Below are 52,179 nucleotides of genomic sequence, written 5' to 3'. Positions count from 1 at the left end.
CTAGATTACTTACTAAGTTCTAAGACTCCATTTCTGTTCTGTCTCCGGCAAAAGCATCACACAGACAGACACAGACCCTTTGTTTTTCTCCCTCCTCCCAGTTTTTGAAAATCTTTTGTATCCTGATTGGTCATTTTGGTCAGGTGCCAGCGAGACCAACCCTTCTTAACCCTTTACAGGTGAGAGGATTTTTCCTCTGGCCAGGAGGGATTTTAAAGGGGTTTTACCCTTCCCTTTATATTTATGACAGGCTGATGGCTGCAGTCCCTCAATCACTGCCAAATACGCTGTGGTCGCTGAAAGAGAGGCTTCTGCTGCTGTGTTGGATTTCCTCTTCGCTGGCGAGGGGCCCTCTGGTCTCAGGTCAGACCCAAGGACACTGTGGGACTCACCAACAGGTCCAGTGCTCACCGCTGGGTCAGTTCTCCCCCCATATGGGTGTTTCCTTGCCTGGGTGAATGAGCCCCCAGACTGCTGCTCCCCATCCCCTGGGGTCCCACCACTACCCCGACCCAAAGACAGCTCAGTCCCCACAAGTGCTCCCAAGGTGGGGTGAGAGACTCCTGGTGCTCCACTCCCCAGCTCCACCAATTCCGCACTCTCCTTCACCTGGTCTCCTGACAATTCAGGCCTCAACACTAGCCTGGACCCAAGCCTCCCAGGGACTGGGACGCACAAACACCTTCTTCCTGGGGGAGGCACAGGCCCACCCCAGGCACTGCAGACACATGCTCTTCCTCCCACTCCACTCGTCTCGCAGATGTTTCACGCTCCTCCAAGTCCCAACCAGCAGCCCCGCCACCTGCACCCCTCTCCAACTGGGGGGGCTGAGCCCCACCCTCCTCCCCACTCCCACGAAGGGAAGCCGAGCGCTGGGTGAAACCTAACGCTGATGGGGCAATTCTTTCAGACTCTCCACGGAGCCCACATCACTCTGCTGTAGGAGGGAGCCCTCAATACGAAGCAAAAGCTCCAAACATTCCCCACACCCTGTCTCAGACAGGCCAGCCAGATCAGCACAGCCACGTGAAGGCAGAAAAAGAGGCAAGGAGACAGAGCTTCCACCTCCACCCTGTGAGATGCAGCCATCTGGGAGGAACCTGCTATATGCCCAGAGGCCTTTATTCCTCCAGCCTGTGAGGACAGAGGGGATGTCAGGAAGTTTCCCCTTCAATCCCACACACTAGAGGCCCTTCTTAGGAAAGGCAAAATCCTGAAGAGAAAAGGACATGCAGAAGGATGCAAAAGTGATAGACTTTTATAATCTTGGGAAATAGCTCATTGCCTGACCAGGGACTTGAACCCTGGACCCTCAGATTAAAAGTCTGATGCTCTACCAACTGAGCTAGCCAGGCTCACAAAGAAAAGGAACAAGTTCATGCAGAGGAGAAACTAGTCAAGAAAAAGAGAGCAGGAAACAATAGAGGAAACCTGCTGCTCTCTCTCTATCTCTTCCCAGCCCTAGCCCTGGTCTCCTCCTCCCTCCTGCACCCTGAGGCATTTTGCCAGCACAATGCCCAAGTCAACTCCACCCTCCCCAAACTCTAGAAGGCCCAGCTCATCAACCTGGCCACTCTTACAGCCTCCTCTCCAGCCCTGATCAATAGGGAGGAGGATTGAGTCTCCCTCCCTCAGGCCCACCCTTCAGCATTCCTGGGTAAAGACCAACACCGCCAAAGTGACTTTGGGCCAGCAGGTCAACCAAGCGGGCTGCCTCCTAGGCCTTGCTGCAGCCCAGCTGCAGGACTCAGAGTAAATCCAGCTCACAACCCTCCCTATAGGGCTCCAGGCAAGGCCAGCCTTCTGGATCCAACGTCTCCTCTGGCGTTCAAGTCACAACTGCAAGCAGGCAAAAGACTGGCTCCCACATTTGAAAGAGCAAGACAAAGCCTTGAAACTCCACCTATGCTTAGGTGTGAAGCAACAAGTCCAAAAGTCCCACTGAGATCTGAGCTCAGCTTGCAGTATTCAGCACTCTGACAGCTGACCTTTACGCCATGGGACCCGATGATGTCACAGTCTCTAGACACTTGTGGCCCTCAGCTGGCAGGCTTGAACTCTGCACTTACAGCTCTCCAGCTGCTCCCCCTCTCTCTGCTGCTCTCGCCCTTCCCTTGGTTTATCATAGTACCTGGCCCCACTTTCTGCCAACCAGAGACTCTGCTTTCTGGGCCCGCTCCTGTGGAGGTGGGCTTCTATCCTGCTTTCTAGGACTAAGCAGCAGAAAGAGGCCTTTCCAGGAAATGGTCATGGCTTCTGGGAATCCCTGTGTGGCTCTGGACACCACCAGGAATCATTTGGCGCCTGGCATACAAGGCAACTTAAAAGCTGAGTGCCCGGCCAGGGGCTTCAACCTTGGACCCTCAAAGTAAGAGCCCGATACTCTACTGACTGAGCTAACTAGGCTTCCCAATAGAATCTACCCCTTTGACCACAAGAATGAGCAGGCAGGCAAAAGAGAGGCAAAAAAGTGCCAGAAACCCCTCCTCTTTTTCTCCACAGCCACTGCCTTTCAGCAGGATTCCTCCTCCTCCTCCCTCCTGTGCCTCAGTGTGACTACATCTCTGCACCTAGACAGCCAGTCCATCCGCTGCATCCCAGTCCCCCATGCCTAAGCCTCCCTGCCCAAGTCCTGCACCTGGCTGCATAGAATTAAATCTCACATCTTGCTGGGAACTCGACTTCTTGTGCCCAGAGAGTTTCTGCCCCCCTCAGTAGATGACCCGAGAAACACAGTGTCTGCCTTTTCTGAAGAAGTGCTTAGAATACCTCCTCATGTGGTCGGATGGATAAGGCATCTCCCTGTGCATCAGATGATTCAGGATTGGAGTTCCTCCATGGTTGTGCTTGCTTTGCTTAAAGGTCCTGCAGTGGGGAAGGTTTAGATTGGATATTAGGAAAAACTTTTTCACTAAGAGGGTGGTGAAACACTGGAATGCGTTACCTAGGGAGGTGGTAGAATCTCCTTCCTTAGAGGTTTTTAAGGTCAGGCTTGACAAAGCCCTGGCTGGGATGATTTAACTGGGAATTGGTCCTGCTTTGAGCAGGGGGTTGGACTAGATGACCTTCTGGGGTCCCTTCCAACCCTGATATTCTATGATTCCTGCTTTCTTCAGGGCTGGATCCTCTTCTTGGCTGCTCAGGCCAATGCTCTGGCTTCAGCTAGACCCCCGGGAAGGAGTTGGGTTTGGGCGTCACAAAGGCTAGGGCGTGAGCCCAGGTGCGTCCAGTCTAGCCTTTGCCATTCCTGACTTGCCAAAGTAAACGGGCAGCTGCCCGGGCTAGCGTGTAGAGCAGTTTCCCTCCTCCAAATGGCCGGCTGTCCCTGTGCCTGAGGGGGCTAAACAGCGCCTAGGGGGCTGGGTGTTTCTCTGCTTCTCACCAGCGGAGGAAAGCCTCTTGGGGTAAAATCTCCTGCCCCACTGCAACAGTGAGCACCTGGAGTGGGAAGGGTCAGAGGCCCCACTGGCGGGGCTGGCCCTGTTTTCCTACCATCTTCTGATGCTGGCCACAGAGCAACAGCAGCTGCCCCACATGCTGGTCTGTGGGTGGCCTTCAGTGAGTGTTTGGCATGCCAGGGAACAGGTTGGCCGGGTGTCATTGTGGCTGTCTGCTGGCCACGTGCAGGCACGGTCCTCCCCTCCTCTTGCCCCCCCCTCGGTTGCTCTCTGGCTTTTTAGCCTTCCCTTGGAGCTGTCAGCACCAGCCACCTCTGCTCTAGGTGCCCAGAGGAGGAGAGGTGTGCTGTGCTCTAGTCTGGGACTCTTCCTCCCTCCTGCCTAGCTCTGACTATGAAGCCTGGCCCTGCCACTCCTTTCTTCAAGCGCCATGTGGGAAAGAGGAAAAACATGGGCAGCAAGCACAAGGGCCAAACTTGTGGGCTGTCAAGATTCCTTCCCCACTCTGAACTCTAGGGTACAGATGTGGGGACCTGCATGAAAGACCCCCTAAGCTTATTCTTACCAGCTTAGGTTAAAACTTCCCCAAGGTACAAACTTTTACCTTTTCTCCTTGAACCTTTGAACAGCATCAAGTCTTTGGCTTCCAAACGACCCTGCCTGGTGTACGTCTGTATCCATTACCTCTTTATTTATTACGATAGCACAAGGAAGTCAGTCACACAAGTGACACAGTGACCGTTGCGAGTCTATGCTGACGTAACGAGAGTTAACATAGGGTTGTAGTGTAGCTATGGCCTTAGGTCTATGAAATGTTTGGGTGAGGTAACAGGAAAAGGATGAGGGGAGACCAAGATCCATTCAGGTGTTTAGGCTCCAGCTTTTGTGGAAGTGGCCTTACTGCACCCTAAAGGCTCAGGAACAAAGAGGCCCATAAGAACGAAATATCATGACTTTATTCACATTTCTTGACTTCCGGGTGTATAATTCCTGTTTTTAGAATTCTTGGGATTGTCAAACCCCCTTGGGGTTGTAGACGTGTGTTCATTATGTTTTGAAGGCCAAAGCTGTAAATGGGTTCAACAAAGAATTAGATCAGTTCCTCAGGATAAGTGCATCAGCTATTAACTGAGATAATCAGGGATGTCTCTGCATGCTCTACGTGTCCCTAAACCTCTGACTGCCAGATGCTGGGAGTAGATGATGGGATGGTTCACTCAGTGATTGCCTGTTCTGTTCATTCCCTCCGAAGCCCCTGGCACTGGCTGCTGTCAGAAGATGATGTTCTGGCTGAAGATGTGTTATCATTAGGTTTTATCTGCCATAGGGCTGGATTAATCACATAAAACTGGGACCTGATTATGTTTTTACTGTTCTTTTGCACACCAAGTCAATGCCATTATGTCTCAGTTGAGCATGTCTGTGGAAGGAATCGCATTCCAGAGCTTCTCGGGCTGAGATCACTATAGTCTGCAGGCGGGGAAAAAAAGTGTGTGGAGACAAATTAAATTAAGTGTGTGGAGGGCACACTTTGGTGAGAGCAGCACATTAGCCAGGGTTTGTTTCTACCCAGATATGTTCTGTCTCCCTGCTCCATAGTAGGTAGCACAGCCTGTGGTGCAGGGAAGATGGCTAATGAAGTGAGCAGGTTGGAGGAGGCAGGTTAGCCAACGAGGAGAGCCGCACGGATGGAAGGTGGGGTGGGGCAGGGAGGGATGAGACAGACGCCCAAGTCCTCACCCCCCTGCACCCCAACCCTCTGCCCCAACCCTGAGCCCCCTCCGCACCCTGAACCCCTCATCTCAACCTCCAAGAGCCTGCACCCCCAGCCAGACCCCTCACCCCAACCCTCTGCCCTAGCCCTGAGACCCTTCCTGCACTCCAAACCCCTCATCCAAATGCCACCCCAGAGTCTTCACCCCCAGCCAGTGCCCTTGTCCTCCTGCACCCCAACTCTCTGCTCCAGCTCTGAGTCCCCTCCTGTACCCCGAACCCCTCATCCCAACCCCCCGAGCCTACACCTTCAGCCAGAGCCCTCACCCCCCCAACCCAACCCTCTTCCCCAGTCCTGAGCCCCCTCCCACAGTCTGAACTCTTGGCCACACCCCCACCACACATCATCTCCATATTGGTGCACATAACAAAATTCATTCTGTACATGGATGTAAAAAATTAAAGGGAACATTCCCCAGGGCCCATTAGTAAATGTTTATGGCCTGTCACAACTCAGTAAATTGTCTGGGGGTGGAGGCATTTGGGGGGCTTTGGGTGGATCCTGCCTCCTCTGGAAGTTTGGGTCCTGTCCTTCACTCACCCCACGGTGGCGGCTCCTGCACCTCTGGTGCCATGGGGCTGGCTGGACTTGGCTCTCCGCTCCGGGCAGCAGGGCAGAATTAACTTTTTGTGGGCCTGGGGCCAAACATATCTGTGCGCCCCCCTGGGGAAGGATTGTAACAGACAGGAGAGTGACACGGGAGTTGTCTTTGACACAGCACACAGCTGCATGGTTTTTATGGACAATATTTACATGTTTAACTTGCAGATGGAGGTGGCTGCAACCAGGGCCCCAGCAATGGGAGCCCCAGGGCAAAAAGATCCACACAAGTGTCCAGCAAATACATTCTAAAAGACCAACTACAAAATCAACCCTGTGGGGACAACCAGCAAACAAAAGCCAAAGCTGGGCAATCCACCAGCCCTGTGCTGCTCCCATGGAACGGGAACCTTCCAGCTATCTTCTCCCGCACAATTCCCACCCGAACCACCAGGGTTTGAATCTCATTTTCCTTTCCAGTTGGGGTGGATTTAGAACATTGCAAAAATAAAAAATATGAAAAATACATTTTATTTCCAGCATCATTATTCACACTCGTTTTGCTAGCCCCCGAATGGGACCAGAACCACATCCCTCCACAGAACGATCCCCCTAAAAACCAGCACAGCCTCAGCAATTACATTACAGCCTCCGGGTTACAAATACCCCAGGATGGTGGTGGTTCAGAACTCTGAACAGAAAGCTCTGGTTGTTCCTTCAAAAGTCTGCAACTGAACAGAGATTGAATACAGCTTTAAATCTTTACTATGCTGGAGAGAAATGTTGCTTTTAACCATCTTAATTTAAATGAAACCAGACAGAAACAATTTCCTTATGTGTTTTTGACGTGTCAGTAGGTAACTGGTGTTTGCAACGCTAGAGGTTCTACTGTAGCCACAACACAAAACTCACTTGAAGTCCAGTATTCATTAAGTTATTTTTTTCTACTAGGGACCAGGCTGCTGCAATGGAGATGGATGGGAGGAGCCTAGCTTGGCTTCCAGGGAAAAAATTTTTAGGCCTGACTGGGCTTTGTAAAACCAAAATTACCAAAAAATCCCCAAACCCTGCTACTGATCAATCACTGAGCAGACATCCAGCTGCACCAAGCAGTGCCCAGGTCACCAAGATCTCGAAACATAGGCCTCAGGAGATTACAACTCCCATGAGGTATGAGGACCTGGTCAGGGAGCTGCACTAGAAGTACACATTAGATGATGCCAAGGAAGATTAGCAGCTCTCAAGATGAAGGAATTCTCCACCTGCCCGCAGAGCTAGTTGGGAACCTTTAATTGGAAATTAGCCCCAGCCCAAGGGAAGTCTCTCTGCAGTCATCAGGGCTGTCACCACAGCCTGGAGGAGACAAACACTTACCTTAGTGACAACAGCAGCTGCTTTGCTCCCAGCTGGTCTTGCCCAGAATCACTGGGTGAATGCTCTGGAACTACTCCATAGGACTCTGGGATAGCCTACTCTCTCTGAGCATATTGTTCTTTCTGGATCTGATCTTGGAATCCCCACAGGCTCATGTCACTGCACATAGACCCCACAGCTCCCAGATGCTGCAAGCAGACCCCAGAGCTCCAGGCACCCCATGGGGCAGGGGACCCTGGAGTTCCCAGCCACCACAGGCAACAGAGGGAGCCCCCAGCTCCCAGACACTGCAGGCAGAGCCTGGAGTTCCCAGTCACCATGGGTGATGGGGAGAAGCCGCAGTCCCATGCCATTGCAGATGGCCCCATAGCTCCCAGCTTCTGCGGGGGGACGCCAGAGCTCCTAGCTGCCACACGGGGTGGAGGAATGTTATGAAGGCCAAGACTAGAACAGGGATCAAAAAAGAACCAGATAAATTCATGGAGGATAGGTCCATGTGGCTGTTCCTTCCCCAGAGAGGCAGCAACGAGCTGGTCTACATCGCCCACAGGCATGGCAGTGCCAATGTCCCCCGCATGGGTGACCTGTGTGACATCGCGGTGATCACCCGCGCCTTCCGCCTGCTGACGTGTCCCGACGCCATGGTAAGGAACATCGCAGCAAACGCCCTCCATGACGCAACGAAGAAGCGGATCGGCAGAGCCCCCTCCAACCAAGACACCGCCAGCTTCCTGAGCGGTTCCCTGGATGGCGAATTCGGACGGGACGGGTGCGACATCGCTTCACTGTGGTCCCGCGCTCACAGTGCCACGCGTCATCTGGGGAAGCACATCGGCTGCCGCTGGGAGTGGTGCGAGGAGCGCCAGGAGCTGGGAGTCCTGGGGCCGCAGATCAGGTCTGAGGACAACACCATCTTCACCCCGAGCGCCAGGGGCATGCTGGAGAGGACCCTGAAGGCAGCCATCCACTCGCTGTACATGGAAGCCCTGAAGCGTAAACCGGACCAGGGTAAAGCCTTCAAACTGACCGGCAAGTGGGACGCCAGCAACCACTTCCTCGCCGGGGGTGGCTTCACCCGTTTCGCTGACTGGCGTTTCAGCCACTGCACCCGGCTCAACTGCGTCCCGCTCAATGGGGCTGTCCACCACGGGAACCGAGACAAGCGTTGCAGGAAGTGTGGCTACTCCAACAAGACCCTGCCCCACATCCTGTGCAGCTGCAAGCCCCACTCCAGAGCCTGGCAGCTGCACCACAACGCCATCCAGGACCACCTGGTGAAAGCCATCGCACCACGCCTGGGGGAGGTCACCGTGAACTGCGCCATCCCCGGCACTGACAGCCTGCTGCGACCCGACGTGGTAGTCACCAACGAGGCCCAGAAAAAGTTCATCCTCCTCGACATCACGGTCTCCTTCGAGAACAGGACCCCGGCCCTCCGAGAAGCCCGAGCTCGGACGCTGGAAATTTACACCCCCCTGGCCGACACCCTGAGAACGAAGGGCTACGAGGTGCAGATGGATGCCCTGATCGTCGGAGCCCTGGGCGCTTGGGACCCCTGCAACGAGCATGTGCTGCGGACCTGTGGGATCGGTCGACACTACACATGGCTCATGCGGCTCCTCATGGTCTCGGACACCATCCAATGGTCCAGGGACATCTACATTGAACACATCACCGGCCACCGACAGTACCAGGAGGTGTGAGCCGGTACGACATCGTGCATCCACTATGGGAAAAAGACTGAGAGGCTTTTTCCATTGGACCGTATGAACTGGAACCATAAACTCACTGAACATTAAATCCCACCAAATGAGGGTAAATCCATCCTCATCATCGTATCCGCTCATTATACTCCACACCTGAACATAGCCATTATATGGACAACATACCCCCATATCTCAATGTCTGTACTTTGACCGGTTAAACTTTTACCCCCCAATCGGGGAGATTGCAGATTATGTATTCCTTACGCCACCGAATTTCGCACCCCTTGATAATCTGTACCTTATTCCCTGATAAACAGAAACTTCTATGCTTAAACTCTGTACCATTTTCTTTTTACTTCAACATCATCTTAATAAAATTATTAAATCTGTTCTTAACAGTTTAATCTCTGATATGTTCTCTAGCTGAGAACTCAATTGAAGGGATTTTTGGAACAGGGATCTGGAATAGAGGCTTGCTCCATCCACTCCACGCATCAGCCTGGTATTGCAGACCTGCTGGGTATGGTGCACCTCCCCCTGGGGAGAGCATGATGGTTCAAAAAAAGAAAAAACGTGTCCCATATTGCTCTTTTATTTGTAACCTTGAGCTGTGTTTTCTGTCAGTTTCTCTATTTTCTCTTTCTGAGGTGGGTGCTTTTCTTATTTCTGCTCTAGTGCTGTTTCATAAATTACTTAAGAGGCTGGTTCTCACACATAGTGCTTTCCAGAAGTGTGGGCTTTGGGTCTGTGTCTCTCGGCAGTGTCCCCACAGGAGAGAATAGTTTCATTCCTTTCCCCCTGTGAAAATGTGCCTGTTGGCACAGAGGGAGCAGTTTAGAGGATCAGAAGAGGAGAAAGGTTTGAGTCTGATTTGTAGACCCAGAGGCTGAATGGGAGGGGGGACCCAACTCCCTAACAATCCCCCGTCCCCATAGAAACTGTTCCGTACTGTCCCACCCACACCCAACTACCCTCCAGGTTCACCCCCAGGCTCCTTCCGTCTCCCTCAGCTCCTCCGTTCTCCCCTAGACTGGAGCGCCCTGGCAGTGCAGCCCTAGCGGTTTAGGGGCAGCCGTGCCCTCAGACAGGCCTTCCAGCTTTGTTCTGCCCTAATGCTGGCCCCCAAACTGACACAGGGTGGTGCTGTTGCAGCCCAGAAGCCTCTGGCCAGAGGCGGAGGAGCCTGAGAGCTGACAGGGAGAGCAGGGGTAGGCGCCAGCCAGTGCTGGGCTTCCCCAGTGTCTGCCCTCCGCAGGGGCTGCTCCCCTTGAGAGCATCAGCCTCAGAGCCGCCCCCTGTTGCTGGCACGGGAGGAAGGATCGGGTGATGGGGCAGTTCTGGGACTGCTGCCCTGAGGTGCTGGAGCCTGGAACTAGGGGAAGTCACGCGGGCTGCTACACTCCCTGGCAGGAAGGAGTTTCCATCCTATCCAAGGTTTGCAGGTTCGTTCAGTGGCTCTCTGCTCCCCCACTGTACACGCCCCAGTGCCCCAGCCGCTGCCCCACTTCCAAAGAGCTGCCCAAGAGCAGGCCCATCCCAGCCCCTTGCTCCCAGTGCCAGGAATTAGGATGGGACTTTGAACAACCCGCTGGCTTGTCAAGTGCATGGGGCCGGATGGGTGTTCCTGAGCCGTCGCTGGGGATGCACTGAAGCCTTCGCATCCATCGGCAAGGAAAAGGAGGGCACCCACCCGCAGAGAGGAAGTCTGGGAAGGCGGGGAGCTGGGTGGAGAAGGGAGTGGAAGGCCGAGTGGGGAGGGGAAGACGGGGGAGGTAGCTGCAGACGGAAGCAGGGTCAAGGAAGGGGAGGTGGGGTGTATTTGGGGCTGGAGGGATGGGTGGAGTGGGGCAGACGGTAGGGTGGGGCCAATGAGGTAGAAGGAGAAGGAATGGTGACTGAGGCAGATGGAGAAGGTGGTGTGGGGCACAGGGCAGGGGACCCCCTCACCCATGCCTCCTGCCCAGCCCCTCACCCCAGAGTGCTGCGGCTGTGGTTCCAGCCTCAAGATGCCAGCGTCTCCTGCCCTCTGCCTCCCCCCATGGCAGTGCATGTGCTTTATAAAAATAGGTTTATAAGTGTGACTATGATGTAACTGGAATATGCTTTATGCGAAAGGTCTCATTACACAGCTTATGATCTACTGAGTGTGCCCATCCTAGTTGTATGAATGTATCATTATTGTCTCTGAAGCTAGAAATATGAAGTATTACTCTAAAGTCCTATTGAAATTATGCAAAGTGGGGGCCATTCATGGTGGCTTGGAATCTTGGTGGCTCTCATGAACTAAAACAATTGGTTGTTGTGACATTCCCTTAACCAGACCAGTGATCTGCTCAGTCACTCCAATCTTTGACTCTGGGAGCCAGCCTTACCCTGCTCTGCTGTGAGCCCCCCACTCCTGGGCCACTCCTGCACAGCGTCTGGCTTGTAAGCTGATCCCAGCTACTTGCAAGCCAATGACACTAGCCAATATCTCCGCTCCCAGACACAAGCTTGGGAACCTCCGTCTTGCAGTATCCAGTTATGCCCACCGGACGCTGCAAGCTTATAGGAATTCTTCAATTTAAGAAAGAAATTGACATGGACCAGGCTTGTTATCCCAAGCGGAGCCTCTGACCACTGCAAACCAAATGCACGGCTTCAGGTAGAACAAACAAATAGATTTATTAGTTATAAAGATATGCTTTGACTTATACTCACTTAAAACCTAACAAGTCAGATTTGGTCAAATGAAATAAAAGCAAAACACATTCTAAGCTGATCTTAACACTTTCAGTGCCCTTACAAATTTTTGAGCCTTCTCACCACAGGCTGGCTGGTTACTTTTCAGTCAGGCTCTCCCTTTTGATCAGCGTTTCAGTCTCTTTGTGCTGGTGGTGTCTGTAGATGTAGGCAGAAGAGAGACAGACTGGCAAAATCTCTCTCCCTTTTATCATGTCCTTTCTTTTCTCTTGGCTTTGCCCCCGCCCCTCCTTCAGAGTCAGGTGAGCATTACCTCATCAGTCCCCAACTGCCCAAATGAAGGAGGTGATTCCCTCCAGGGTTTAACAGATTCTTTTGTTGCTGCCTAAGCCAGTGTCCATTGTTCCAGTGAGGCTGGGCTGGGTTTGTCCCATCCATCCCCTGACGCGGTGTGAACTGCCTCTCTGTTCTTGGAGAGCTTTTGCATGGGCTTGCTTTAAGCCATGAGGATACATTTTCAGCCTCATAACTATCTACATAAAATTATATCCTATAACTTTACTGTAACAATTACTATAACATCACTATACCAACCATGCTCAGTGCATCATGAGCCTTCCGAAGATATCCAACATGACGAGCTTTGCATTGGATGCCACCCAATCATTTTATAAAGATGAACATAGGGTTGTAGGGTGTTCCCTCGAGGTACAGAGCATCAGACCTCCCCTCTTAGTTTACTGAAGGAGGGTTAGTCACTGACTATCTTGAAGGCATTTTCTGGGTATAGTTCTCTTGGCATCCAGCCATAAAGGCCATGAGGCAGTGTGCCTCAGTTTCCCCATTCACACACAGCAAACCAGGTTTTTTTATGGTTTCTCTGCTGTGATAAACTTTAAACCGGTTTACAGGTATTAATGGAAAAGTAGCATCATCATAAGGTGTAACATCCGTGTCGAAATTCTTAGCCTCAAAACTTAACATTAAAACCAACATTTATCACCACAGATGGGTGTTTACAAGTATCTTTAGGATACCATGCCCTCCGTTCCGATAGTGTAGTTTGAGGTTTAGTTTGTTCGTTACCCATGGTGTCCTTTGATTCTCTCCCATGTAATCAGTCACTGGTTTTTCTTTCCCTCCAGTGTTCCCCTCTGTGTGTGCTCTTAATTTACACATGTTTCTGGTATTTTGATATCTCAGGATCTGGCAAGATAAGGGCCCAGGGGGGTCCTGAACATTGGCTGGCCCTGTGGGGAGCAGTTTCCCAACCCCAGGACTTGTATGTGTATGTAGGAAATGCTGCTCCCCTTTAGGGGTTACCCTGTGTTTCCCCCTCCCAGCACTGAGTCCTCCCCTGCCCCCTAGAGGGCTGTGATCCGTGCTCTCTGGGCTAGGGGTGTTCAACCTTTGATTGGATTCACCCTTTCCCAGCAGCTTTCCCATAACTGCTCTCTGTGTCTCACCAGCCTGGGGGAAAGCCCCCTGCCCCCATGAGTTGGGTCATTTGTATTCTGGCAGACGACCACCTAGCAATTTCCTGGTCTCAACTCCTCTGCTGTGACAGGTGTTGGAGCTGCATCTTGATGTAAAGAGACACATTTACTTTCCAAAAACGTATCAGACATAGCGTCCTGAAAAAATTGGGACCTGGATTGGGGTACCCTCTGTCACCCCTTTCTCTGTCCCTGAGAAGCCAGCTGTGTGACTGCTCCCCTCCAGGAACTCAGTTACACAGTTCCTTCTCAAAACCTGGGTCACAGGCTGCATGCCTGGGTGCACAGATGCTGACCCAGCCATCCTCCTAGTGTTCTGGCCCAGATGACTCATGAGGAGACATTCCTGTACCCCCACTATTCCTTCCCCAGTTTCCTCCTCTGGGCCCCCTCCTTCAGCTGCAGAACTCTGCCAGCCAACAACTGGGACTATTTCCTTAATCACTGACAACATCTCCCCTGTAGCGAGGGCATGTTGCCTTCTGCTGTAAGGAGCTAGTCTGAGCCCCTCCCATACTTGGAAGCACCCCGCTTCCCTGTGTTACTGAGTCACAGGAATCCTCACCCACCTCAGTGGTTTCTGAGATTCTCTGCCCCTTCTCTGGGCTCTCCTCTGGGCTACATTGTGCTCTGCTCCCTAGAGCCGCTTTTGTCTCTGGTTCAGCTGTAACCTGCTGCAGCTAACAACCTGGACCATTCTCTCCCTGGCAGGCATTTCACCCCCATCCCTTCCTGATGTGGTGTTGCCACGAGCTGCAGCGTAGGAGTTGGTCTCAACCACTCTCCCACCTGGAAACACACAGCTTCCCCCAGCTGCAGAAGAATCAAGGAGACTCTCTCCCATTCTCTCAGCACTTCCTGAGACCTTACCCTTTCCCTTGGGGGTCCCAGCAGAACACTCTCTCCTGCTGCAGGCAAATACTTTAACCTGAGCTTCGCAGAAAAAAATCAATACCAAGGAGCAGGTCGAACCGGAGGTGTTCCATTATCCCCACAGTCAAAAAAGCTGTGCAGATCTCACTATCAGTGTTATAGAGGGTGGACAATTTAGAAGTTTACCCTGTATAAGCTTTATACAGAGTAAAACAGATTTATTTGGAGGTTGAATCCCATTGGGAGCTGGGTGTCTGGGAGCTGGAGATAGGTGACCTGCTGAGCAGGTTTTGGTTAAAGTCTGCAGCTTTGGGGGTGTGGACCAGACCTGGATCTGCGTTGTAGCAGGCTGGCATGTCTGGCTCAACAAGGCAGGGTTCTGGGAGCCCCTAACTGGCAGGGAAAATGGGCTCAGAGGTAATTCCAGCACGTCAGGTGACATTCCCAAGGGGGTCTCTGTGACCAAACCGGTCATCGCCCATTCCTCCTACGATCTGCCCTAGCACCGCCCCTTCACCTGAGGCCCTGCTCCTGCACCGCCCCTTTCCATAAGGCTCCGCCCTTGCCACAGCCCTACTCCCGAGTTCCCGCCCTTGTGTTTGCCTTCTCCTAGAGGAGTATGTGCATGTAATTGCCTATTCATTTCTTTAAGTAGCACCTTGCTTCTTTTGGAGTGCTGGCAGGGGGAGAGGTTTCTGCTTCTTTTTGTTTTTAATTTCCCACCAGAGAGAGTGGAACAACGCTGGTTCTGGCGGGACCCAACTAAGAGTGCCAATTCAGGACAAATTGCTTAAAGCAGGGCAGTTACAGACCAAGGCTGGGGTTTACCCACCTCTAAGGCAAACCAGACCAGCCAGACAGAGAGGACTTTGGTTTTACCCCACTGGCTAACCACAAGTCACACAAGCAACTCACTTAGACACTCCAGTTTCCCAGTATCACCACCAGAGCCACTCATTACGGGGATGAATGGTTATGAAAACCAAATACCTCAGTAAAAGGAAAAAGGTTCTCCTGATCCCAAAGGACCAAGCCCCAGACCCAGGTCAATATATAAATCAGATCTTACCCACAAATCATGCTGTTGCTAATCCTTTAGAATCTAAAATGTAAAGGTTTATTCATAAAAGGAAAAAGATAGAGATGAGAGCTAGAATTGGTTAAATGGAAGCCTTCATAATGGCAGAGTTCTTGGTTCACACTTGTAGAAGTGATAGAATAAACTGCAGGTTCAAATCAAGTTTCTGGAGTGTATCCACAGCTGGGATGGGTTATTCAGTCCTTTTGTTCAGAACTTCCATTTGTAGCAAAGTCCCTCAAGAGGTATGAAGCAGGATTGAAGACAAGATAGAAGTAAGGCAGCTGCCTTTTATAGTCTCTTCCAGGTTTAAGGACACCTCTTTGTGCTTACTGTGGAAAATTACAGCAAAATGGAGTCTGGAGTCACATGGGCAAGTCATATGTCCATGAATGACTTAGTTCTTTACAGGTGGCAGCCATGGCCCACATGCTACCTTGCATGTTCCCAGGAAGACTTCTTATGTGGATGGGAGTTTTCCAAGATCCATTGTCAGTTAAGTGTTTCTTGATTGGGCACGTAATTTGCACATTCCTTTCTCAAGAAGCTGACCAAATGCTTTACTAAGGCTACTTCAGAATCAAAACACACTGATTTACAAGTACATAGCCAATATGTATAACTTCAACTACAAAAATGATGCATGCAGACAGATAGCATAATCATAATCAGGTAATCATAACCTCTCCATAGACCCCTTACACAACAACCTTTATACAATATTTGCTGCAAATATATAACAGGTTTCAGAGTAGCAGCCATGTTAGTCCGTATTTGCAAAAAGAACAGGAGGATGTGTGGCACCTTAGAGACTAACCAATTTATTTGAGCATGAGCTTTCGTGAGCTACAGCTCACTTCATCGGATGCATTCAGTGGAAAATACAGTGGGGAGATTTATATACATAGAGAACATGAAACAATGGGTGTTACCATACACACTGTAACCAGAGTGATCCCTTAAGGTGAGCTATTACCAGCAGGGGGAGCGGGGAACCTTTTGTAGTGAGAATCAAGGTGGGCCATTTCCAGCAGTTGACAAGAGCATCTGAGGAACAGTGGAGGGCGGGGGAATAAACATGGGGAAATAGTTTTACTTTGTGTAATGACCCATCCACTCCCAGTCTCTAGTCAAGCCTAAATTAATTGTATCCAGTTTGCAAATCCCCCCTCCCCCGCTCTCCTGCTGGTAATAGCTCACCCTAAGTGATCACTCTGGTTACAGTGTGTGTGGTAACAGCCATTGTTTCATGGTCTCTGTGTATATAAATCTCCCCACTGTATTTTCCACTGAATGCATCCGATGAAGTGAGCTGTAGCCCACGAAAGCTCATGCTCAAATAAATGGGTCAGTCTCTAAGGTGCCACACGTCCTCCTGTTCTTTTTGCGAAGACGGACTGACACGGCTGCTGCTCTGAGACCTGTTGTTAAGTGGACACCCTTTTTGAGCTGTGTGTGGCTGTATTAGTTGTAGATTTATATACTCTGTATTTTGGTACCAGAATGGAGTATTTTGTAGCTGGCTGTTACAATTTGTTTAATTGACTATGCTCCCTCAGACTTCACCACCTGCCTTTCCCAGTAGCTCCCTGCCCCTCGCTCTCTGTGGTGGGAACAAGCCTCCAGAATGAGAGTCAACTGGATTCTTTTATTTAATTACTTCTCTTTGTTAAATTATTTATTAGTGTCTTTTTAAAATTCACTGCACTGCATTTTTTTCCTGCCACTGTCACCTGGCAGCTCAGGGGCATGAGATTCTCATCCATTGCGTTTCTGCCCTCAAAAAACCCAAACAGATCACACTTCAGCACCTTTGTAAATAAAAGCAACTTGTAAACAAACCAGCCATCTCCTCAGTGTGCAGTTTGTGTCTCTTTGGTTTCAGTCGACGTGTGTGTGTGCATGGGTGGTGGACGGTGGCACTGTGTGTGTGGGTGCACTATGTGTGCTCACGTGGGAATTCATGGGGAACTCGCCAGCCTTGGTGTAGCATTTGAGGTGTACTCGGAGTGAATGTAGCACTGTGAAGTGTCAGGCCCAGCCTGCATGACCATGTCCTCCGTTTATCCGTGGCACAGATACAGGCAACACGAGTGCAAGCTTTCCCCACGCTGCCCTCCACCATCATTTGCAGTGAGTAGGGGCGCGCTGCAGCACACACCACACTTGATGGGTCAGCCTTGTGCATGCTGGGGTGGCCACCTCCCCATTGATGAGACCTGGTACCACCTTCCTCCTGGAGCTGCAGCCTGCCCTGCTGCCATCCCTGCCTGTGTTGCTGTTGTCTTCTCTAGCAGTTGGCTGGGAGGTGCGCATTGGCCCCATGCCATGTAGCCATGTTGTCTCGAAGGGTGAAAGCAGGAAGAATGGTGCCTTCATAGCCTGCCCCGATATTCCATAACATCATTAAGGAAATATTTCTCAATGAACAGTAAAAGATCAGAAACAGCCAGTGTCTGCATCATGCTAAGGGTATTGGGATTTTCTTTAAATTTTCCAGACCAACCCCTAACACATGTTAGAAAATGAGACCAAGGTTTCTTTACTCTCTAGAGAAAGGAGACCCCAGATGGGACTTGAACCTACAGTCTCTGACTTTGGAAGCCAATGCCATATCCATTAGGCCACTGGAGTGCTATGGCTTAACTGCTGGCAGGTTGGAAATTCCCTCTCATAAATGCACATGTCTCACATTAGCTTGGAAGCCAAACACCCCCTTTATGTGCCTTACAGAAAAGTCTGCATCCCCGGGCAATTGGGCAGGTCGCTGACAGAGCTGAGCACCACCTTTCTGCAGCCCTCTTTAGAGAAGACCCCCACCCTAGAGTCACACCTCCCTCCTCCAGCACCTCCACATCTCTGGCTCTGAGTGCCAGTAGGATGATTAGGGGGGAATCTGGGGTGGGAAGGGGGGTCAGGTCAGCCTGTAAGGAGTAACCAGGTGGGGCAGACCCAGCGGGAGGCTGTGGGCTGCTGATCGGTTGTTGGGATCCGAGCTCGAGATCAAAGCTGCACAGCGACCCGACACCCAGGGTTACAGGGCCGACATAGTGACCCCCTCACTGGCCTCAATGAACTCCAAACCCTTGTTACTCAGGGCATTTAGGAGTCTCTGTCCCTTAATAGCTTCTGGGAGCTCCCCAGCGGGCTGCGGGCATCAGCCACCTCCTGCCCCACAGGGTAGACTCTTGGCACTGTGCCAGCCGCCCCCTAGCTTGAAGGCCCAGTGGAAGAAGAAGGAGGCTGGTGCTGGCAGAAGAGGGTTTTGATTCATCGACCTCTGTGCTATGGGTGCAGCACGGTTCCTCTGTGTCACTCTGCTGGCTTTTCTTCAGCAGCCCCAAGTGGCCATGACTCCAAGCTAGTGCCTTGCAAGCTCTGGCATGGGCAGGGAGTGGTGCAGGGTGCTGGGCAGCGGCCCTGGCAAACCAGCTGCTGGTAGGTGTCTCTGTGGTGTCATGGGTCAGTGAGTTCAGCTGTTAATGGAAAGGAGGGGGGGTTATGCTCCCCCAGGGATGCCACTGAAGGCTCCTTGCGGGCTCCTCAAGTTCTGCTGGGAGCCTTGAAGTCCCCCTTTTGCCACCTTGAAGGTGTCCCTCTTGGACACAGTGGGTTCACCTGCTGGCTGGAAGAGTGTGGGGGCCGCGCCGCAAAAGCCCGTCTCCGAGCAGCCACGCAAGGGACTCAGGTTTAATCCAAGTGCAAAACCTTCAGCCGGGTACGTTTCGCTCCCTTCCCACCTCCGCCCAAGCAGCAAGGGAGAAACAGATGCGACGCGCCGGCTGAAGATGCCTCCCTCCCACTTCCCTGTTGGCTGCGCAAAGCCCTTGGCATGTCTCATGCCTCCTCAGGGAAGCACGGCCATGCTGTCCCAGCCTGAGTCCCAGCCGCAGCCTGGCCTGCCCCGGCTGACGGAGCACAGAGCCCCGCGAGTCAATGGCAGGTTGAGTCAGGAGCTGCGGCTCTTTCCCCCGACAGCCACACAGAGCTGCTCAGAGCTGCCCAGCGTCCCGAGAGCCTCCCTCGTGTTCTCCTGCAGCAGCAGCGTGGGAAAAGGGGACGAGGAAGCACGGCTGCCTCAGGCTGGGACAGGGGCCCTCACCACATGCAGGCCTCTTGCCTTCAGCCCAGGCAGCCAGAGGTGCCGGGGAGCTCCCTGGCAGGCCCCGCCTCAGCCACCTCTGGCCTCATGGCCTAGGCTCTTGGCGCTCTGCTGGTCGCTGCCTCGCGTGAAGGCCCAGAGCAAAAAGAAACAAGCCTAGCAGAGGATGGTTTAGATCCATCAACCGCTGGGTTATGGGCCCAGCATGCTGCCACTACACCACTCTGCTGGGTCTGCACCCACAGCCCCCAGCCTCCAGCCTAGCGCCTTGCGAGCTCTACCACTGGCAGGCAGATGTGCAGCAGCCTTGTATCTCTGTGGTGCACTGCATCAGTGTGTTCTGCTGTTAATGCAAAGGATGGTGGTTTGAGCCTGGGACGGTGGCTGAATTTCTCCCTTCTTCTGGCTGGATTCCCCTCCCTCCCAGGACCGTCAGCCATGTTCACACTCACTGCTTACTGAGCCAACACTTATTCTCACAGCTCTGCCAAAGCACCTCAGTCCTGTCCCTCCATGACCCTTCCAGCCAGGAGAGGACCAAAAGGATTCCCCTCTTGGGGCTAATTCCATCCCCTTGCCACAGGGCTGTTTCATCCTCCCGTGAGAAGGGAATGAGGGTGCTTGTATGAGCAAGTGTCTTAACTCCTTCTCCCAGTTTTCAATCAAACTCTGCATATTGGGTCAGATCCTCGGCTGCTCTAAACTTGTGTCAGTGAAGTCAGTGGAGATACACCAATTTACACCAGCTGAGGATATGGCCCAGACCCTTTAAAGCTGTATCCCCACACCGAACCCCTAGGCAGCTGAGCACAGGTAGTGTTGTCTAGTGGCCAGAACAGAGGCCAGGGAGCCAGGAGCCCTGTGTGCTATTCACTGTGTGACCTCAGACAACTCCCTGCTGCTCTCTGCGTCTCAGGTTTTCCTCCTTTGCAGTGTTACCTACCCCTGGAAAGGAAGCCGGTAGGGGCCGGGACGGCGTACCAGTAAGAAAAGGTGCAGCAGCATACCGGCAAGGAAGTGGAGCATTCAGTACCGGCTTCCTTTCTGCCCAGTTACTGAATGTAAATCTGCTTCGCTTACAAGGGCTGAAAATATCAGGTTGTACGGTCACTGTCATAGATATACAGGGAAGGGTAACCACCTGTCTGTATACAGTGCTAGAAAATCCCTCTGGCCAGAGGCAACATCCTGTTACCTGTCAAGGGATAAGAAGCTCAGTTAACCTGGCTGGCACCTGACTCAAAAGACCAATAAGGGAACAAGATACTTTCAAATCCTGGGGCCGGGGGAAGACTTTTGTTTTGTGCTCTTTGTTTAGGTGTTGTTCTCTCTTGGGACTGAGAGAGGCCAGACAGAAATCCACCTTCTCCAACCCATCCTAATCCAAGTCTCCAATATTGCAACCAGTATAGGTAAGCCAGGCAAGGCGGATTGCTTTATCTTTTGTTTTATGTGACTCTTCCCTATTTTAAGCGGGCGGTTTATTCCTGTTTTCTGTAACTTTAAGGTTTTGCCCAGAGGGGGATCCTCTGTGTTTTGAATCTGAATACCCTGTAAAGTATTTTCCATCCTGATTTTACAGAGATGATTTTTACCTTTCTTTTTCTTAAAAAAATCCTTCTTTTAAGAACCTGAGTGATTTTTCCATTGTTCCAAGATCCAGGGGTTTGGGTCTTTGATGATTTTGTAACCAATTGGTGAGGATATTATTCTCAAGCCTCCCCAGGAAAGGGGGTGTGTAGGGCTTTGGGTGATATTTTGGGGGAAGATGTCTCCAAGTGGGCTGTGATAAAAATAAAGGGAAGGGTAACCACCTTTCTGCATACAGTGCTATAAAAATCCCTCCTGACCAGAGGCAAAGTCCTTTTACCTGTAAAGGGTTAAGAAGCTAAGATAACCTCGCTGGCACCTGAACCAAAATGACCAAGGAGGAGACAAGATACTTTCAAAGCTGGAGGGGGGAACAAAGGGTCTGTCTGTGTCTGTGATGCTTTTGCCGGGAACAGATCAGGAATGCAGCCTTACAACCGTTAGTTACTAAGTAATCGAGCTAGAACTGCGTTAGATTTCCTTTTGTTTAATGGCTGGTGAAATAAGATGTGCTGAATGGAATGTATATTCCTGTTTTTGTGTCTTTTTGTAACTTAAGGTTTTGCCTAGAGGGATTCCCTATGTTTTGAATCTGATTACCCTGTAAGGCATTTACCATCCTGATTTTACAGAGGTGATTCTTTTACCTTTTCTTTCATTAAAATTCTTCTTTTAAGAACCTTACAAGGGCTGAAAATATCAGGTAGTATGGTCACAAAAGCAAGGCCCTTCTGAATTCAGGAGGAATTTTGGATGTGCACAGAACACAGACGGGACTGGTCCCTGCACGGTTACAGAACTGCGGTAAAGTGGAACAATTTTCAGCTTGTGTGATTGGAGGATATCTGGATCCATATCGTAAGACTGTCCTACATAAATGAGGAAAAGGGAGGTGCTTTTGTTAGTCTTTTGTTCCACTCTTTGTTTCTGTGGGGAATTTGCCAGGGCAATATTACTGTCTTCCCTTTCAACAATCAACACTAAAAGAAATGACAATGGCTGTTGAAAATAGCAATTCCAGTCCGAGTTAGCACGGGGGAGATGCCAGCATTTGTTGCTCAATTTTATCCTACTTTTTCCACAGCACGTTTCAGTAGATCAGCATATTTGATTGGGGAGAAATGAAGTAACAAGCAGCCCAAATTGAGCTTGAGAACTCCTGAGTTTTGAGAATGTTCAAATGTGGAAGGCAGGTGCTCGATTCCCTTTCTGAATATTGGATAAATCAAGAAAGGAAAAGCCAATTTCTGCTTCCCTGGCTCAGAATGGAAATCCTCCTATGGGCCTGGTACTGTATCTACAGCTGCCCAGGTCCTCGAGTAAATCCTCCCCTCCCCTACTTTTCATTTTAACTTCTTGTGGGATCCACAGACCTCCCTTGCTAGGCTTCAGACAGAGAGGGGCACTGTCCATTCAGTCCACCCAGTTCCTCCTTTGGGGGCTGCCAGGCGAGGTCACACCAGCATCCCTCGTCCAGCCTGGGGAAATCTTTGAGGGTGACATCCGGACCAAAGCCTTCTACTCCTTGGGCACACTTGTTCCCCATTCACAGCGCCACCCCCTTCGAGCAGCCAGCTCCCCATTCACAGCAAGCTGCAGCGCATGGGGTCTCAGCTTCCCCACTCCCCCCACTCCCTTTCCTGTGGATAGTGGCCAAGGGAATGCTGGGAAATGTAGTTCCTTCCCTGCTCCAGGGCTGGCTCTCTCGGCAGGGAGCTGGCCAAGGAACTACAGCTCCCAGGGCCCCGTGGGCTCTCGGCTCCCAGGCTGGATCCCTGCTGCTCCGAGGCTCCACTTCGGCAGCGCTGCGAGAGGGGAGGAAGCGAGTGTTATGGGCCCGTCTGAGCTTGGGCCTGGCACGGTGGAGCCATTGGTGCCACGGTGAATCCGGTCCTGTCCGGACTAGCGCCTTGCAAGCTCTAGCGTGGGCAGGAGATCTGCAGGCTGCACAGCCTTGGTAACAGCAGCCAGGTCTCTAGGTGTCTCTGTGGCGCAATGGGTCAGCGCGTTCGGCTGTTAACCGAGAGGATGGTGGTTCGAGCCCACCCAGGGACGCTGGTAACCTCCTGCTATTTCCTTGCTCCTCAAGATGTGCTGGGAGCCTCAAAGGCCCCTTTTTGCCACCTCAAACCCGACTCTCTTGGCCTCAGGGGGTTCAGCTGGTGGCCCGCAGAGTGCGCTGGGTGCGAGTCAGAAACCCATCTCCCAGCAGCCATGCCGGGGGCTCGGGCTTAATCCTCAAGGCCAAGTGCAAAACCTTCAGCCGGGCACGTTTCGCTCCCTTCCCGCTTCTGCCAAGCAGCAAGGGAGAAACGGACGAGACGTGCCAGCTCGAAGACGCCTCCCTCCCACTTCCCTGTAGGCTGCTGTGACGTTATTAATATGAACTGAGACCAAATAGATCATTGTTGCCACCACCGTTATATATTTGCAGTAAATATTGTACAAAGGTTGGCATGTGAGGTGTCCATGACAAGGTTATGATTTGCTGGTTATAATTATGCTAGCTGTAAGTGTGTACCATTTTTGTATTTGAAGTTATGAATATGGGTATGTACTTGTATCTCAAATGCATTTGATTCCAAGTTGCCTCATTGATGCATCTGGTCAGCTTCTTGAGAAAGGACTATTCTCAGTAAGTGCCCAGTCAAGAAAGACTTAACAGACAATGGACTTTGGGAGATGCCAATCCACATCTGAGCTTGCCTGGGAACATTCAAACTAACATAAAATCATAGAATATTAGGGCTGGAAGGGATCTCAGGAAGTCATGTAGACCAACCCCCTGCTCAAAGCAGGACCAATCCCCAACTAATTCATCCCAGCCAGGGCTTTGTCAAACCTGACCTTAAAATCCTCTAATGAAGGTGATTCCACCACCTTCCTAGGTAACCCATCCAGTGCTATTTCCCCGTTGATCCTGCACGATTGGTTTAGGTTTGATAGATCTGGATAATCCAGGGATCTGTGGTGCCCCTTTGGTACGGGGCTAATTAGGGCAAATACCAAAGGGTCGGGCTCTGCTTTTCGCCCCAGGAGGGGCTGAAGGGCAGGAGAATCTCCTCCCCACAACCTCCACTGCCTCTGGCTGCTGGAACAGCCTTCCCTGGTGGTGCAAGCCCCAGCTGCACCTCCCCCAGTGCCCAGCTCCCATCTTCCCCCAGTAGCTCCTACAAGGCAGCTGCCCCTCAGTTGTGTCGTGCATCCAGCACTCGCAGAACAGGGCCCTGATCCCTGTGTGGGACCCGGTTGTGCTACTGCAATCCCCATAAGAAGGATACCCGCCTCACCCAGTTCCGGGCCACTTGGGGGCAGTGCAAAAGAAATCCAATCTACTGTCAAACCGTGGGGGAGAGGGCGAGGGTTTGGGGATGGCAGTGCTGGGTAATTGCAGGGTATCTGCCAGGTGGTATAAAGTGCTGCCTAGAGCTGCTATTTACCCTTTTCCATTGTAAAAACTGACTATTTCTTCCTACCCTTTGTTTCCTATCTGCTAACCAGTTACTGATCCATGAGAGGGCTGGAGCCATCTGGAGCAGCTCGTAACTGTGAGTGCCAACCTCAGGGCAGACTGTGAAGGAGCAGGTCACAATCCCCAAATTGCTTGGGTGTTCTATACTTAGATTTCACCAAGTATCAGATCATGGGTGATGTGCCTTTTATGACTTTTTAAACCAAATGTGCTATTTTTGGATAATTTAAGCATTATATGCAGAGGACTAGCTTGAATACAAATGTTAAATCTGTTCCTATCATTTTAATAACTGAGACTTCCTCTATCTGAGGTCTATCTGTTCAACTGATTTTTGGAACCGGGAGATGGAATAACAACTGGCTCCATCCACTGCACACATCACCCTGTTATTGCAATACTGAACCTCCAGGAACAGTGGACCTCTGTATGGGGAGAATATCATGGTTGAAGAGCAGCAAAGAAATGTAGTGTTGTCCATATCAACATTTGGTTTGTACGAAGAGTATGGTTTGAGTTATTTCTAACCCTTTGGTTAGTTATTAGTAACATCTTATTATTAGGCCTCTCCGTTGAAAGGCTGCTCTTGCAGATTTTCCTTTGTCATTGTTTGTAGTTCAGTTCAACAGCGGATTTCTAAGTCTATTCTGAGGAGGTTCTTCAACCGCTCTCCTTAGTACACGTTCCAGAACTGATTGTATGGTTTCTCTTCTTTCCCTCGTCTCCCCACAGAAGAGAAATTTCCCATCCCTTTCCCGTTGGGAAAACGACACAGTTTTAACTTAAGAAACAGTTTCGGTAAATCTTTCGCCCAGATGAGGGATAGTTCCTAGGAGCAGAAGAGGAGGAAGGTTGTGGCCCTTTGAGTCCGATTCCTAGCGTTTAAGGCCAGAAGGAACCAGCTGATCACCTCAGAGGAACTGAGGTGCACCCATGCCTGAGGCCCTCCAATGGCAAGGAACTGATTTGATTTTACTGACTGCATGTTTGAGAGAGTTCTGTGGGAAGGAGCAGAAAAGAGCATTGGGGCTGCAGTATAGCACTTGCATAGGCTTTCTTTGCTCTGTTTTGCTGTAAGAGTTAACAGGGAAAGATGGCTAGTAACAGGTCAGTGGGTGGGTTTGTGCAAATTAGGAGTGTACAGGGAACTGTCTTTGAACAGAATGGTGCATTTAGGGTTCTTGCTTTGAATTCTTCCACTGGCGTCATTTCGGGGAAGTGATCCTCACGTAGAGTTACCTACTTATGGTGTTTCCTGCGTGTCTGGGAGTTGGTCACGGTGAGGTAGAAAGCGGTGGGGCAGGGGTGTGCGTGCGTCACAGAGTGTCGGCTTTGCTTCTCGGCTCCTTGGAGCTCAGATCAAGTGGAGTATCTGTTTTTATCAGTTTAATCAATTTTTATGAACACTTGCAACACCTGCACTGAAGATGGATTCTCCAGCTGCTATTTTTGAAAAAATCGATCCTGCTTTGAAGGTGTATTCTGCCGCGGCTACCTTGGCAGGAAATCCTTTCTCTGCTCCTGAGACATCCCCAGCTGCACCGTGTACCAACCCCACCGCTGGTGCTGCTGCTCCACAGAAGGCTTCTCGGACAATGACTACAAAGAAGGTCCTCGGTGCCTCCAGGACATTACAGACCAGCAGCACGAAGGGGAAGATCGGTGGCTGCTCGAAGGACCCCCTCCGACATGCTGTTCCAGAAAGATCCTGCATCCTGAGGCCGGCCTGTCAGGACATCACAACCAGAAGGAACATCCCCCCTGCTCCCCAGCAGCACTAGCCGCCGAGGGTAAGTCCCCCCGCCTTACAGCAGCTGCCGACCGAGAGCCCTCCCGCTCTCCAGCAACACCAGCCACCAATGGAGAGCCCACCCCACTCTGCCACTGCAAGAGGCTCTCAGGCCACCATCTCCCACCCCCGCAGATGCCCAGGTCCCTGACACTGGTGGTGCTTTCTCTGCTCTGCACACCGTCAGAGAGGAATCTCCATAGACGGGACCAGCATCTCTCCAGAGACCACCCGGAGGGTCACCAGCGCCTCGCCAGATGCCTGCCCAGCCTCTGAAACCACCCAGAGAGACCCCAGGTCCCTGCCGGATGCCCGCCCAGCCGGACCTCTCGACCCCACCCGCCCACATCAGGATGAACCAGCCAGCGATGCCGCTGATGCTGCTGGAACCCCCCTGCTGCAAGGTAATGAGGACACCATCTACCTGCAGTACCCCCTCGCTGCGGACGTGCTCATCTGCCCCATCTGCTCTCCTCCCCGAAGCTTCCACCTCCTCGGTGGCGTCACCAGGCACCTGAAGAGATGCCACAGCAAGCTGGTCACCTTCAGCTGTGCCCTCTGCAGCCTGCCCTTCGAGATGCAGAAGCAATGCAAGATGCACCAAGCCGCCTGCAGGAAACGCCTCAAGGGAACAACACAGTCTCCTGCCCCGGCTCCCAGCCCTCCTGCTGCTTGCCGGCCCACCGCTCCTGAGCCTCAACAAAGAACAGTGATTGTGCAGGCTGCCACCAGGAAGCCTGCCCCCGTCGCCAGACCAGTGCAATGGGGTGCTGTGATCGAGAAGGTACCTGCTGCCGCGGGGAACACCACCCAGGTCCTCGCTAGCAGGAGGACTTGTTCCCCATTCACAGCGCCACCCCCTTCGAGCAGCCAGCTCCCCATTCACAGCAAGCTGCAGCGCATGGGGTCTCAGCTTCCCCACTCCCCCCACTCCCTTTCCTGTGGATAGTGGCCAAGGGAATGCTGGGAAATGTAGTTCCTTCCCTGCTTCAGGGCTGGCTCTCTCGGCAGGGAGCTGGCCAAGGAACTACAGCTCCCAGGGCCCCGTGGGCTCTCGGCTCCCAGGCTGGATCCCTGCTGCTCCGAGGCTCCACTTCGGCAGCGCTGCGAGAGGGGAGGAAGCGAGTGTTATGGGCCCGTCTGAGCTTGGGCCTGGCACGGTGGAGCCATTGGTGCCACGGTGAATCCGGTCCTGTCCGGACTAGCGCCTTGCAAGCTCTAGCGTGGGCAGGAGATCTGCAGGCTGCACAGCCTTGGTAACAGCAGCCAGGTCTCTAGGTGTCTCTGTGGCGCAATGGGTCAGCGCGTTCGGCTGTTAACCGAGAGGATGGTGGTTCGAGCCCACCCAGGGACGCTGGTAACCTCCTGCTATTTCCTTGCTCCTCAAGATGTGCTGGGCGCCTCAAAGGCCCCTTTTTGCCACCTCAAACCCGACTCTCTTGGCCTCAGGGGGTTCAGCTGGTGGCCCGCAGAGTGCGCTGGGTGCGAGTCAGAAACCCATCTCCCAGCAGCCATGCCGGGGGCTCGGGCTTAATCCTCAAGGCCAAGAGCAAAACCTTCAGCCGGGCACGTTTCGCTCCCTTCCCGCTTCTGCCAAGCAGCAAGGGAGAAACGGACGAGACGCGCCAGCTCGAAGACGCCTCCCTCGCACTTCCCGGTTGGCTGCACACAGCCCTTGGCGTGTCTCATGGCTCACCAGGGAAGCGCGGCCATGCTGCCCCAGCCTGAGTCCCGGCCGCAGCCTGGCGCTTTCCCCAGGTCAGCTCCAAAAGTTCTTCTAGAGACGCGCTCGGTTCCCTCATGCCTCGCTGGGAACTAAAGGGAACCTCACCTCCCCCACCAGTGCTGCCATTAGCTCCAGGCTGATTTTTCTGGGGAGGGGACGTGGAATTGACTCGTTTGCTGCTGAGAAGTGAGTCAGGCCAGTTCTTTGGAAGGCAGATGCAGAGCAGTTACACTGGAGGGGCACAGACCTGCAGTGGGGGCACAGTATAAATTAATAATGGGAAGATCATTTGTTAAATTAGTCATCACTGACAAATTTTCTCTCTGTTTCTATTTCAAGTAATGGTGTTATTTGGAGGAATCAGTACTTATTTTTACTGTAGTAATTAAACCATTAACTTTATTTAATCAAGCCAAAAATTTAGTGTCACTTATTTTTTCTCTGTCCTAGCAGGAATGAATTCAATTCTGTGACTTTCTCAAAAGTGCAGAGAGATTAACTGTGGGGAATTCAGTCTCCGTGTTTGTGAGCTGATGTTTTCCTCTCACAGTTCAGTGAATGCACTGCAATACTCAGAGGGATCTAAGGGCTGGTGTACGCTGGTCACTTAACTGGCAGAGCTACGTGTCTCAGGGTGTGAAAAATCCACACCCCCAAACCAATAGAGTTAAGCTGACCTGAGCCCTGGTTAGATAGAGCTAAATAGAAGGAAAAATTGTTCCGTCAATGTAACTATTACAGGGATGGGAAAACCCCTCCAGTCAGTGTAGTGACTGTCTACCCAAGGTGCTAGAGAAGTGTCACAGCAACATTTTAAGTGTAGACAGCCAAAGAGACCAGATCTGGCTCCAGTTCACACTGTGGATGCTCAGACACTAAGACTACAGTAATAATAACAGCCCAGTGCTTCCGTAGTTGGCAGGATTTGAACCTGCGCGGGGCGACCCCAATGGATTTCTAGTCCATCGCCTTAACCACTCGGCCACAACTACTGGATGTACAGTTGCTCCACTGCACTATGATTCAGTTCTCCCAGAATTGTCACTTCAAATTGTTTGCTCAGACCAGCTTCCCCAGCACACTCAAGGCTGTGCATTAGTGTAAGTGTGTCCATGGCTGAACAGCAAGAATTCCTGCCCATTCCCCTTCCGGCTGGAGCTCGATGAGAGTGTGTTTGTGTTAACGACATTGCTGTAGATCATTGTTCATTCCCCACGTTGACAAGCAGACAGTCCCTTTCCTATTCAAATCTCCAGCACATCATTCCAATAGCAGGGGTCGGGTTTTCTCTGGGGCATGGAAACTTTTCAGGGGGTTGGTGCGTGAACTCAGCCTTGCATTCCATCCTTGATGTTTCATGGACTAACAAGAGCAGCATAAAGAAAGAGCCGAGCCAATGTCTCCCCGACAGGGACGCAGGTGACCACTTCCCTCTCTCTGACCATTGCCATTGCAGGAGAGAAGGGTTCACTGGTATTGAGTGCCCTGGCTCAGACAAGAGACACAGGGAGGTTTTGCTGTTCATGGATCTGTGCAAAGGAAATTGTGTCTCTGTGTGAAATGGAGGTGGGAAATGAAACATCCACATGGTGGCCCAATGCCCTACGGACTGTAGGTGAAGGGCTCGGGCTGAGAAATTATTTAACAGGGGTTTGTTTCAATTTATTACTCTGAGGAAAAACTATGGCTAAAAGGGAGCCATTGCTGTTAATACTGGTACCTGTGTAGGACACCCCGATGGGTGTCAAGTCCATGGCCTTAACTAGGGATAGTTGATTCTTTTTATCAAGGTCCAAATTTCTTGGAGAAGGGACAGTCAAGGTCTAGACTCCAGAGAAAACAATACACTGAGGTAATAAGAAATATATAAAAAGATTTTGCAGTCACTGTGGGCATAGCTATGATGTGTCGTGTTTCACTCTTTATATCTGGCCCTACTGCCAGCTCTGGCGGGATAAGGAACACTTCAGGCTGTCACTGAACTGAAGGTGGGAGATCATTTTTTGACCGGGAGAGGGACCTCGTCTTAAAGGTGTTTGTCTGGCTGGCAGCCCTGATTCCCAGGTCTCTCCTGAGGGAAGAAAGTTTCTGTGCAAAATACCAAAACTTTTAAGGGAGAGGAGGGAAAGGTGATGGCCACACGATGGGGCTAGCTTGAACCCACAACATGGTGCTTTCACGTGGGACATTGACTGATTTCCACTCCCTTGGATTTGGAGAGATGTTTACTTTTGGACGTTGTGAACTACAAGGCCGAAGCAATTATATCCGGGGTCTCAAACTCCCAGCCTCCGGGCCATTTGCGGCTCGCGAGCCTCCCAATGTGGGCCGCAGGGCTCCAGCAGTTTTGGGGCCAGTTCTCTCCCTCGTCCCCACCTGCTGCCCCAAGATGCTCCCCCCTGCCAGTTCAGGGGCCCTGAAAGCACAGCGGAGCTGAGCAGTGTCTTCCTGCTCGCTCCAGTGGCTGCCGGCCCCTCCCTGCGTGTGCTGCCCCTGCCCCAAACACCCATGAGGCCAATGGTACGCTGTGGGGGTGGTGCCTGGGGGCAGCAGGGCGCGGAGGTCCCCCCCACCTTGGAGCCCCAGGTAAACACTGGACCTCCGACCCCCTCCCAGAGCCTGCATCCCCGCCCCACATAAACCCCTCCCACCGCCAAACTCCCTCCCAGAGCCTGCACCCCCATCCCCTTCTCCTGCACCCCCTACCCCTGCCCCAGTCCAGAGCCTCCACCCAGGACCCAAACTCCATCCCAGAGCCTGCACCACAGACCCCCTCCCCCTCCCAAACTCCCTCCCAGAGCCCAGCCTCTCACCCCTTCTGCACCCAAACTCCCTCCCAGAGCCTGCACCCCAATCCCCTTCCCCAGACCTCTTCTCCCACACAAACTCCCTCCCAGAGCTTAGGCAGGTGGAGGGCAGAGTTCTTGGAGGGTGGAGTTTTGGGGAGCAGGTTCTGGGCGGCATGAGTGACATAATTGGCCCACTGGGAGAATTTGAGGATTGACACTGGCCCTAAGGTAAAGTGAATTTGAGACCCTGCTTTAAGGGATTGGAGCAATGCTGGGGAGATGGAAGGGCACAGAGCTGGGGAGCAGTGTGTGCTCCAAGGAAAGTTGTTGTTGTGCTCTGGTGACACAGAGCGGGTGTGGTGATTTTGTTAGCTGTGGTGTTTGTGTAGAGATAAAATTCACTTACAAAACTGTTCTTGCTCAAGGAGTCCTTTGTTGAGAGTGTAGCTCACTGGTTGAATATTTGCTAGCAGGGCAATGGGTTCCTAGTTCAAATCCAAGCGCTTCCCTTTAAAAACTTTTTCAAATGAAAATCAATTTCCAGACCCATCTCCAGTGTGTTCAGGAGTTTTCTAAATGGGGATGCTTGAAATGAACGTAAACACTCAGCATTTGCCTGGCAAATGTAGAAAACCCAGCAGAGCTGTCCAGCAGCTGAAATCCGCTCCAGTCCTCGCGTCTCCAAGAGGGACACTCTGTATTTGGGGCATGTGCGACACCTCTGGGATGATGACAGGTGAAAAATGCTGGATTCCAATGAAAGCTGAGACCACAGGAGGGGAAGGTGAATGGCAGCACCACACAGGGTCATAACACTCAGACCTGGGGCTTCACTGTCACTACCCCTGTGTTTGCCCTCATTTATATCCTAAGAAACACACCCTTCCCCCTCCCACACACTCTGTCACACCCACCTTTTCCCCTGGAACCCACCCCAACCCTGCCCTACCCCTCTCCCACACACATGCCATGGGACACAGCCTCTCCGTGACTGACCCAGGTCGGGACTTGCCTCTGCATCGCCCCAACAGGGGACCAATGAGACTACAGATACAAAAGACTTCCCTTCCCTTCTTCAGAGTCTCGTTAACCTCACCCAGGAGAAGTTCCAGCACCGGGTGGCTCAAAGCACCAACCTTCCCCTCAGCAGCGGAAGTGGGGAAACAGCTCAATCACATGGGAAGGAGGCTCCCCACCTCTGTTGCTACCCTCCTGCAGCATTTAATATGGATTTGTTTTAGCTAATGCAACCCCCTCATCCATACATACATCCATGGAACAAGGAGACAAGCCCCTAACTAGGGGTTCCACTGGTGCAATGGGTTAGCACATAGCACTTATAGAGCAGTCCTGTCTGGAATAGTGCTGAGGTTGTGAATTCAAACCTCACCTGGAGCGCTGGTTTTCTTTAAGTAAATGGCTTCTGCCAATCATTTTGCCCTGTGGAAAATACAATCCCAGCTCAGAAGACACCGAGGTCCCTCCCTTTACCCAGTTCAGGGTGGATTTCACACATCTACAAGGCTCTGCTCTTCATCAGCCGCCTGTGTTGGGAGGGTTCAAGCCGAGCCCAGAGCTCTGCCCATCCTGTGATTCTTCACCCCCTGACTCCTGCTCAATCTTTGCTCCCCAAACCACCTTTGGGAACACCCTCTTGGCTATGAGACTCAAACACTGCCTGTGTGTGTGGTTTTTGTTTATACCTGTATGGGCCTGTGCAGTGTGTGATTTTCTCTTTCTCTCTGTGTGTTTGTCTCTCTGTTTGTATCTTCATGTGTAAATTCACTGTAACTTTTCAAAAGAAGAAGGGTTTCTTCAGGTATGTTGGCAACAAGAAGAAAGCCAAGGAAAGTGTGGGCCCCTTCCTGAATGAGGGAGGCAACCTAGTGACAGAGGATGTGGAAAAAGCTAATGTACTCAATGCTTTTTTTGCCTCTGTTTTCACTAACAAGGTCAGCTCCCAGACTGCTGCGCTGGGCATCACAAAATGGGGAAGAGATGGCCAGCCCTCTGTGGAGATAGAGGTGGTTAGGGACTATTTAGAAAAGCTGGACGTGCACAAGTCCATGGGGCCGGACGAGTTGCATCCGAGAGTGCTGAAGGAATTGGCAGCTGTGATTGCAGAGCCATTGGCCATTATCTTTGAAAACTCGTGGCGAACGGGGGAAGTCCCAGATGACTTGAAAAAGGCTAATGTAGTGCCAATCTTTAAAAAAGGGAAGAAGGAGGATCCAGGGAACTACAGGCCAGTCAGCCTCACCTCAGTCCCTGGAAAAATCATGGAGCAGGTCCTCAAAGAATCAATCCTGAAGCACTTGCATGAGAGGAAAGTGATCAGGAACAGCCAGCATGGATTCACCAAGGGAAGGTCATGCCTGACTAATCTAATCGCCTTCTATGATGAGATTACTGGTTCTGTGGATGAAGGGAAAGCAGTGGATGTATTGTTTCTTGACTTTAGCAAAGCTTTTGACACGGTCTCCCACAGTATTCTTGTCAGCAAGTTAAGGAAGTATGGGCTGGATGAATGCACTATAAGGTGGGTAGAAAGCTGGCTAGATTGTCGGGCTCAACGGGTAGTGATCAATGGCTCCATGTCTAGTTGGCAGCCGGTATCAAATGGAGTGCCCCAAGGGTCAGTCCTGGGGCCGGTTTTGTTCAATATCTTCATAAATGATCTGGAGGATGGTGTGGATTGCACTCTCAGCAAATTTGTGGATGATACTAAACTGGGAGGAGTGGTAGATATGCTGGAGGGGAGGGATAGGATACAGAAGGACCTAGACAAATTGGAGGATTGGGCCAAAAGAAATCTGATGAGGTTCAATAAGGATAAGTGCAGGGTCCTGCACTTAGGACGGAAGAACCCAATGCACAGCTACAGACTAGGGACCGAATGGCTAGGCAGCAGTTCTGCGGAAAAGGACCTAGGGGTGACAGTGGACGAGAAGCTGGATATGAGTCAGCAGTGTGCCCTTGTTGCCAAGAAGGCCAATGGCATTTTGGGATGTATAAGTAGAGGCATAGCGAGCAGATCGAGGGACGTGATCGTTCCCCTCTATTTGGAATTGCTGAGGCCTCATCTGGAGTACTGTGTCCAGTTTTGGGCCCCACACTACAAGAAGGATGTGGATAAATTGGAGAGAGTCCAGCGAAGGGCAACAAAAACGAATAGTGGTCTAGAACACATGACTTATGAGGAGAGGCTGAGGGAGCTGGGATTGTTTAGCCTGCAGAAGAGAAGAATGAGGGGGGATTTGATAGCTGCTTTCAACTACCTGAAAGGGGGTTCCAAAGAGGATGGCTCTAGACTGTTCTCAATGGTAGCAGATGACAGAACGAGGAGTAATGGTCTCAAGTTGCAGTGGGGGAGGTTTAGATTGGATATTAGGAAAAACTTTTTCACTAAGAGGGTGGTGAAACGCTGGAATGCGTTACCTAGGGAGGTGGTAGAATCTCCTTCCTTAGAGGTTTTTAAGGTCAGGCTTGACAAAGCCCTGGTTGGGATGATTTAACTGGGAATTGGTCCTGCTTCGAGCAGGGGGTTGGACTAGATGACCTTCTGGGGTCCCTTCCAACCCTGATATTCTATGATTCTATGAAAATATCCACAGCTTTGCCAATTTTCACCAGGAATTTTTCTCCATCAACCAATTCTCACTTGTTCCCTGCCACTTGGTGACCATTTCCCCAGGGCACTGTCACTCTCAGGGTCCTGATTTCCCATTGACCCTTCCCCCTTCTATTGGGACTGGGAACTAGCCAACCAAAAAACCCCACAAAGTTTTAATGAAGGGCCAACAGTCCCCTTACACAAGCCAGCCCCGAGAGGGTCACTGATGGCCAGAGAAGGCAACAGAAACTGGTCCCATGGTGTAATGGTCAGCACTCAGGACTCTGAATCCTGCAATCTGAGTTCAAATCTCAGTGGGACCTCGTGGTAAATCCCTGGAGCTCAAAGTACTCCTGTCTCTGACTGTACAAGAGCAAGTTTGTACTTGCTGCCACATTTTTCCTCTTTCCCACATGGCACCTGAAGAAAGGAGTGCCAGGGCCATGCTGTAGGCATATTTTATATATTTGTAATTCTGTTTATAATATTTGTAATTCCCCTATTTGAAATAATTGTAATTCTGCAATATTGATTTGCAGCTCTCCTTAGCTGCTGACAGTGTCTGTGTTAAAGCTTGCAAACCATCAATTGACTCTAAGTACCTTGTAAGCCATTAATTAACTCTAAGCGATGCTTTGTAATTGACATGGACACCTTACAACACAAACCGCTCAATTGACACTACTCTCTCTGAAAAAAGAAAAGGAGGACCTGTGGCACCTTAAAGACTAACAAATTTATTTGAGCATAAGCTTTCATGAGCTACAGCTCACTTCATCCGATTCAGTGAGCTGTAGCTCACGAAAGCTTATGTTCAAATAAATTGGTTAGTCTCTAAGGTGCCACAAGTCCTCCTGATCTTTTTGCGGATACAAACTAACACGGCTGCTACTCTGGATACTCTCTCTGAGTTGACACTTTCGCTTGCTTGTAATTGAGATTGACGCTTGTCAAGGTTCCTTCCCCACTCTGAATGCTAGGGTACAGATGTGGGGACCTGCATGAAAACCTCCTAAGCTTACTTTTACCAGCTTAGGTTAAAACTTCCCCAAGGTATAAACTATTTTGCCTTTTGCCCTTGGACTTTCGCTGCCACCACCAAACGTCTAACACCGGTTATTGGGAAAGAGTTCGTTTGGAAACGTCTTTCTCCCCAAAATCCTCCCAAATCTTAACTGCCCTTTCCTGGGGAAGGTTTGATAAAAATCCTCACCAATTTGCATAGGTGACCACAGGCTCAAACCCTTGAATCTTAAGAACAATGAAAAAGCATTCAGTTTCTTAAAAGAAGAATTTTAATAGAAGAAAAAGTAAAAAAGGATCACCTCTGTAAAATCAGGATGGTAAATTCCTTACAGGGTAATTAGATTCAAAACCCTCTTGGCAAAACCTTAAGTTACAAAAAACACAAAACCAGGAATATCCATTCCATTCAGCACAACTTATTTTCTCAGCCATTTAGAGAAATCGGAATCTAACGCATATCTAGCTAGATTACTTACTAAGTTCTAAGACTCCATTCCTGTTCTGTCCCTGGCAAAAGCATCACACAGACAGACCCAGACCCTTTGTTTCCCCCGCCCCTCCAGCTTTGAAAGTATCTTGTCTCCTCATTGGTCATTCTGGTCAGGTGCCAGCGAGGTTATCCTAGCTTCTTAACCCTTTACAAGTGAAAGGGTTTTTCCTCTGGCCAGGAGGGATTTTAAAGGTGTTTACCCTTCCCTTTATATTTATGACCCTGCTGAATTGGAATTAATTTGCAAACTGGATACAGCTAACTTAGGCTTGAATAAAGACTGGGAGTGGATGTGTCATTATACAAAGTAAAACTATTTCTCCTTGTTTATTTCCCCTCCTACTGTTCTTGTAAAGTGCTGGAAATGGCCCACCTTGATTATCACCACAAAAGGTACCCCCCCCCCGCTCTCCTGCTGGTAATAGCTCACCTTTCCTGATCACTCTCCTTACAGTGTGTATGGTATCACCCATTGTTTCATGTTCTCTGTGTACATAAATCTCCCTACTATTGTTTCCATTGCATGCATCCGATGAAGTGAGCTGTAGCTCACAAAAGCTTATGTTCTAATAAATTTGTTAGTCCCTAAGGTGCCACAAGTCCTCCTTTTCTTTTCAAGCCTGGGCACTGTGATTATTTACCAGTTTCTGTGGCATTGAAGCACTAGTGTGCTCGCAGCTGCGATGGCCGAGTGGTGAAGGCATTGGAGTCAAAATCCAAAAGGGTTCCCCTGTGCAGGTTTGAATCTTGCTCACAGCGAGGCCTGTCTTTTAGCCAGTCTCTAACCCGGGCAATACTCTCTACAACCCCTGAGACCCTCTCAATTCTGTCCCCACTCCAAGAAAATCCGGTTCTGCTCCTTTCATAGAGATCCCTGGGACACCACCTTACACTGTGTCCCTGAGGCGTCAGACAAACTCTCAGCACCTGAAGCCTCTGCCACTCACCTAACGCCCCCTGCCCCATAGATCAGCCATAACCCTGGTTCTGTTCCTCTCTCTAGAGTGTGAAGGGAGCCGTCAGTGCAGCCAGAGGCGCCGACTCAATGGGTGCTATGGGGCTGCAGCACCAACGGAAACAAAACAAGAGCTGCTCAGCGCCCACTGGCAGCCAGCTCCCCACAGCACCTCCCACCTGTGAGCAGCCTGGCCCACAAGCTCCTCCTCTTCAGCACCTCCCACCTGCCAGTGATCCAGTGTGCAGGAGGAAGAAATAGGACAGGGTGGGGGTTTGGGGCAGAGGTCAAGCAAGCCCCAGGAAGTCTCAAAGTCAGCACCTCTGAGTACAGAAGACTTCCCGGAGCCTGAGCTACCAGGATCCCTGCCACAGAGCAGGGTGCACAAGTCTCAGCCTCCCTTTCCCACACATGGCTCTGGACACCACCAGGAATGATTTGGCTCCTAGCACACAAGAGCTGAGTGCCTGGACAGGGCCTTGAACTCCCATTAAGAGCCTGATGCTCTATGGACTGAGCTGGCCAGGCTTCCTGAGAGCCTCTCCCCGGCCTCTTTTTCTCCACGCCCACTGCCGATTCCGCCTCCTCTTCCTCCCTCCTGCACCTCAGGGTCAATAAATTTGCACCTAGACAGCCGGCCCACCTGCTGCACCCCAATCCCCCATGCCTAAGCCTCCCTGCCAAAGTCCTGCACCTGGCTCCATACAATTAAGTCTCACGTCTCGCTGGGAATTTGACTTCTCGTGCCCAGAGAGCCTCTGCCCCCCTCAGTAGCTGACCTGAGAAACACAGTGTCCACCTTTCCAAAGAAGTGTTTGGAGAGGCTTCTCTCCTGTGACCACGTGGCCTAATGGATAAGGCACATGGCTTCAGATGAGGTGATTGAGGGTTAAGTCCCTTCATGGTTGGACTTGTGCAGTTTTCCCTTAATTCTGAAAGTCTTGCTTTCTTCAGGTCTGGATCCTCTTCTTGGCTGCTCAGGCCAATGCTCTGGCTTCAGCTAGACCCCCGGGAAGGAGTTGGGTTTGGGCGTCACAAAGGCTAGGGCGTGAGCCCCAGGTGCGTCCAGTCTAGCCTTTGCCATTCCTGACTTGCCAAAGTAAACGGGCAGATGCCCGGGCTAGCGTGTAGAGCAGTTTCCCTCCTCCAAATGGGCGGCTGTCCCTGTGCCTGAGGGGGCTAAACAGCGCCTAGGGGGCTGGGTGTTTCTCTGCTTCTCACCAGCGGAGGAAAGCCTCTTGGGGTAAAATCTCCTGTCCCACTGCAACAGTGAGCACCTGGAGTGGGAACGGTCAGAGGCCCCACTGGCGGGGCTGGCCCTGCTTTCCTACCATCTTCTGATGCTGGCCACAGAGCAACAGCAGCTGCCTCACATGCTGGTCTCTGGGTGGCCTTCAGTGGGTGTTTGGCACAGCAGGGAGCAGGCTGGCGGCCAGCGGTCATATGCCCGTCTGCTGGCCATGCATAGGAATGGTCCTCCCCTCCTCTTGCCCTGCCCTCAGTTGCTCTATGGCTTATAAACCTTCCCTTGGAGCTGTCAGCACCAGGCACCTCTGCTCTAGATGCCCAGAGGAGGAGAGGTGTGCTGGGCTCCATCCTGGGACTCTTACTCCCTCCTTTCTGGCCCTGGCACTCCTTTCTTCAAGCGCCATGTGGGAAAGTTGAAAAGCGTGACAGCAAGCACAAGGGCCAAATTTGTGGGCATCAGGTGAAGCAGCGAGAATCCCAACCACCAGGTCAAACCACAGGACTGCAGGCATCAGTAGCCAGTTCTAGGGCCCCTACCAATTGCAGCCATCCCACCCAAAGACCTGGCTCCAGTGGCCACGAGTCACCCAGTAGGAGGTAAACAACTTGCTCTTGCACAGTCAGAGACAGGAGTACTTTGAGCTCCAGGGATTTACCACGAGGTCCCACTGAGATTTGAACTCAGATTGCAGGATTCAGAGTCCTGAGTGCTGACCATTACACCATGGGACCAGCCTCTGCTGCTTTCTATGTCCATCAGTGACCCTCACAGGGCTGGCTTGTGTAAGGGGACTGTTGGCCCTTTACTAAAACTTTGTGGGGTTTTTTGGTTGGCTAGTTCCCAGTCCCAATAGAAGGGGGAAGGGTCAATGGGAAATCAGGACCCTGAGAGTGACAGTGCCCTGAGGCAATGGTCACCAAGTGGTAGGGAACAAGTGAGAATTGGTTGGTGGAGAAAAATTCCTGGTGAAAATTGGCAAAGCTGTGGATATTTTGAAAAGTTACAGTGAATTTACACATGAAGATACAAACAGAGAGACAAACACACAGAGAGAAAGAGAAAATCCCACACTGCACAGACCCACACAGACATAAACAAAAACCACACACACACACACACACACAGAGCCATACACACATAAGGGAAAGCCACTCAAAACATACAAAGAACAAATCCACACCAAAAAAAACAAAACACAAAAACCACACACGAAAAGAATATTAAGCAAAAACCAATATGCATGCAAAAATCATACACACACGCACACAAAACTGGGCAAGGCATCCACAAAAACCACCCAGGACCCACATGCACATCAACACGACAGACACAAAACATACCAACATACAGAAGTCAGACAGGGTTTGAGTCTCACAGCCAGGAGGGTGTGCACACAAGTGATTTGGGGAGCAAAGATCGAAGGGGAGTCAGGGGGTGAAGAATCACAGGATGGGCAGCGCTCTGGGTTCTGCTTGACCCCTCCTGACACAGGCGGCTGGTGGAGAGCGAAGCCTTGTAGATGTGTGAATCTGCCCTGCACTCGGTGAAGGAAGGGACCTTGGTGTCTGCAGGGCTGGAATTGTATTTTCCGCAGAGGAAAATGATTGGCAGAAGCCATCTGCTTACAGAAAACCAGAGCTTCAGCTGGGGTTTGAACTCACAACTGCAGCATTGCTTTATAAGTCCTGTGCACTAACCCATTGAACCACTGGAGCCCACATGCAGGGGCTTGTCTCTTTAGTCCTTGGATGGATGGGTTGGCGGGGGTTGCATTACTCAAACAAATCCATAGGAAAGGCTGCAGGACGGCAGCAACATAGGTGGGGAGCCTCCTTCTATCTGATCGAGCTGGTTCCCACCTTCTGCTGCTGAGGGGAAGGTTGGTGCTCTGAGCCCACCTGATGCTGGAACTTCTCCTGGGTGAGGTTAACGAGACCCTGAAAAAGCAAATTGAAGGCTTTTCTATTCTGGCCGATCTCTATCTGTCTCCTGTGGCCCTTCAGGCTCTCTGCTCCCCTGTTGGGCGGATGCAAAGGTAAGTCCTGACCTGGGTGAGTCACGGAGAGGCTGTGTCCCATGGCATGTGTGTGGGAGAGGGGTAGGGCAGGGTTGGGGTGGGCTCCAGGGGAAAAGGTTGGGTATAACAGTGTGTGGGGGAGGGGGAAGGGTGTGTTTCTTAGGATATAAATGAGGGCAAACACAGGGGTAGTGACAGTGAAGCCCCGGGTCTGAGTGTTATGACCCTGTGCGGTTCTGCCATTCACCTTCCCCTCCTGTGGTCTCAGCTTTCATTGAATCCAGCATTTTTTCACCTGTCATTGTCCCAGAGGCGTCGCACATGCCCCAAATACAGAGTGTCCCTCTTGGAGACGCGAGGACTGGAGCAGATTTCAGCTGCTGGATAGCTCTGCTGGGTTTTCTACATTCGCCAGGCAAATGCTGAGTGTTTACATTCATTTCAAGCATCCCCATTCAGCGGACTCCTGAAAACACTGGAGATGGGTCTGGAAATCAATTTTCATTCGAAAATGTTTTTAAAGGGTAGCACTTGGATTTGAACTAGGAACCCATTGCCCTGCAGGCAACTATTCAACCAGTGAGCTACACTCTCAGCAAAGACTGCCCTGTATAGCCCAGAGCAGGAACAGTATTGAGCCCGGGGGTTAGTAAACTTTATCTGTGTACAAACACCACGGCTTACAAAATCCCCACACCAGCCCCGTGTCACCAGAGCACAACAACAACTTTCCTTGGAGCACACACTGCTCCCCAGCTCTGTGCCCTTCCATCTCCCCAGCATTTCTCCAATCCCTTAAAGCAGGGTCTCAAACTCAATGTACCTTAGGGCCAGTGTCAATCATCAAAGTCTCCCAGTTGGCCAATAATGTCACTCGTGCCGCCCAGAACCCACTCCCCAAAACCCCACCCCCCAAAAAAATCTGCCCCCTAGCTGCCTAAGGCTCTGGTATAGAGTTTTGGTGGGAGCACAGGTCTGGGGAAGGGGATTGGGGTGCAGGCTCTGGAAGGGAGTTTGGGAGGGGGAGGGGGTCTGTGGTGCAGGCTCTGGGAGGGAGTTTGGGAGGGGGAGGGGGTCTGTGGTGCAGGCTCTGGGATGGAGTTTGGGTCCTGGGTGGAGGCTCTGGACTGGGGCAGGGGGAGGGGGTGCAGGAGAAGGGGATGGAGGTGCTGCTCGAGATCCTATCGCCAGAAGAGCCAGCGCCGCTCCTCAGACCGCCCTGCGAACTCCAGCAGCCAGGGGAGCCAGAGCCACCCCTCAGACCGCCCTGCAAACTCCAACCGCCGGAGGAGCAATTGCCTAGCCTCAGACCGCCCTGCAAGCTCTAGAAGTTACTGGAGGAACCAGCCCCGCAGCCACAGGAAAGCACCGGGCCCTCATCACCAGACGGTCCAGCACGGCCCCCGAGTCCATTCTGAGGGACGCTGCCTACGGCAGATCTCACACTCCAGGAGCAACCGCCCAGACAGCAGCCACTCCTAGAAGGACCAGCGGTGTCCCAGCAACCCCCGAGCTGGACCGCATCTCTCTGACCACGAGCAACGCCAGCATCCCATCAGAGATCCTGCCCCAGGACCCAACCGAAGGGAATCCTGACTCACGAGATAGACGGCAGGCTGACCATGCAGGCTTTCAGCCTGCACCAGACGTGGTCGAGGAACATGAGGGCCAGCAGCCGATGGTGAGGGCTGCCATGGACCGAGGAGCTACAAGCGACAGCTTCCTTTGACGACTTCGACCTCCTCGTAGACAGGCTCACCCAAGAACTGTCTGCGGAAACCACTCCCAGGAGAAGGTCCAACCAGGAGAACGCCCTGCCTGCCCGCAGAACGCCTGCTCCAAACCAGAACACCACCACCAGGGGAGCCAGAAGTAGAGACGCCAGCCGCCGCTACGATCCAGCAGTGGCTTCAAGGATCCAAAAGCTGTACCGGGCAAACCGCTCCAAAGCCGTGAGGGAGATTCTCAATGGGCCCTCGCCCTACTGCACAATCCCATCTGAACATCTCTACAGCTACTTCAAGGATGTATTCGACCGCACAGCCCAGAATGACGCTCAGCGCCCAGAGTGCCTCCACCCCCTGCCCCGTGTCGATGAAGCAGGTGTCCTGGAAACTGACTTTATGCCCAGGGAAGTGATGGCCAGACTCTCAAAAACAAAAAACACAGCTCCTGGGGAAGACGGCATCCGCTACAGCCTCCTGAAAAAGTGAGATCCCGGCTGCCTGGTCCTTCCCATGCTCTTCAACCAGTGCAAGCAATTCTGCTGGACTCCCAGCTCCTGCAAGAAGGCCATGACGGTTCTGGTGTGAAAGAAGGGTGAGCGGGATGACCCCAGCAACTGGAGGTTCATCTCCCTCTGCTCCACGATGTACAAGCTCTATGCCAGCTGCCTGGTGTCGAGGATCACGGAGTGGTCGGTAAGCGTGGGAGCCATCAGCTGCACCCAGAAAAGCTTCATGTCCTGCGAGGGCTGCTATGAACACAACTTTGTCCTCGAAACCATTATCGAAACGGCCAGAAGGGTGCGGAGGCAGTGCATGGTAGCATGGCTCGACCTGGCTAATGACTTTGGGTCCATGCCCCACCACCACATCTTTGCCATGCTTCAGGAGTTTGGGATGCCAGAGATCTTCCTCCATGTGATCCGAGAGGTGTACGAGGGATGCAGCACCACCATTCGCTCGGTCGAAGGGGAGACCGCCGAGATCCTGATCCAGAGCGGAGTTAAGCAGGGCTGTCCCCTCAGCCCCATCATCTTTAACCTCACCATGGAGCAGTTGCTGTGAGTGATCTCCAGTGGTGCAGATGGCTTCAACCTCCACGGTGAGAGGGTGAGCATCCTGGCTTACGCAGATGACCTGTTCCTGACCGCGGATGACCCAGAGAATCTCCAATGTATGCTAGATGCCACCAGTCGAGCTGCTGACTGGATGGGGCTCTGCTTCAATGCAAAGAAATGCGCATCCCTCCACATCGACGGCAGCAAAAGAGACTCGGTGCAGAAGACAGGGTTCCAGATCCAGGGCGAGCCCATCATCCCCCTGTCAGAGGGGCAGGTGTACCGGCACCTCGGCACGCCGACAGGTTTCTGTGTCCGGTAGACACCCAAGGACAGCATCCAGGAGATCTTGCAGGACACCACCAGTATCTATGCCTTGAATATCGACGCCTCCCTGCTAGTACCGTGGCAGAATATAAACGCCTTGAACACCTTCCTGATCCCCTGCATCTTGTTCGTCCTAAGGGGATCCGCCATAGCGAAGGTACCCCTCAACAAGGCAGACAAGATCGTCTGGCAGCTGGTGAAGAAGCAGCTGTTCCTTCCCCAGAGAGGCAGCAACGAGCTGGTCTACATCGCCACCGGGCATGGCAGTGCCAATGTCCCCCGCATGGGCGACCTGTGTGACATCGCGGTGATCACCCGCGCCTTCCGCCTGCTGATGTGTCCCAATGCCATGGTAAGGAACATCGCAGCAAATGACCTCCAACAAAGATTTAACAAAGAAGCGGATCGGCAGAGCCCCCTCCAACCAAGACATTGCCAGCTTCCTGAGCAGTTCCCTGAGTGGCAAATTCGGATGGGATGGGCGCAACATCGTTTCACTGTGGTCCTGCGCTCACAATGCCACGCATCACCTGGGGAAGCTCATCGGCTGCCGCTGGGAGTGGTCCGAGAAGCGCCAGGAGCTGGGAGTCCTGGTGCTGCAGATCAGGTCTGAGGACAACACCATCTTCACCCCGAACACCAGGGGCATGCTGGAGAGGACCCTGAAGGCAGCCATCCACTCGTTGTACATAGAAGCCCTGAAGCATAATCCAGACCAGGGTAAAGCCTTCGAACTGACCAGCAAGTAGGACACCAGCAACCACTTCCTCGCCAGGGGCGGCTTCACCCATTTCGCCAACTGACGATTCATCCACTGCGGCCAGCTCAACTGCGTCCCGCTCAACGGAGCTGTCCGCCACAGAAACCGAGACAACGTTGCAGGAAGTGCGGCTACTCCAACGAGACCCTGCTCCGCATCCCGTGCAGCTGCAAGCCCCACTCCAGAGCCTGGCAGCTGCGCCACAATGCCATCCAGGACCTCCAAGTGAAAGCCATTGCACCACGCCTGGGGGAGGTCGCCGGGAACTGTGCCTTCCCCAGCACTGACAGCCAGTTGCGACCCGACGTGGTAGTCACCGACGAGACCCAGAAAAAGATCATCCTCGTCGACATCACGGTCTCCTTTGAGAACAGGACCCTGGCCTTCCGCAAACCCCGAGCTCGTAAGCTGGAAATTTACACCCCCCGGCTGACACCCTGAGAGCAAAGGACTACGAGGTGCAGATGGACGCCCTGATCGTCGGAGTCCTGGGCGCTTGGGACCCCTGCAAAGACCGTGTGCAGCAGACCTGTGGGATCGGTCGATGCTACGCACGGCTCATGTGGCACCTCATGGTCTCGGACACCATCCGATGGTCCAGGGACATCTACATCGAACACATCACTGGCCACCGACAGTACCAGGAGGTGTGAGCCGGTACGACATCGTGCATCCATGATGGGAAAGGGCCTGAGAGACTTTTTCCATTGGACCATATGAACTGGAACCATAAACTCACTGAACATTAAATCCCACCAAATGAGGGTAAATCCATCCCCATGATCGTATCCCTCATTATACTCCACTCCTGAACATAGCCATTATATGGACAACATACCCCCATATCTCAATGTCTGTACTTTGACCGGTTACACTTTTACCCCCAATCAGGGAGATTGCAGATTATGTATTCCTTACGCCACCGAATTTCGCACCCCTTGATAATCTGTACCTTATTCCCTGATAACCAGAAACTTCTATGCTTAAACTCTGTACTGTTTCCTTTTTATTTTAACATCATCTTAATAAAATTATTAAATCTGTTCTTATCAGTTTAATAGCTGATATGTCCTTTATTTGAGGACTGTCTATTAAATTGATTTTTGAAACAGGGGGACGGACTAGGAGCTTGCTTTGTCCACCCCACTCATTGACCCGGTATTGCAGTGTCTCTAGTAATGGTGCAGCTCCTTTTGGGGAGAATCTTCTGGTTAGAAAAGCAGAAAGAGTTTTACTGTGACAAGGCTTTTTTAGAGCAGATTTCTTCAAGGGGCTGGAAAAAAATCAGAACCCTCTAGTGCTTTACTTTCTTTATGACAAACTATTGTTACAATTTCTTGGGAGTGTTTAGCGAATCGAGGTTCTTTGTTTTGCTAGAGGATTGTTTAAGAAGCTGGGATCCTTCTTTCTGCTGTGAGTCTTTTCAACAGTGTGAGGGACAAATGCTTTCCAGACTGAGGGTCTTTTGGGGAGATGGTTGGTTGGGGATTTTTTTTTTTGAGGTGTGTGGCGGTGGGCGGTTTGGCTTACACTCTGTACTCCTATCTCTTCTGCTCTCCCTCTGGGCTTTCTCAGCACCTGGCCCCACAGCAGTTCCTGGCAGCCAGAGACTGCGCTTTCTAGGCCTCTGGATGTGGAGCCTCTCTCTTGATTCCTAAGGAAAGGAACCTTTCAGGAAATGGCCATGGCTTCTTGGAATCTTGCGTGGGTCTGGACACCACCAGGAATCATTTGGCTCCTGGCACACAAGGAATTTAAAAGCTGAGTTCCCAGACAGGGGCTGAAACCTTTGACCCTCAGATTAAGAGCCTGATGCTCTACCAACGGAGCTAGCCAGGCTTGCTAAGAGCAACTTCCCCTTTTACCACAAGAGCGAGCAGGCAGGCAAAAGAGAGGCAAAAAAAGTCCCAGGAACCCCTCCTCTTTTTCTCCACAGCCACTGCCTTTAAGCAGGATTCCTCCTCCTCCTCTCTCCTGTTCCTCAGAGCAACTAAATCTCCACACCTAGACAGCCAGCCTGTCCGATGCACCCAAATTCCCCATGCCTAAGCCTCCCTGCCCAGGTCCTGCACCTGGCTCCATAGAATTAAGTCTCACATCTCACTGGGAACTCTACTTCTTGTGCCCAGAGAGTCTCCCCTCAGTAGCTGACCCAAGAAACACAGTGTCCGCCTTTTCTAAAGATGTGCTTATAGCAGCTTTTTGCCTATGACCTTGTGTGATGAAGCGGGACTGTTCTTAATGTTTCCTCTGAATATTGTGGGGGTGCCTCAGTTTCCCCTATGCAGTTCTTAAGTATCTAGGTGGTGGGATAAGGGTGTATGATCATTGCAGAGCCCGAGAGGGCAGGTGTGTGCAGGGGTCTGGACACAGAGAATGGCCGACACCCTGTTTCCTGGCAACTGATGGCCGGGGCCCTTCGCCCTGCAAGGTGAGAGCTAAAGGGTTGGAGAACAAAGGAATCAGGTGACCTCCTGGCCTGGGAAAGGGACAAAGCCCAGAGGAGGAGGGGCTGGAGAGAGTCAGTTTGGGGCTGGCTGGGGACATGGAGTGAAGTGCAGATGTGGTTATCTGGCTCACTGTCCCCCAAAATGGACCGAGCTGAGGGGTCCTGTTCTCTGTACCTACAAGCTCTGTTTTAAACCATGTTCCTGTCATCTAATAAACCTCTGTTTTACTGGCTGGCTGAGAGTCACTTCTGACGGCAGAGTTGGGGTGCAGGACCCTCTGGCTTCCCCAGGACCCCGCCTGGGCGGACTCACTGTGGGAAGCACATGGAGGGGCAGAGGGTGCTGAATGCTCCGAGGGCAGACCCAGGAAGGTGGAGGTTCTGTGAGCTGTGTGCCCTGGAGACAGGCTGCTCCCAGAAAGGAGACTTCTCTGGAGTCCTGACTGGCTTCATAGGAAGCAGTTCCAGAGCATCACCTGGGGACTCCGTGACAACTGGTGGTAGCAGTGGGATGTACTGCACCCCGTGGATGATGCTTCCTGCATTAAGTGACTGGGGAGCAGTAATATGAAGGGGGATTGACGAGGACCACACATGCTGAAGGCTCAGAGAGGAGTGGTTTCGGGAGGCGGTTAACCCCTGGGAGTGTGTGACCAGCGAGAAGGACTGTGCAGTAATGGGGTCCCCCTGGGGACTGTGGTGAGCAGTCTCAGGGGAAGAGGAGCCTGCAGCTTGGTCCTGGGAGAGAGAATGACTTTTGCAGTAACAGGGTTTCCCTGGGGATTGCAGCAAGCGGTCCTAGGGACGGAGGAGTCTGCAGCTCGACCCTGGCAAAGAGGAGGTGACCTCGAGAATGGCTGGCACATGAGGGTTTCTCCCTGGAAACCGTGGGGAGATGAGAGCACACAGGCCTGTGAGTCCACAACAACTTGGGAAGAGCGGAGTGATGGCCTATCACCATCTCCTTAAGAAGGACATTGTAACCCTTTGCAAAAAGAGAGGGTTGCGCATTGGAAAGTTCACCAAAGCAGAGTTAATCATGCAGATGGAGGAGGATGACCGCTCTAAGGAACAGATTCCTGACCCCAAATGGGGTTATAGCAGGATCTGGGCGCAGCTGGAGTGGGAGCCAGGCATCGCCAAGACTCCTGTCCCCGACCAGACAGGGGTCTTCACGATCGGGTTCCCTATCCGGGGATCGGAGCTGGACAGGATTGGAGCTGAAGCAGCAGCAGCATGAACTGGCGGTGGGGGAGCGGAGAGGCCTAGGGGACCTCCCCGGGGTAAGTGGGGATAAACTCTGGGGGGCCAGTTCTGCGGGGAACCTCGAGGCTAAATTGCTGCCCCTGGTTAAGGAGGGGGGGGGATGTGGATGCCCACCTCACTGCCTTTGAGCAGGCTGGCAATTTGAACCAGGGGGACCCTTCGGAAAAGCCTCGGTGTCTAGATCCCTTGCTGGGTCCCAAGGCCATAGACTCCATCAGCCCGATGGGTGGGGAGGTGGACAGCTCCCATTCCTGGTCCCAACCTGTATGTCTGTGTGGAGTTTCCTGGGGCCAGGCCCCTCGGACCTCCAGTGGGAGCGGAAGGGGATGGTCAATGAGGAGACATTCCTGGGGTGGCGAGATCCTGGGACAGAGAGAACTGTTGTCAGGCCCTGGGTGGTGCAGCCTCAGATGCTGAGGGGCTGGGCGAGGGTCGCAAGGATGAAGCCCCTCGCCCTGCCTATGGCCCAGATCCCTGTGCAGACCCAGGAGGGGTGGGGCTGGCTGGTCGTTGGGGTTCTCCAGGATATCAGCTGTGAGACCCTGTTGTGGGGCGACTGTGTCTCTTTGGGACAGGATCCAGGCCCTGCTCCTGTAGCGGCCAAGGGTTTGAATTTGAATCCAGGGAACCAATCGGCGGAGAGGGAAATGGTCAGTGAAAATGCAGATGATCCCGCTGGCAGCAGGGAGGAGCTGCTAGGCTCATGATACTTGCCTGCCTGTAACCAGACCCCTGGGGCTGGGTGGGACAGAGAGATGCTCCCCGCCCTCTTGCACACCGGAGAGGGGGCTCATGCTGGTTCTGATGCTGTGAGGAAAGCAGCGAGCTCACTGCCTGCCCCACTGGGACAGCCAGGGCAGCGCTGAGCACAGTGGGAGCTGAGACCCCAGCTGAGTGGGGGGAGACACAGGCAGGGCAGGGGATCTGTGGGGAGTGGCAAGGTGCTTGGTAAGGAAAGTTTGGATGAGCCTACGCAGCCTTGTGAGCTGATGGCTTTGCCTAGTCAGCAGTGTGGGAAGGCGAGGATAGTGGAAGATGAGTGCCCCTGTACCTTACTGAAGGTAAAAAATCCATTACAATCTACATACCACACAGACTACGCTGACAGCTTGTGCCACACGCTCTCAAAGAAACTGCAAAACCACCTGATCAACATCCTCTGCAGCAAACAGAGAAAGATTAAGAATGAGCTCTCAAAACTGGATACTCTCATAAAAAACCAACCTTCCACACAAACTTCCTCGTGGCTGGACTTTACAAAAACTAGACAAGCCATTTACAACACACACTTTGCTTCTCTACAAAAGAAAAAGGACACTAAACTATCTAAACTACTACATGCTACAAGAGACCACAGCAATGGTTCCCTTAACCCACCCAGCAATATTGTTAATCTATCCAACTATACTCTTAATCCAGCAGAAGAATCTGTCCTATCTCGGGGCCTCTCCTTCTGCCCCTTCACCCCCACGAACATGATACAGTTCTGTGGTGACCTAGAATCCTATTTTCGACGTCTCCGACTCAAGGAATATTTCCAGCACACCTCTGAACAACATACTAATCCACAGAGACCTTCCTACCAACACTACAAAAAGAAGGATTCTAGCTGGACTCCTGCTGAAGGTCGAAACAACAGACTGGACTTCCACATAGAGTGCTTCTGCCGACGTGCATGGGCTGAAATTGTGGAAAAGCAGCATCACTTGCCCCATAATCTCAGCCATGCAGAACACAATGCCATCCACAGCCTCAGAAACAACTCTGACATCATAATCAAAAAGGCTGACAACGGAGGTGCTGTTATCATCATGAATAAGTGGGAATATGAACAAGAGGCTGCTAGGCAGCTCTCCAACACCACTTTCTACAAGCCATTACCCTCTGATCCCACTGAGGGTTACAAAAAGAAATGACACCATTTTCTCAAGAAACTCCCTGAAAAAGCACAAGAACAAACCCACAGAGACACACGCCTGGAACCCTGACCTGGGGCATTCTATCTCCTACCCAAGATCTATAAACCTGGAAATCCTGGATGCCCCATCATCTCAGGCATTGGCACCCTGACAGCAGGATTGTCTGGGTATGTAGACTCCCTCCTCAGGCTCTACGCTATCAGCACTCCCAGCTACCTTCGAGACACCACTGACTTCCTGAGGAAACTACAATCCATCGTTGATCTTCCTGAAAACACCATCTGGCCACTATGGATGCAGAAGCCCTCTACACCAACATTCCACACAAAGATGGACTACAAGCCTCCAGGAACAGTATCCCCGATAATGTCACGGCTAACCTGGTCGCTGAACTTTGTGACTTTGTCCTCACCCATAACTATTTTACATTTGGGGACAATGTATACCTTCAAATCAGTGGCACTGCTATGGGTACCCGCATGACCCCACAGTATGCCAACATTTTTATGGATGACTTAGAACAACGCTTCCTCAGCTCTCATCCCCTAACGTCCCTACTCCACTTGCGCTATATTGATAATATCTTCATCATCTGGACCCATGGAAAAGAAGCCCTTGAGGAATTCCACCATGATTTCCACAATTTCCATCCCACCATCAACCTCAGCCTGGTCCAGTCCACACAAGAGATCCACTTCCTGGACACTACGGGGCTAATAAGCAATGGTCACATAAACACCACCCTATACTGGAAACCTACTGACCGCTATTCCTACCTACATGCCTCCAGCTTTCACCCAGACCACACCACACGATCCATCGTCTACAGCCAAGCTCTGCAATACAACCGCATTTGCTCCAACCCCTCAGACAGAGACAAACACCTACAAGATCTCTATCAAGCATTCTTACAACTACAATACCCACCTGCTGAAGTGAAGAAACAAATTGACAGAGCCAGAAGAGTACCCAGAAGTCACATACTACAGGACAGGCCCAACATAGAAAATAACAGAACTCCACTAGCCATCACCTTCAGCCCCCAACTAAAACCTCTCCAACCCATCATCTAGGATCTACAACCTATCCTGAATTATGATCCATCCCTCTCACACATCTTGGGAGACAGGACAGTCCTTGCTTACAGACAGCCCCCCAACCTGAAGCAAATACTCACCAGCAACCACACACCACACAACAGAACCACTAACCCAGGAACCTATCCTTGCAACAAAGCCTGTTGCCAATTGTGTCCACGTATCTATTCAGGGGACACCATCACAGGGCCTAATCACATCAGCCACACTATCAGAGGCTCGTTCACCTGCACATCTACCAATGTGATCTATGCCATCATATGCCAGCAATGCCCCTCTGCCATGTACATTAGTCAAACTGGACAGTCTCTACATAAAAGAATAAATGGACACAAATCAGATGTCAAGAATTACAACATTCATAAACCAATCGGAGAACACTTCAATCTCTCTGGTCACTCGATTACAAGACCTAAAAGTCGCAATCTTACAATAAAAAGACTTCAAAAACAGACTCCAGCGAGAGACTGCTGAATTGGAATTAATTTGCAAACTGGATACAATTAACTTAGGCTTGAATAGAGACTTGGAGTGGATGGGTCATTACACAAAGTAAAACTATTTCCCCATGTTTATCCTCCCCCCCCACTGTTCCTCAGATGTTCTTGTTAACTGCTGGAAATGGACCACCTTGATTATCACTACAAAAGGTTTTCTCCCCTCCCCCGCTCTCCTGATGGTAATAGCTCATCTTAAGTGATCACTCTCCTTACAGTGTGTATGATAACACCCATTTTTTCATGTTCTGTGTGTATGTAAATCTCCTCACTGTATTTTCCACTGAATGCATCTGATGAAGTGAGCTGTAGCTCATGAAAGCTCATGCTCAAGTAAATTGGTTAGTCTCTAAGGTGCCACAAGTCCTCCTTTTCTTTTTGTACCTTACTTGTTACGTGGGTGGAGAATTGTGACAGTGAAGGAAATGTGCCTGTGTCTGTCAGGGGTATTGACTTGCCTATGGAGGGAGCTACCCCGGTCTCCAAGAAGTTGCTGTGAACAGCCTTGTGTGCTGGGACCAGGGGAATGAGATCCCAAGCTGTGTGTCTGGTAAAGGAGAAAGTGTGTCCGGCTCTTCTTTGTCTGTGGAGCAGACAGAACGGGCCTTCCAGCCTGTGATGGCTGAGAAGAGTGCAGTTGTCTCAGAGTTGGTTCTGGATTCAGCTAAAGCCCAGGAAGGGAATGGTCCTAAGTTTGTGTCTGCTAGGGAGAATGGCACTGTAACTAGGTCACATCCAGTTAGCGTCCTAGCAAAATCCCAGAGACCAGGCAATTCTGGTGCTTGTATTTCGCTCGTTGCTAGTGTGTGGCTGGGAAAGGGTTTAGCAACTCTGTCTAATCAGGGTGAGATCCGAGACAGGGCACAAGGAGAGCAGAAAGGTGATTTGATTGTGTTACCTACTGAGGGTGTGGAAACCTGTCGCAAGAAGGAAAAAATTTCTGAACTTGTGTGTGGCAAAGGGAAGGAGAATGCTTCTGACCTTTTATCTAGGAAGTCTGTAAGTTTGCCTGAAAGGGGATTGTGTAGGAATCCGCCTGATGGGCCAGAGGTGATTCTGGATGTAAGTGAGACCCAGAAAGAGTGTTGTTGCTCAGGAAAGTGTTCCCCTAGAGCAAGCCCTAGGTAAAGAGGGTAGGGGCAGAATTTCTGTGAAGGGTGAAGTGTTGCATAGAAAAGCCTTTAGGGAAAGGAATCCTCATGGAGTCTTTGCAAGCAGTTTACTGCCACTGAAGGGTGTGAAAGTGATTTAATCAAGAAAGTTTCATTTCCTAACAGCCAGAAATTTTCTGTTGTGAATGAAGCCACTGACTTTCCTGTTGAAAGATCCAGTGTGGATAGCTT

The 52,179-nt window shown here is 51.6% G+C and overlaps 10 non-coding genes and 1 pseudogene across 10 annotated transcripts; 8 read left to right on the top strand and 3 right to left on the bottom strand.

Moving 5' to 3' along the window:
- Positions 1–1,282: 1,282 nt before the first annotated feature.
- TRNAK-UUU (transfer RNA lysine (anticodon UUU)) lies at positions 1,283–1,355 on the bottom strand. Its single transcript has one exon. It is a non-coding gene; the product is annotated as a tRNA-Lys (tRNA).
- Positions 1,356–9,136: 7,781 nt separating this feature from the next.
- LOC140901789 (U2 spliceosomal RNA) lies at positions 9,137–9,328 on the top strand. The gene has a single exon (XR_012155980.1). It is a non-coding gene; the product is annotated as a U2 spliceosomal RNA (small nuclear RNA).
- Positions 9,329–22,594: 13,266 nt separating this feature from the next.
- On the top strand, positions 22,595–22,668 carry TRNAN-GUU (transfer RNA asparagine (anticodon GUU)). The gene has a single exon. It is a non-coding gene; the product is annotated as a tRNA-Asn (tRNA).
- A 1,638-nt stretch (positions 22,669–24,306) lies between these two features.
- On the top strand, positions 24,307–24,513 carry LOC140901779 (U2 spliceosomal RNA; annotated as a pseudogene).
- A 903-nt stretch (positions 24,514–25,416) lies between these two features.
- LOC140901781 (U2 spliceosomal RNA) lies at positions 25,417–25,598 on the top strand. Its single transcript, XR_012155972.1, has one exon. It is a non-coding gene; the product is annotated as a U2 spliceosomal RNA (small nuclear RNA).
- Positions 25,599–27,154: 1,556 nt separating this feature from the next.
- Positions 27,155–27,228, top strand: TRNAN-GUU (transfer RNA asparagine (anticodon GUU)). The gene has a single exon. It is a non-coding gene; the product is annotated as a tRNA-Asn (tRNA).
- Positions 27,229–28,510: 1,282 nt separating this feature from the next.
- Positions 28,511–28,592, bottom strand: TRNAS-AGA (transfer RNA serine (anticodon AGA)). The gene has a single exon. It is a non-coding gene; the product is annotated as a tRNA-Ser (tRNA).
- Positions 28,593–34,253: 5,661 nt separating this feature from the next.
- TRNAQ-CUG (transfer RNA glutamine (anticodon CUG)) lies at positions 34,254–34,325 on the top strand. Its single transcript has one exon. It is a non-coding gene; the product is annotated as a tRNA-Gln (tRNA).
- A 1,870-nt stretch (positions 34,326–36,195) lies between these two features.
- Positions 36,196–36,277, top strand: TRNAL-CAA (transfer RNA leucine (anticodon CAA)). Its single transcript has one exon. It is a non-coding gene; the product is annotated as a tRNA-Leu (tRNA).
- A 2,104-nt stretch (positions 36,278–38,381) lies between these two features.
- On the bottom strand, positions 38,382–38,453 carry TRNAQ-CUG (transfer RNA glutamine (anticodon CUG)). The gene has a single exon. It is a non-coding gene; the product is annotated as a tRNA-Gln (tRNA).
- A 6,153-nt stretch (positions 38,454–44,606) lies between these two features.
- On the top strand, positions 44,607–44,800 carry LOC140901786 (U2 spliceosomal RNA). The gene has a single exon (XR_012155978.1). It is a non-coding gene; the product is annotated as a U2 spliceosomal RNA (small nuclear RNA).
- Positions 44,801–52,179: the final 7,379 nt, after the last annotated feature.

The sequence above is a fragment of the Lepidochelys kempii genome, chromosome 22, assembly GCF_965140285.1.
Source record: "Lepidochelys kempii isolate rLepKem1 chromosome 22, rLepKem1.hap1, whole genome shotgun sequence".
NCBI classification, from domain to species: domain Eukaryota; kingdom Metazoa; phylum Chordata; order Testudines; family Cheloniidae; genus Lepidochelys; species Lepidochelys kempii.
Note: the sequence above shows the minus strand (reverse complement) of the source record. Positions and strands in the feature narration are given on the sequence as shown.